Source organism: Cryptomeria japonica, chromosome 2 (genome assembly GCF_030272615.1).
Source record: "Cryptomeria japonica chromosome 2, Sugi_1.0, whole genome shotgun sequence".
Taxonomy (NCBI): Eukaryota; Viridiplantae; Streptophyta; class Pinopsida; order Cupressales; family Cupressaceae; genus Cryptomeria; species Cryptomeria japonica.
The window spans coordinates 414,920,744-414,992,832 of NC_081406.1; the positions used below are offsets into that span (position 1 = coordinate 414,920,744).

The 72,089-nt window shown below is 34.1% G+C and overlaps 1 protein-coding gene and 3 pseudogenes across 1 annotated transcript; 2 read left to right on the top strand and 2 right to left on the bottom strand.

The window, feature by feature from the left end:
- Window positions 1-15,294: 15,294 nt before the first annotated feature.
- LOC131061972 (NAD(P)H-quinone oxidoreductase subunit J, chloroplastic-like) lies at window positions 15,295-15,861 on the bottom strand. Its single transcript, XM_057995805.2, has one exon. It carries the CDS (start codon window positions 15,814-15,816, stop codon window positions 15,295-15,297), a length of 522 nt encoding a protein of 173 aa, XP_057851788.1. The 5' UTR covers window positions 15,817-15,861.
- An 18-nt stretch (window positions 15,862-15,879) lies between these two features.
- On the bottom strand, window positions 15,880-17,218 carry LOC131061984 (NAD(P)H-quinone oxidoreductase subunit K, chloroplastic-like; annotated as a pseudogene).
- Window positions 17,219-18,316: 1,098 nt separating this feature from the next.
- Window positions 18,317-20,557, top strand: LOC131061973 (NAD(P)H-quinone oxidoreductase subunit 5, chloroplastic-like; annotated as a pseudogene).
- Window positions 20,558-24,472: 3,915 nt separating this feature from the next.
- On the top strand, window positions 24,473-25,938 carry LOC131061974 (NAD(P)H-quinone oxidoreductase chain 4, chloroplastic-like; annotated as a pseudogene).
- The last annotated feature ends 46,151 nt before the right edge of the window (window positions 25,939-72,089 follow it).

Sequence of the window (72,089 nt, forward strand, 5' to 3'; positions counted from 1 at the left end):
CCAATACATTTGAATACAAGTCATATCATTACAAAGATAGAATTCGAAATGAAGAATACACCATCAAGGCAATGATGATCATCATAACAAGTAAGAAGTGCATCTCCATTGGATTATGATGATATGGATATGATTGCAAGAAACATAAAGATAGTTATAAAAAATTAATATTATATGGAAGCTACAATGATCCTAGGACTGTATGTCAGCATCACAATATATACCAAATTTGACTCCCTTTAAATGAATTAATTCGCCAAGCTTTGATGTAACACTAAATATGTAACCTGCAAACAATAGGAAAAACAAACTTTTTTATCAGTACTAAATCCATCTCAAAGGATACAGAGGACACAAAATCTATAATACTGAAGCATCTCAAAAAGGAACTTATAGTCTTAGAATGGAAATAACCATGAAAACCTTAAATGTAACAAAACAAAAAGATTATCCTTTGGTTGTTGTTTTATATTGGCCTCATATAACATAAAAGCAAGTCTACAATAAATACACCACACTGACATAGGTCTTATAACATTGTAAATCCAAAGGTACATAAAACTTGTACTTGACTGGATCTACCGCAAAATATCTCAAGGAACACCACTAGTTTGTTCCTCAAGGGTTATATAACTAGAACCAGAATTGTCCACAGACACTCACAACCAGTAGCCCAAGAGCCCAATAAGGTAAATTTACAAGATGTAAGAATATGCACAAAAAAATCTATAGGGTGATGGCATTCTCTTGGTGTGAAAATTGGTTGAGCCTTGTCCTATGAAATGAATAAATTTTCCTTGTGTGGAGATGAAATGGTGGCTCAACAATATCACTTGAAAAGGGTAAGGTAGATATCTTTGGTCATTTTGATGCACAACCAACCTCACTCACTCTCTTTTATTCTTTAAGTTTAAATGTAATGAAAATTGGTTGAAGGGCATGAGCACCAATTAAGAGGCAAGTCTTTACATGCAGATGGAAACAACTATCTTTGCAAAGTAAAAATAATCAACAAAGATAAATTGAATTTATTGTACTGGAGAGTTGCAAATTACTAACAAAGATTTCTTTATTCATTCAATATATTGTGTATACAAATACCATAGACAATGAAGCATTTATAAGATAAAACAACTTTTCTTGACTATGAGAATTATATAACCCCAACAGTTACCAAGTAAAACACAACCCTTGCAACTATTAATAAATTGAATTTAACACATATATCGATTCAGCATATTGATTAAGTCTTTGAATGCATCGATTAAAGATAAAGATCAGAAGAAGACACTAATCAAATGGTTAATCAAGAGTTTGAAGTACCAATTAAACAACAAGACAAGACTTATAGTGACAATCATTAACTAATCGACTCATTATTCCAATCGATAAGTAAAAAATGTTTATAAGTGATCAATGATAATCGAGCATTGATGGGTGAAGATAAGAAGCATTACTAGTATCGATTAAGACAAAATCCTAACTATCAGTTACAATTCCAATTGATACTTTAATCAATTCAAGGAGAAGACAACATAAATGTTTGCATAGTGATGAGCAAACATAATGCTATTGATAAATCATGAAATTTCAATGTCTCTATTGAGTAACCTATCATGTATGTTTTGCTCCTTGTAAGAAGATTTATAGAAAGGATGTTGTTTGGAAAGCACCCCCACCTGGATGGGTGAAAATGAATTTTGATGGAGCTAGCAAGGGTAACCCGAGTAGAGCGAGTTTTGGGGCCGTTATTAGAAATGAGTATGGCAAATTGCTTTGGTCGATGGCAGGTCCATATGGAATTGCTTCTAATAACAAAATAGAATTAAAAGGCCTGGAAAAAGGTCTAGCTATGTGTGTGTAGAAAAGTATGGAGAAGGTGGTCATTGAAGGAGACTCGCAAGTGATACTAAATAGGGTCTCTAAAGTTCATTTCCTTAATTGGAGGCTTCATATGTGGATGCACAAGATCAAATAGTTATTGAGCTCTTTATTGGACTATACGATGCAACACACATATAGAGAAGGCAATAGGGCGGCCGACTGGCTTTCTGATAAGGGGGTCGAAAGAGACGTGATACAAATCAAAGACAAATCTAATGATTGGGATCATCCTTTTAGGGATATACTATTCAAGAATGAGGAGAGTGTGGTCAAGAAAGGAATTGGATAGTCAAGTATCTTTGAAATTCCCTCAGAACAAGATTGAATAATGGTTGTTTGGATTTAGCAACAGAGTTCATTGATTGGTTTTTGTCCATAGTACATGGATATACTTGACAAATCTTACACCCAGAAGAAACTAGTAAATTTTGTCAGGTAATAGGAGGGAATTGGTACAAAGTGCCATGATAGTATAGTATAACTCATCGATTGAAGTTTGTAGAATGTAGATATTGAGTAGATTTAGGATGAGACTAAAGTGATTTTTCTGGTGGCACAGAGCTGTTCTAATTTTTTGGGAAGGAGTCAGATTTGAATGATTCATAGAAATCCTTGAAATTTCTAGAAACTTCTAGGGGAAGGTAGGCTATTTTAGGTAGGTGTATGTTAATTTTTTTGACAGAGGAGAGGATCATCACAAATTCAAACAATGGGTCATTATTTTGGGCTGAGCTTCTTATGTAGAGAGGAAACACTAGAGGAGCCATGTGAGAGATTATTTGATATTGACATGGAGGAGGAACAAGAGGTGACGATTAGGGGGCTGGTGGAGGAGGTGCTTAGCGGAGATAGACATTGGTGCGAGGGATATGTGTATTAATAAGTGCTCACAATTTTGGTTGACATTCTTGTTTCCAAGGAGAAGTGTGTTGAGAGACTTGTTGGCTTCATCAAAGATGTTGATATAGATGTTGTTGGTAGTGCGGTTATGGAACTGGAGGAGGAATGGGCTAGTGTTCTGAATGTTTATTTTAACCCTGCAGTTATTTTTTAAGATTTCGAAGAAGATTTTGATGCTAATGATGTGGAGATTGAAAGAAAAAAAGAGGAGAGAAAGAGGCAGGAAATTTTTTTGGATGAATCCTGGGAGGTATTTCAAATTGGGGTTATCAATAGTTATTTGGCTCCTTTTCGGAGGATGATGAATGCAAAAGATAACTGGTTGACTGAGGAGAGAACTAATAGATTGGTAACAATGGGTAACCGAGCTTCCACTATTCTGCAACTTATGTAATTGCAATATGTGGTTTGTTTGTGGTTCGGGTGGTGGACAATGATATAAATAGTGGTGCTAAGTATGTTGGGTTTAATAGTTAATAGTGTTAATGTGTTTGTATGTAGTTGGGCTGGTGTTCTATTGCTATGTTTGTATGTAGACTTGAAGTATGTGCTCAGTAGTTATTTCTCTGGTTTGGCGTGGTCTACCTAGAATTGGCAGTTGATGATGTATATGTTTAATATTATTAATGAAGGGAGCTATCATGTATGTCATAAATTCAATGATTCTATTATAACCAAAAATTCTAATCCCATGAATTGTCATCACCAAACTTTAGTATTTTCTCCAAAGAATGGAGCTACAGAAGTTTTCTAAAAAATAAATCACCTTGCCTTTTAAATTTCTAAGAAACAAACCCAACCCTCCATTGAAAAATAAGAAAGGTCTTATATATCGATCAAATTGACCCATCGACCAAATAGAAAAAGCCTTTATCGAAGTGTTCCCTTTCATCGAAAAGAAGCCAATTCCCTAAGTTCACTTTAGTATTTCCTGTTTTGATGAAATACATGCCATTCTCATCGAAAGAAATAAGCTATCGATGAAAAGAAAGCATCAGCAAAGCTCGAAAAGATCTTGATGAAACCGCTAGTTTCATCAAAGCCTACACATTGAAGAAAGAAGGAATGATTCTACCAAAACCATGTCTTTCAATGAAACGAGAGTATCGGTGCGATCCAAAAGAATATTAGCGAAACCAACTATTTTATCAAAGTTTGCACATCAAAGAGAAGAAGTATGTTCCATTGAAACCTTTCCTTTTGATAAAAAGGAGATATCAAAGAAGTTGCTAAACCTCATGGCGATAGAGTAAGTTTCATCGAAAATAAGTGTCATTGGAAAAGAAGGGGTTTCATCAAAATAAGATCTTTTCGATGAAAATAAGGTGTCGATGAGAACGATAAGAAGATGGTCGAAGTGGTATGTTTTATCAAAACCAAAATAGAGGCGGGGTAATATCGATGAGAACTCATGATGATTCACTCACAAAAAAAGACTTTGAAAAGAGGAACGTTTAATCATTCTGCCGCAAAATCCCACACAAACCTAAACAAGTCATGTCGCAATAAATTCAAATCAAGTATCTTTATAGCCGTTGCATGTAACAGATGAACTCAACTGATAGAACAGTCACAATTGTCTGATAAATTCATCAGGAGAGAGGAGCTCGAAGCGATCAAAGACCGAGTGATTTTGTGAAAGCTTCTGCATTTGGGTTTACTCTACAAAACTAGTAGGTGATCTTCCAATCCTCATTCTTTTAGTATTACATCTAAGATGGAGGTGTCATCACCTAAAAAAACTAGGGCTAGAAAAAGCAAAGACCCCCAACCTTTGGAAATTAGGGAGGAAAACAAACCTAAATGACAGAAGAAAGAAGAGAGATCTCTAGACCAAGACTTGTTGGACCAATTCCCTATCTCATGTCATCATTCAAATAAAATCAAGTCAGATGATGAGGTATTGGAAGATAAATTCAAAAACCTAGGGGATATTTAGATAGAAATTCGAGGTCATGAAATTTTTATCTTTAGTTATGTGAGGAGATCTACGGTAGAGCCACTCTGTAACTTATGGACATTGAATTTAGGGCGGCTTGTAGTCCCCAATGTCTTTGTAAGCATAGAGTTGATAAAAGAATTGGTGGATAGGTATGACCCTAAGATAAAAGTCATCTATGACTACATGGGTAACCCCTTGATATGCATCACCAAGGATTGTATTGAGAAAGTGTTCAAATTGGAGTGGGGATGTGAAGAGAACATTGATATGAGAAAACTCACATAAGAGTACTTTAATATGGAGCATATCTAGAAGCAATGGAGGCTTCCTCCACACAGACCAAGGTTAGAAGGATCTATCATTTCGTTTATATATGATGAGAAAGCCCCATTTGATGTCAATTTGTTTTATCCATATTTCAAATATACATACTATTGTGTGGCACAAGTTTTGGGTGTAGAATCTTCTCCCCTTATGGACATTGTCACCATGGTTATCAATGCAGATATTCAGTCTAAAGACCCTCACATGTTTTATTATGCCACTTTCTTAGTGGACACTATGAACCATGGGCTTGAAAAACTAAAGAGTGACATGACTAACATCCATTTCAAACAATACTCCCACTTGGTACACCTATTTCTCTATGTTGGACAAGAGACAAGAGAATATGATAAGGCTAGAGTCCATAAACCTATTCAGTTGTGGTTTTCAGCCTAGGATATAAGATACAACAACACTCAATACATGCATTTTGAATAATTCTTTGTGAAGCCTCTGCACAGAGTGCTAGGATACCCTTGTCATTTTTCATTGTCTCCATAGATTAAGAAATTTTTAAGACAAAAATAATTTGATGAATAGAGCCAAACAACCCATAGTTGGGGAGACTGGTATTGCTTCCCAGATTATACACAGATTAGGGTATATGGGTTTGAGGGAAAACCCTTTCTAATCCCAATGATAGTACCAGATAGGGTTGCTTACCTATAAATTATCAGACAATTGTCTCAAGCTAGTGCAAAACATCTCATAGATCATGGAAAGTAATCAATAGTGCCTGGATTGTTAGTGTTTTTAGATTTAATTGTTAAAAGTTCAAAAAGTTATAATTTATTGTAAAACAAGTTAGAGTACTACCACCTTGTGAAAGGGAACAAAGACCCAACTTTGACCCAGAAGGCTACATACAAGGAGCCAGAGCATCACAAAAGTTGAAAGACGAGGAGCATACCCCTATGATGATTGATGATATTATCGAGAATATGAAAAGAGAAGAGGCAATGAAGAAAAGGGAAAGTTATGATAAAATTGCCAAAGCCTATTAGTGGAAGGTTAGCCAAGGGAAGATCAATGAGAAAAGTTTGGAGGGGATTGATGACCCTGTGGCCATAGCTGAGAAATTGTTGCTACATGAGTTGGAGATTGTAAAGAATGTTCCACAATATGTTTTCATAAATAGGTCTAAAAGTGTGAGGGAAACTGAACCCATAGCACATTTAACTCCCTAGTCAATTGTTGAATATATTCTTACTGATTCACAAGACAATATGTCTCCACCCAGTTTTAGATATGAGCAATAGATGGATTTGGATATAGGCCAATATCACATGCAAGAAGTGGATGACACCGGGATCTTGGAACATGAAGAGTTCATATCAGATCAAGATTCCATCCATACACTAGAATTTAATACTTTCTTATGTAAATATGGGGGAAAGATAATAAGACAATAAGTAGGAGAGAGAGATGAGGAGGAAAATTTGCAAATGTTGCAGGAGGACATTGACAAAGAAATGAAAGAAATGACCCCTGAAAGGGGGAGGCAGTTACTCAAAGAAGCAGGTGTGATCATTTATCCCGGGTGGGAGATGAAGTCTACCCTTTTGTTTGATAGTTTCTTGCAGAAGAAACACCATGGAGAACATATTGTGCTAGCTGAGATCAATAGAATATTCTTTGGTTCAGGATATGATCCAGATCAGAAGGATTTATTACTATGGGCCTTATACCCCAAAAATAAGAGGCCACTCCTTGCAGACACTAATGAAGCTTTTAGACACCTTATGATCTAGAAAATGGAAAAAATAGATCCAAGGATAACTACACAATTAAACCTAGATGTGGCTAAGCTAAACAAGGATCAGATTGAGTACCTGGTCAGACAAAACCATACACTCAAAGCCCTATATAAAAAGGTGCAAGTGGAAAAACAACATTGGCAAGATAAATCATTACAACTAGAATCAACACCTAAGATCATTGAAATTGAGGAATCCTCATTTGAGGCCTTGCAAGATGAAACCTATTGGCAATTAAAGAATGAGAAATTGGTGAAGCAACTCGAGGGAGCCAAAAGGAGAACTAACAAACTTGTGAGTGATGTGGTGGACCACCGATTCAAAGTCATGATGCCATACTCAACCAATTTCTAGAGGACACACACTGACACCATAAAGGCCCTAAATGAGCATATGAGATTACAAGATCATTTTCTAGAAGTAATGAACAAGAACAACTCAATGACTGTAGAGGAAAAGGACGAAGGGAATGCATTCAAGGAAGCACACCATAGGCTTGGTAAAGAACTGAATAATGATATTCAGACATTGGAAAATTCCAACACAACCTGAATGCCTTTAATTATTCACAATGGAGACCTCGTGCCACTAGAATAATAGCAAGCCGAGTTGATAGGCATCCTTGACAGAGCAAATGAGAAGTTGGACATGGAAGAGGACTTGGCAACCCATGTCAATTTGTCGGTATATGAGCTCTCCCAATTAGAATATGATATGAAGAGATGGAGGAAAGATGTTCGTTGCTACAAGGATGTGGAATACATCAATCATTTTAGGATGTTAAATTTGTTTATGCTCAATTATAGTAGAAAATACATTTAGTTAGTCAATGACTTTCAAAGGGGCACACTCTTTCATTTTGAAACTGTTTGGCTCTCATATAAGTATGAGGAGAGTTTTGTAATATTAAGATATCATCAGCAAGAAGACTATTTTCATGTTCAGAATTTTAATCAATACAAGCGTCTTCATTTCCTCTACATGTGTTGTGGATAAATGTTGTTTTAGTAACCCGTTCTCTTATGTTATTATCTGGAATAGATAAGGTTTCTTTAAAAATTTCTTAGTGTGGAAAATTGATTGCTTTCATTTTCAATTTGAAAAACAAGATTGTATGTTAAACATAATTGTTCCTTATATTTCTTGCTTAATTGGTCTTTCAGAAGGAAAGTTAAACTTATTTAAGCAATTTGTAGTGGAAAAATTCAATTTATAAACACTTGGGAGCAGGACAATTGAAAAATCCATTGGAAGGGTGGATTTAAAAAACTGTCACATAGGAGTTATATGCGGGATCCTAGAAGATATAGACTTTGTGACCCAATAGAAGGATAGGCATTGATCATTACTCAATTATTTACTCAAAATAATAATTTACTTTGTCATATTGAATACACTTCAATTTATTTCAAGTAGTAGGATTGATAAAGCATATAGAGAGTAGGGAATAATTTGAGAATAATAGGGAAGATTAAGGTTAGTAGATAACACAAATAAAAAACATAAATTATGTAAGAATAAATAGACTACAAGCATAAAGATCAAATAGCTTCTACAACAAAAATATTGAACTCATTAGTAGCACTCTATTTTGGGACCTTATGCCATTCTGAGATAGGGAGCAAACCAAAGTGAAACATTGAATCTGCTATAAAAAGAATTAGTTAAAAGAAACAACTACTGAGTAGGTATACCTGCCTAGGTCCCATAGAGCCTAAAGTGAGGGAGTTAGCAACTTAATTGGTTCACTCCATAAGTTGGCCATATCAATTGGAGAGTTTGAAGATAGGAGTTGGCATTTCCTTAGAACATATCCAATCTGTTGATTTGAGATCCAACAGATTCCATGCTTAAGGAGTGTTGTTATGTGGGAAATTCCTCTAATGAATGATTGATATGTTGAAATGAAGAATTGGATTAGTTGGTTCCTAAGACACTTGGATGGATTCCCATGATGCTTTGCATCATGAAGAAACTCTAAGAGTACTTGAAGAACCATTGGCCACTCTACATAACCTTCTCTACTCAAACTTGACCAAATTTAGGCATTTATAGGCCCATATGATAGTTACAAACTTTAACCACTCCCTTTTCAACTGATGGCTAAGAACTCTTATACAACATTTGCAAAAATCAACATTGCATTTTTGCACTTTTTACAACTTTTTCCCACTTTTTGTGCTTTTGACACGTCAAACCTTAGAGACCTTATCAAACACATTAAACTTGATTTGAGTTAGATTTGTTTGGGTTCTGATGAGGCTTAGAATGAGTGATATGTTGGCAATATTGCATTATAACAGACAATGAAAGATTGTTGTCATTTCAATAAGGATATTGAGAAGGTTGTTGATGATTATGGATATAACTGATTAAGGATGTTTACTATCTTTATATTATTATTTTGTCATTGATGTCAAGAAATTGATTTTCTAATTCAGTATGATGTTGCCATATCTTGAGAAGTATGATTTGAAGAATATAAAGATGTCGGTAAACGACACAGGAAAGAATATGATGAATAAGGGGATGAATAAGGTATTCAATGGGCAACTAGTACCGAGTCAGAAAATGATGAGATCATGATGTTTTAGATTGTTTTAACATCATACATATGTTGTAAATTGTAAAGGTTAATACTATACTATGTTAACAAGCAAAGAACCTAGTCAGTAAACCCTAAGGAACCTAGTCAGTAAACCCTAAGGAACCTAGTCAGTAAACCCTAAGGTTATTGCTATCGGTTAATGAAGGCAGAATGTTTACCGAGTGAAGTTTAGTATTCACCGAGTTGTTACCAAGTTGTAACCGAGCTATAACAAAATGCATTAAATGTTTGCATGTGATATTTAATGAAGGAAGCTGATGAGTTGGAATTGATTAAATGATTGGTGAGCCATGCATGAAGTTTGTTAATGAATCTAAGGCAATGGAAAGTTGGCATGAAGTTCTATAGCTCAGATTGAACCACAATACCCTGGCACAAGTTCCAAGAAATGTATGCAAGTTCCTAGGTGGGGTAAAACATTTTCAGATTGAAAGATGCATTGAACCTATACATGATCGAAGATCTGATGCTATGATTGATCATGGGAAATGTGATCAAGGAGATTAGGTGGTTACCTAATTGTTTATAAATAGGAAACTGTTGATAACAATGTATGTGGGAAATCGTATGCACATGGATGCTACATAGTGATTACCGAGCACAGAAGCTTGAAGAGCTATTAGAATAACAAAGTATAGAAGCCCAACAGATAGACAAGATTAGGTCTAGATTGTATTGAACAAATAGGAATCTTCTTTAGCATTTTAGATGTGAAGTTGCAGATAGATTTTATTACTGTTATTTTGTGAAAGTGACAGAAAATCTCTTAACTGAGTGGACTTAACAATCTTATTTGTAAAACCCTCTAGCAAGGTGACATTTTGATTGAGTGTTTGAAATCCTTTAACAAGGTCACTTCTAACAAGGTGAAGATCCTAACAGATCTGAGGGAAATCCCTTAACCGGGTCACATCTAGCAATGTGTTTGTAATTTTTAACAGGATTTTCTTTTAACTGAGCATACTCTAGAAGAGTATAGTTCTTAGCAGGTCTGAAATCCCACAGTGGTTTTTCCCAATTTAGGTTTCCATGTTAAATCTGGTGTTATGAGATTTATGATGTTTATATGCTTTTGAGTTTGCATGTTTAACAGTTTTGGTTATATTACTGAAATATATGTTACCGAGGTTGAATTTGATGTTTTTATGGATGATTAAGTTTGTATGATTCACCCCCCCCCTCTCATCTTGTTGCCTATTGGATCTGTACTTATATTAAGTATCAGAACTATCAATTGGTATCAGAGCTTTGGACTCCAGAAGGAAAGTTTAAAGGCACTTGAGTTAAAGATCCAAAGATGTATAAGAGGAATGCACTGAAGCTAAACAAGTCAAGTTTCTATACATGGTAGAAAAGGATGAAGCTACATCTATCAGGAGTTGGAGAATATGTTGTATACTATCTGGAGAATGATTTTGTCACACCGAGCACCTATCCATTGAAGATGGAAGAGATAAAGGCAAAGCAAGAACATATTCAAGCAATGATTGAAATAACATCTGCATTGACCGATTCAGAGTTTAATGATCTAGAAGGTTGCAATGATGCAAAGGCAATGTGGGATAAGCTCATATTAGTATATGGAGGAGATGAACATGTTCAAAGAGAAAAAGTAGATAGTCTAAGAGGACAACTTGAATCTATGAGGATGAATGAAGGTGAGAACATAACTTAGTATAGTACAAGACTAAAGGAGATTGTCAATCAAATCAAAGGAGCAGGTGGAACTATTGAAGAAAAGGATATAACAAGTAAGTTGTTAAGAACCCTTCTATCGGTTTATGCAATCTGAGTCTTTGCAATCAATGAATTGAGGTCTATACCTAATATGCCAGTTTCTTTAGATGCTACTATTGGTAAGCTACATGCATTTGAATTAAGTAATTTTGATAATAGTGGATCTTCGGTAAATAAAGTTGAATTTGCATTTAGTTCTTTTCATCTTGATGAATCTAATGATTTCAATGAAAGAAAGTATAAGTACTTTGAAGGAGATCACAGTGGAGCAAGTGAAAGATTTCGTAAGAACATGGAGGTAGTACACAAACTGTATGAGGAAATCAGAAAGCAAGAAGAGTTTGAAGCACTATTAGCCAAAAGGTTACCGAGAGGCAAAGGTAAGTATAAAGGAAAACTACCTTTGAAATGTTTCAATTGTGATAAGATAGGACATATGGCTTCTAACTGTCCTGACAAAGATCCTACTGAAAAGAGAGATTACCGAGATGACAGACAGAAAGATAATCATTACATAGGACACTGAGACTTCAGAAGGAGATAGAAAGACATGCTTAATAGCTTATGAGGAATCTAACAATGATCTTTATGAATAGAAAATGAAAATTATGATCATTTTCATAAAAATTATACACTCTTAGTCTTTGAAATCTCTTTTTCACCCTTCCAATATGATCTATCCATTTTCAATCTAGAACATTTCATCCAGATTATAGCCTGAAACAGCCAGAATCATTAAAATAAATAACTAGAAGTGCTTATCTATTATCTTATATAATAAATAGTGATTGGAGAGGAAATAAAAAAATGATATCACTAGGTCAAATTTTGATAGCCCTTTTAGCTGCTTTTATAGTATTATTTTTAGCTCTCAGATTAGCTAGAGCACTGTATGCTTCATAATTTGGTTAATTATTCTTATCTAGGGAAGATAATGGCCTGGCCAGATACTGGCCAGGCTAGAGAAAGCGGAAAATCATTTGGAACGGAATAAAGAAAAAAAATCAGATTCTCACAAATCTTGGTCTTTATTTAGTGAAATGCTATATTCATTTTAGATCTCCCATCTAGGAGAGATGGCTGAGCGGACTAAAGCGGTGGATTGCTAATCCGTTGTACAGACTATTTGTACCGAGGGTTCGAATCCATCTCTCTCCGTTCAGTCACTTAAGATGACTCCTCAAAACCTATAGAAATAGGCCCTTGATAGTCACATAAGTAAGAATGAAGTTCATAAGTAAGCTCATTTTCCCAGGTTGAGACAAGTTGATAGGCTCCTATTTTCTGTGTTTGTTTTAGTTTAATATTGAATTTGAAATAGATAAATTATTTCAATAATTTCTCTATTTCTCTTTTTTTAAGAGGTAAAAATCATACTTAATCATACTTATAAAAACATTGTTAAGTTAAGTTTCACTATTTATTATTCCTTTTTTTAGTTTTTATTAATGAATGAAAACTTCACATAATAAACAAGTTTTCATTCATTAATAAAGAAGGAAGAAAAAAAAACACACACACAAATAAGGTCTCAAAAAAGGCAAGCGAGCAAGAGGATTTCTTTTGCTTTTGGCAGGCATCCCCTACTACTGGGGAGGCCTACTGGGCTATTAGCTCAGTGGTAGACTGCACCCCTGATAATTGCGTCATTGTGCCTGGGCTGTGAAGGCTATCAGCCACATGGATAGTTCAATGTGCTCATCAACGCCTAACCTAGAGATGTGGATCATCCAAGGTACATTATCATGGCGTACTCCTTCTATTCGAACCAGGGTTTGAAACTGACTTTCTTATCAGAAGGATAGATGGGGTGATTAAGGTGAGATCGAATGTAGATCAAATTTTCTATTCATTCATGGGATCTGGGCGGTCCTGGGTAGCCAATTTGGCTACTTTTTTCTTGAGAATCCATACATATCTTATCAGTGTATGGAAGGCTATCTCTCGAGCATAGGCTGAAGTTCTTATTTATAAGCCTAAATGTGTAAAAAAAGCACCTAATAATGCATCTTCACAGACCAAGAACTACGAGATCACCTTTTATTCTAAGGTGACGGAGGCATCATATCATTCGAGTCTTTTCATGCTTTTTTCCTAGGATGCGGGAAAGAAATCTATAGTATAGGATTCTTGTCTGGCCGAGATACTTTTTATAGTTATAAGAAGAAGAGAAAAAAGAGTGGAATTAAATACTTCCTTGGTCTTCGACTCGCTCAATCACTATGAACAATTCTCGAATCAGTACATTAGGAAATTGTTATTCGTCTCCTAATGAACGATGAGAAAAGCAGGATCGAAAAAGGATCTTGGATTGTCTGGGATTGGGTTAGGAGGATCTTATTAACGCCTCCTTTTCTCTTCTCATCCAATTTTTGACTTCTTTTCTTGCCGTTGGCGAAGAAGAAGGAAGGGGAACAAGTACACTTGGAGAGCGCAGTACAACGAAAAATTGTATGCTGTGTTCGGGAAGGATGAGTCACTCCTGAATGAAGAGAGAGCTGATTCTCACGTAATCATAGGTGCAATGATTTACTTCACGGGCGAGGTCTTTGGTTCAAGCCCAGGATAGCCCACCCATTATGCGCTATGTAGTAGGATTGTTGTCTGCTTCATTTGACATCTATGGGGATATAGCTCAGTTGGTAGAGCTCCGCTCTTGCAATCGGGTCATTGCGATTACGGGTTGGATGTCTGATTGTTTAGGCGGTAATGATAGTATTTTTTACTTGAACCAGTGGCTCACTTATTTTCAGTAATGGGGGAAAGGACCATAACATGCCACTGAAAAACTCTATTGAGATGAAGATAGACTGTCAAGAACGTAGAGAAGGTAGGGTGGGTAGTTGGTTAGATCTAGTATCGATCGTACATGGCCCATAGTTGGAGTCGGCAGCTCTCCTAGGGATCCTTCTTCTAGGATCCTTGGGGAAGAGGATCAAGTAAGAGATTTGTTCTTGTACTAAAAACAATCTATTTTCTCTCAAAAGGAAATCATCCACTTCAAATTCATATAAAATTGTTTTTACAATTGAGTGAAATTGACTAGAGTCTTTTAAAAGCCATTTAATATTTTTGACATACCAAATTTTCAATAGTAGCAATAATCCTATATCATCAGGATTCGATTCCATCTCAACATAGTCCAGAAATGTAAGCCAAGAACCATACCAATTTAAATTAGAAAAATTTCTAAGCATTCTACAAGATCTAATCATTTCTCCTACTCCATTAAAGCAGGAGTAATTATACTGCAAAACTTTGATGAGATAGAAGTTCCTATAAAACTGAACCAACAATAAGGGAATTACGCAAGAAATAAAAGAAAAATCCAATGAAGATACAAAGAAAAATATCATATTCCCGAACATTGAGTATATATTTCCATGTATCAAATGATATTGACGTATCCTTTCCCTCAACTACTGTTTTATTTATTGATTTCAATAAATTGGAAACATCCAAATGGGATAACAAAAGATTCAATTTTGGGAGAATTTTCTCTCTCAATTCCCACTTTAAAAGTCTCCAAAATTGATGATAAAGTGCCCACAAAATATCCAAATTGTGATCCGAATTTTGCCTAATATTGTGCAGGATTGATACCAACTGATCACTACTATTTATTGGTATTTCCGGAAAAGTAGCTAAAAACATATTTTTAGTATATTTCCAACCTGTGGAAGTAAAAAGCCATAACCATGCCCTATATGTTTGAAACAGACCCCATTTCTCAAAAAGAATATTTATTTGAAGGGTCTTAAAAGAAACTAAGAACTTTAGTTCTGAAAAGAAAAACTTTATTTTTTCTTTATTGAAAAAGTCACCTATGGTTTTGTCTTCCATTATGTGGTTCAAACTTTCTGTTGAACTATATTTTATTTATTAGATGGACTTAGACAAATGTAGAAGTACAAGCATGAGATTATAAATAATGGATATCAAAACTATATTTTCCATAAAAAAATGGAATTTGCGAGTAATAGTAATTAATTTTATTCTTTTCTTATACAGATATATATTCTATTTTTTTACATGTATAACCTATGTAGATAGATAGACATAGATCTATACATATAGATCTATGTCTACGTGCATAAACTCTTTTCATACTAGGATTTCATTCTTTTTTTTTTTTTTTGCACTCAATGAGAATCTTGTATTTCATAAAAATCAGGTGCAATATAGTCTTTGCATAAAGGCCACCCAATCCAACTTTCTGGCATCAATATACGTTTTAGACATGGATGACTTTCATAAAATATTCCCAACATATCATAAGATTCCCGTTCCTGGAAATTAGCACCTTTCCAAATACGTAGAACAGACGGGATTCTGGGATCTTCCCTTGGGACAAATACTTTTATACACACCTCTTCGGGTTGATCTGCATTATCGTTTATTTTCGTAAGATGATATACACTAGCTAAGGAACCCCCTGGTGCTACATCATAAGCACACTGAGAACGAAGATAATTAAAACCATAAACATATAGAGCAACGGCTATAGAGACCCAATCCTCGACTTTGATCTGTAATATTTCTGTGCCTTGGTAATCAAAACCCAAAGGTCTATGAGCTAACTTATGCTTGGCTAGCCAAGCAGATAATCGACCTTGCATTTGATTACTATTTATTGTCAAAGTATCTGTATAAGGATTTGACATTTCTAATGGAATTTTTCAAATTTATTTTTTATTTCCTGCTCGTTACTTTTTACTAATGATTATTCATTCGCCAGCAACCTCTCGTATTTTATTCAAATTCTTAAAAGGGTATGATATCTCTGAAATGGGTTTAGATGTTTTGGGAGTTATCTCTAAAGTCGACTCAAACCCAGATTCATAAGATTGATGAAAAAACTTCTCCTCCTTATTTTCAATCAGAATACTGGATCCAAAATGAAACCTATGTTTTCTAGTGAAATACCTCTTTCCTTGTTGAAACTCGTTTCTATCTTCAGATATTTCTTGAGCTATTTTTTCACGAAGTTTTATTATAGCATCTATAATAGCTTCTGGTTTAGGAGGGCAACCTGGCAAATAGATATCCACAGGAATTAACTTATCTACTCCGCGAATGGTACTATAAGAATCTGTACTAAACATTCCTCCTGTAATAGTACAGGCTCCCATAGCAATTACATATTTTGGTTCAGGCATTTGTTCATATAATCTCACTAAAGAAGGAGCCATTTTCATGGTCACGGTTTCGGCTGTTATAAGTAAGTCGGCTTGCCTAGGACTGGATCTTGGCACCAAACCGTAATGATCAAAGTCAAATCGCGAACCTATTAATGAAGCAAATTCGATAAAACAACAACTAGTACCATAAAGGAGCGGCCATAGACTAGAGAGTCTCGCCCAATTGGACAAATCGTTTAGAGTAGTGGAAATCACTGAATTTGAAGTTGTTTGATCAAGCAAAGATGATTCTATAGGATTTATCGCCGGCTTTAGATTTAGATAATTTTCTACTCACCTTTTATTATTCTGAAATTTGGGAGTTAAGACCATTCCAATGCTCCTTTTCTCCATGCATAAACTAAACCAACAATTAAGATAATCACGAAAATAAAAGCTTCTATAAATGTAAATAGACCCAAAATATCAAAACTCATGGCCCACGGATAGAGGAAGACTGTTTCCACATCAAAAACAACGAAAACTAAAGCAAACATATAATAATGAATTCTAAATTGGATCTAGGTATCTCCCATTGGTTCTATACCTGATTCATAACTAGTGGCTTTCTCCGCCCCTTTACTTATTGGAGCCAAACTTCTTGAAATTGAGAATGCTAGAATCAGAATAAGACTGGATATGGATAAATATATCCAAAAAGTATCATATTCAGAAAATAGATACATAAATAGATTAAATTCTTCTATTTATTGTCAATTTATTAATCGCTTCTCTCCCCTCCCGAATGATTCATTATGATTTTTTATATTAAAAAAATGTTTCGTCTGTGACTTAACACAGAAATTCATAAAAGAATATTATATATTTAATACAATTGAAATAATTGGTTCTAAAAGAACCCATGCAGTTCGGCAGAGATTCCCATTGCTCCTCTTGGAGGGTGTACACGACTTCCTCTAATTTATTCATCATTTTCGGGATCTTCTTGTCTATCATTTTTGGAATCTTCTTTTTTGGGCACAATAAAATTGGGGGGTCGAAAATAGTGGTGAAAATTGGGTCGAGCCAGAGGATTTCTTCTCATCCTCTTTGTTCTCGTTCCCGCTTATCCTCTTCCTCTGCTATGGAGGATGCTGTGGAAGAAAGAAAACCCTCGGGTTTTCTTCCCGATGAATTAGCTGCAGGGAATATCTTCCAATCACCATCACCGTAAAGCTCAAGCTCAGAATAAATATACTCACTCTTAACATAAGAAAGAGCTTTTGCTGCGGCCCAATACGCTTTTTTCCTCCAAACATTGTTACGATTTTGTTTTTTTGATTTAGAGGTGCATTTTTTTGGTACAACCATAAGAATAGTATCCATTTTTATACCTTGATTTTATTTAGAAAAGATATAATATTTTCTATTATATACTATTTTTTTATTTTTATTTTGCAAACTTATTATATCTTTAAATTCATTTTTGAGAATATTATATCACATTTTTCTTGCATTTTGCAACCTTATTCATATAATATTGATTAGCAATAGGGGATCCACGATACAAATTGATAATAATTATCAATTCTTACATACGTATATACTCACGAATTTTGAGTAAATGAAAACCCACTATGTCATTTTAACAGATTCAATTATTTCTTATCTTAAGAATTCCAATTGGTTTCATTTTCTGTTAAGTTCCATTCTTAATACTACTATTCATCTACAATAGAAAATTGAATAAAATAAAAATGTGTGTGTACATGACTAATAGCGCAGTACCTAGACTAAAAAAGAGTTCCTTCTTGCTCATCTTACAAATATTTGATTAGTATCAGTATTGATCGGTTCCAATCTGGTATTTGCAGAAAAAAGATGAAAAAAGGTCACAATCAATATGAAATCGATAGGACTCCATCCCTTCCATCCCATATTCTATCGTTCTTTTTTATTCATGATCTATCGTTTTTATTTTGTTCTCTTCAGGATCTAGTGATTTGGAAACCAAGAATGTGGAATATAAAAATATTTAGAATAATCATTTAATCTTCCTATGGAATTTATATACAAATATGCTTGGATCGTGCCTTTCCTTCCGCTTTCAGCTTCTGTACCAATCGGATTAGGCTCCTTATTTTTTCCAGGAGCAACTAAGAGTGTTCGCCATACATGGGCTCTTATTAGCATTTTTCTGTTAAGCGTAGCTATGTTTCTTTCTTTCAATTTGTTCTTGCAACAAATTACCGATGGTCCCATCTATCGATATTTCTGGTCCTGGGTTATCAATAATAAGTTTTCATTAGAGTTGGGATATTTGATTGATCCACTTACTTCCATTATGTTAGTTTTAGTCACAATAGTTGGAACCATGGTTATGATCTACAGCGATAATTATATGTCTCATGATAAAACATATGTGAGGATTTTTGCTTACCTGAATTTTTTTAATGCTTCTATGCTGGGGCTAGTTATTAGCCCTAATTTATTACAAATATATATATTTTGGGAATTAGTAGGAATGTGTTCCTATTTATTGATAGGTTTTTGGTTTACGCAACCCAGTGCGGCAAATGCTTGTCAAAAAGCATTTATAACTAACCGTGCAGGGGATTTTGGACTCTTATTAGGAATCCTAGGTTTTTATTGGGTAACAGGTAGTTTCGAATTTCAATATTTGTCTGAAAAATTAAATGAATTGACTGCCATTGATGGGGTTGGTTCATTTTTTGTTACTTCGTGTGCTTTTCTCTTATTTTTAGGTCCAGTAGCCAAATCTACACAATTCCCACTTCATGTATGGTTACCTGATGCTATGGAAGGGCCTACTCCTATTTCAGCTCTTATACATGGCGCTACTATGGTAGCAGCAGAAATTTTTCTTGTAGCTCGATTGTTTCCTCTTTTTAAAGCTCTACCTTTAATAATGTATCTTATCTCTTGGATAGGGGGAATAACAGCTCTATTGGGAGCTACTATGGCTCTTGCCCAAAAAGATCTTAAAAGAGGCTTGGCTTATTCTACTATGTCTCAATTAGGTTACATGATGTTAGCTCTAGGGATAGATTCCTATCGAATCGCTCTGTTCCATTTGATTACACATGCTTATTCCAAGGCATTATTGTTCCTAGGATCCGGATCAGTGATCCATTCCATGGAACCCATTGTTGGATATTGCCCCCGTAAAAGTCAGAATATGGCTCTTATGGGTGGTTTGAGGAAATATATGTCAATTACAGGAATCACTTTTCTTTTAGGGACACTTTCTCTTTCTGGTATTCCACCTTTTGCTTGTTTTTGGTCTAAAGACCAAATTCTTAGTGATAGTAAGTTATATTCTCCCATTTTCGGGGGGATAACTTGGTTCACAACAGGATTAACTGCCTTTTACATGTTTCGTATGTATTTACTCACTTTTGAAGGGGACTTCCGCGTAAATTTAGTTAATTCATATAACAACCATATTACATTATATTTGACTTCTATGTGAGGAGAGGAGGAGTCCAGGATATTAAATAGAATGAGAGCAGATTCTATGTCGAATCAAATTATAGGAAGGAATAATTCCTTTTCCAAAGAAGCATTTCAAATTTTGAATAAGATGGAAGGGTTGTACAAAAAGAACAAAGGTTTGGTTGTCACTTATCCTTTCTTTTATAAAGGATCTTTTGCATATCCGAAAGAATCGAGCAAGGCAATGCTATTTCCTTTAGTTGTATTGGGAATATTTACTTTGTTTGTTGAATTAATAGGAGTTCCTTTTTTTTGAAGTGGAATGAGGTATGACATATTATCTCAATGGTTTGCTTCATCGATGGCCCCTTTTGATAAGAAACATCTAGAGAATTGGTCCGAATTTTTCATAGACGCAATCCCCTCAGTTGGTATAGCATTTCTCAGTATATTGATTGCCTGTATTCTATATAGACCTATTTACTTCTTATCACAGGATGTATATCATAAAACAAATCCTCATATGAAGATTATTATGGACCAATCGATTAATATTATATATAATTGGTCTTTTTATCAAGCTTATATAGACATATATTATGACATAATCTTGATTAAAGGTATACGAGGATTAGCTGAAACAAGTCATTCATTTGATCAATGGGCAATTGATGGAATCCCAAATGGAGTAGGTTTTTTAGGTCTTTTTGTAGGAGAGGGAATGAGATGCTTAGGAGGGGGACGTATATCTTTGTATATATTTTTTTCCTTATTTTGTGTATTAATATCTATATTAATATATTACTATTCATTTTCATTCTATCCATAGAAAACTAGAATATATACATATATATCATGCTATTTATTAGCATTGATGTCTATAACAGCATCCTTTTTCAATATCGTTCCCTGGATTTATTTTTTCAATAATAAAATATTGTTAATTGATATTCTTTGTGAATGAATATGATTCAGTTATTTCATCAACTGGTTTACATGGAACAAATAGATAGAGAGAAAAAAAGAAAAAAAAGAAAAAATGAAAGATTATGAAAAAACTTATTGAAATGCTTGCAAAGACAAATAGGTGAGTCATTGATCCGATGAAGGTACGATCGCTGAGATCCATTTTCATACTTTACGACTTTCCAATACTTCATTTACCAAAATAAAATTCCCGAGCGGATCGAATAAGATTTCACATATCTTATCAACTAGCCCATGATTCAAAGGCTGTACAGTCTGCATAAGGTAGAAAGATGAAAGGCCTACTTGATGGAAATCAATTTGAGAGAATTGATAAATGTATTTTAAGAAAACTGCTAGTAACAAATCACCTTAGCTCGCTCATAATTTTAAATAAATGAGCGAGCTAGCCCCGGGGTTTAGATTATTCCCAATCTACACGGAGATGTTGGTAACATTGTTGGGATAAAATTATCAATGAAATTAAAACTTCTCGCAAAATACTCTGGAGGGTTAGGATCCCCTACTCGGTCATACAAAAACTTATGGGGTTTTCTATCATAATGCACTTTTTCATATATGTCTTTTGGCCTGCCTGACCAGCCGAGAGACCTAAGGATATTTTCATGCTCAAGGTATGATTTTTTAGCTGAAGATGTATACTTGGGTTCATAGCGAGACAAAAGTTTCTGCTGCCTCAAAAAACTTTTAGGAGATATTCTTATTAAAGGTAAATAAGAATCTGCTGCTAAACTTTTAGCCAAGTACGATCGTCCAGTTTCCTTAGGCCCTATCAGCAAAATTCGATTCGAAAGGGACGGTACCGGGTAGAGTGGGAAGGCTATTATTGGTTGTTGACCTTCTATAATAGACTTAATCAAGAGGGTCCAATAGATAGTGGTTGACCCTATGGTGGATGTCAGCGGTTCGAGTCCGCTTATCTCCATCCCGTGACGATTCTGCGGAGCAGATCAGTCAGAATCGATAGTTTTATCTATTATTTATCGTTCATGGACGTTGATAAGATGCTTTCATGTCTTTACTATAGTAGCTCCTTAAGACGGCCTTGAATGGCAAGGTTCAAAAAACTAAAGGGCCTACGGTGGATACCTAGGCACCCAGAGACGAAGAAGGGCGTGGTAAGCGACAAAATGCTTAAGGGAGTGGAAATTGAGCATAGATCCGGAGATCCCCGAATAGGTTAACCTTTTTAACTATCTGTCGAATCCATAGGCAGACAAGGGGCAACCTGGTGAACTGAAACATCTTAGTAGCCAGAGGAAGAGAAAGCAAAAGCGATTCCCGTAGTAGCGGCGAGCGAAATGGGATCAGCCTAAACCGTTTAAACGGGGTTGTGGGAGAGCAATCTAAGCGTCATGCTGCTAGGCGAAGCAGTGGGTGGAATACCGCACCCTAGATGGTGAGAGTCTAGTAGCCGAAAGCATCGTGACAGCTTACGCTCTAACCTAAGTAGCATGGGGCACGTGGAATCCCTTGTGAATCAGTAAGGACCACCTTGTGAAGTATGCGTCCGTGTATGCCCAATCAATCTACCTGTTGTGGATTGGAAAGTCGGAATAGATATTGGGAAAAAATGATTGGAAAATTATAGTATTGATTTTGGAATTTGTATCTTTTGTGGAAATTGTGTGGAATATTGCCCTACAAATTGTCTGGCGATGATTGAAGAATATGAACTTTCGACCTATGATCGTCATAAATTAAATTATGATCATATTGCTTTAGGACATTTACCAATATCGGTTGTTGAAGATTTAAAAATTCAAACAATTCCGAGCTAAACATATTAACTTAGTATGTCTGAAGAAACTACAGACAAATTTTATGTTTTAATCACTTCTACGATTATTCAGATTGAGCTCCAATCAAAGAGTATCTGATAAATAAAATATTTTTTTTTGACAAATCGGGAATTAATAATATTCCATTAATAATGTCACATGTGTGATTGATCAGAATCTATTATTGATCTATAGATTAATTAATCAGTGCCCATATCAAATGAAATTATAAATCCAGTATAGCATATAGGTAAATGGGGTAACTTTTTATTTAGTGAATGGGAGGAAATAATATTCAAACTTATTGTACACATAATGAATCGACCTGAATCGATATATGATCTTCTTTTGGCTCCTCTAACGCTAAGTCTTATATTCGGAGGTATAGGAGTAGTATTACTTACTAATATAATTTATTCCGCTCTTTCATTCGGGCTAGTTCTTATTTGTATATCCTTTTTCTATATTATATTGAATGCGGATTTTGTAGCTGTTGCACAAATCCTGATCTACATAGGAGCTGTTAATATTTTGATTCTATTTGCCGTGATGTTGATGAATAATCCGAAATATCCTAATTATGCCCCTCCCTGGACCGTCAGAGATAGCATTAGTTCAATAGTTTGTACGAGTCTTTTTTGTTCATTAATTACTATTATCTTGAACATATCATGGTTCGGAATATCTCTGACTCAAAAATTAGATCAAATGTTAGAACGAGATTTAACAAACAATATTCAATGTATTGGGGCTCATTTATCCACTGATTTTTTCCTTCCATTCGAACTTATTTCTATAATTCTTCTAGTCGCTCTTATAGGAGCCATTACTATAGCTCGTCGAGAAGAAACAGTTTGAAAATGAAAGCTCTCCTACGCATTAGTAGCAGAAATACGTTGTTTTATCTTCATAGATCGTGAAAGAATCATTTTTTTCTTTCGATAATGGAAAATTAGAAACTTATTATAACTTTTGTTTGTATCTGAAGAGGTTAAGGTATGAGGAGTTTCTTTATTATGCTCGAACATGCGCTTATTTTAGGTGCTTATTTATTCTCTATCGGTATTTATGGACTAGTAACAAGTCGAAACATGGTTAAAGCACTTATGTGTCTTGAGCTAATACTCAATGCGGTTAATTTAAACCTAGTAACATTCTCAAATTTTTTTGATAGTAGGCAAGTAAAGGGGGATATCTTCTCGATCTTTGCTATAGCTATTGCTGCTGCTGAAGCAGCTATTGGATTAGCTATTGTTCTGGCAATATATCGTAATAGAAAATCAACTCGTATCGATCAATTTAATTTGTCAAAAATGGTAATAGAGATCTCCTTCCATATGAGGAATTTATATACCTATTTCGATTCAAATAGATACTAGACCTGTCTCTCTAAAAATAGATCTAGATCTCTGTTTTATCTTTATTTATTATAAGTATTACGATCAATCAAGAGCATAATTCATATTGAACTCATTATCCAAATTATCTGTCTAACACGATTAGACCAGATTCGGTCAAATCTGTCTGTTTTATAAAACAAACAGCTAGAATCTGAATCTATTCATTATATCACCGATAATACAATTATTGATTTTCTTGATATTCATTCATAATATATTATCATTTACCATATATTAAAAAATATTATTCAATTAAATTTTTTTTATATAATAATGGAGTTCTTAGATTCAATGGCACATTCAGTCAAAATTTATGATACATGCATTGGTTGTACCCAGTGTGTACAAGCGTGTCCCACAGATGTATTAGAAATGATACCTTGGGAAGGATGCAAAGCTAAGCAAATTGCTTCTGCTCCAAGAACAGAAGACTGCGTAGGTTGTAAGAGGTGTGAATCGGCTTGTCCAACGGATTTCTTAAGCGTACGTGTTTATTTATGGCATGAAACAACGCGTAGTATGGGTCTAGCTTACTGATCCATGAAAAAAGAAAGATAGTTAGATTCTTCCCATACATATTTTTCATTCTCCTTTTCCTCTTTCACTGATCAAAACCCATACTCGACCCAAAATTGAAAGCATGGGTTTTGATATCGAAAGTCTCTTTTCTCTTCATTATGAGTAATTTACCTTGGTTAACAATAATTGTTATTTTGCCCATATCTGCGGGGTTATTAATCCCATTATTTCCCCATAAAGGAAATAAAATGATTCGATGGTATACGCTAGGTATTTGCTTATTAGATCTTCTTTTAATGACCTATATATTTCGTTATCATTATCATTTTGATAATTCATTAATCCAATTGGAGGAGGATTATAACTGGACAAATCTTATCCATTTTCATTGGAAACTGGGAATTGATGGATTTTCCATTGGACTTATTTTATTAACAGGATTTGTAACTACTTTAGCTACTTTAGCTGCTTGGCCAGTTACTCGGATTCCGCGATTATTGCATTTCTTGATGTTGGCAATGTACAGTGGCCAATTGGGGTTATTTGCTTCTTGAGATATTCTACTTTTCTTTCTCATGTGGGAGTTGGAACTAATTCCTGTTTACCTACTTTTATCCATGTGGGGGGGAAAAAGACGTCTATATTCGGACACAAAATTTCTTTTGTATACTACCGGTGGTTCCATTTTTATCTTAATGGGAGATTTAAGTATGGGTCTCTATGGATCTCATGGACCAACCTTCGATTTTGAATTATTAGCTAAAAAATATTATCCCATCACACTTGAAATACTATTATATTTAGGGTTTTTGATCGCTTATGCAATAAAATTGCCAATCTTCCCTTTACATACCTAGTTACCAAATACTCATGGGGAAGCACATTATAGTACATGTATTCTTTTGGCCGGAGTTCTATTGAAAATGGGGGGATATGGGTTGATTCGGATCAATATGGAATTGCTACCTCATGCTCATTCTTTGTTTTCACCATGGTTGATAATAATAGGAGCAGTGCAAATTATCTATGCAGCTCTAACTTCTATGGGTCAATGCAATTTGAAAAGAAGGATAGCCTATTCATCAATATCTCATATGGGTTTTGTAATTATAGGAATTGGTTCCATGACATATACAGGTCTCAATGGAGCCATTTTGCAAATGATTTCTCATGGATTAATTGGTGCTGCACTTTTTTTCTTGGTAGAAACAAGTTATGATAGGATACGTACTCTTTTCCTTGATGAAATGGGAGGAATCGCTATACCAATTCCTAAAATCTTTACTATGTTTAGTAGCTTTTCAATGACTTCTCTTGCATTGCCAGGAATGAGTGGTTTTGTAGCAGAATTTATGATATTTTTGGGTGTAATTACTAATCATAAATATTCTTCGACCTTTCGGATCATTATTACTGCAATAGCGGCAATTGGAATGATATTAACTCCCATTTATTTGTTATCTATGTTACGTTGAATGTTCTATGGATATAAGGTTTTGAATGTCCCGAATCCTTATTTTTGATGTTATCATCCTTTGCTATTTGATTTGTATATTTATTATCTTTATCAAGAATATTGAGTAGCATAAAGAAAGAATGATGCTTTAATTTATCTCTGTAATTGAAGATCTTGTTCAATAATATATTCTTGTTAAGTTCATATAATTCATTCATGCGATAATCCACATCCAGGACAATTTCATTATAGTAACCCTGATTAGGCTTAGTTATTGATAGAGTAAATTGATCCGTTATTTTAAGAACAAATTTTTTCAATTGAAAATCATCATTTAATGTTAATTCTTCTTTATTTTGATCACAGGATGAAGAAGATCTTGAAGATAAATTCTGATTCAGAAATCGAATACAATTTAATTGGTTTATCTCTTTTCTGAGATTCCATCCAGGATCTAATAAAATATCATAATTTATAGAAGGATTTTTAAGAAATGTTTTAACCTTCCATAGATCAACTATTCTATTCTTTTCTAATCCCTTGAAATATTGAAAAGTGTCTTGCCGCCCTTTCAACAATTTGAAATTTTCACTGGGTTTCTTAGTATAATTAATACTTATAGATGATTCATCTATTGACAAATCATCAAAGAACCCTTTGAAAAATTCCGATTCTGAAAAGGAATAAGATTCTCTTATTCGATCTGATTCTTCTTGTTCCATTTTTTCTTGGAACATTTCTTCCAATATTTTCTTACATTTATGCCTTATTTCCTTGATTTTTTGTAGTTGCTCTTTGTAGTTTTCGATTTCTTCAACTCTTTCTTTCCTTTCTGAAATTATGGAATCTTCTGATCTTGAAGAGAAATCAAATTCTTCTGTTTGAAGTAATTTTTTTTCTAGTTGCTCAATTTCGTTTTCTAGTCCCTCAATAATTTCGTTTTTATGAATTATCGATTCCCTCCATTCATAAAGGTTTTCAGGTTCTTTTTCAGGTTCCCAATATTCGTTTGGAATCGAATTAAAAGATGAATCAATCTCCCATTCGACGCCATTCGATTCCTTCTCCGAAGGACTTTCCCAACTTATTGTTTCTTGCTTCTCAGATATTCTATCATCTATCTGATTCAGATTTGTGTTAGAACTTGATAAAATCCAAACATGTTCTTTTGGATTGAGCAAGCAACGTTGATATCTCCTTTTGCCTTTTGGCAAAGACATAAAAAGATGCGGAACAAGCAACAAATTTTTCTTTCTAGCCCCAAAATGTTGTACAGATGGAAATATCTTCATCAAATTATATGATGATTTGTCTCTTTCAATTAAAGCTCGAGTATTTAAAAAATAGAAAAGTGATGGTAATGCTATTATCATTACAGCTTTTATTGCTTGCCCTTTTAAAATAAATATACGTATATCCCGTATAAGTAATGTACTAAGAATCCGAAAGTCAAAAAGCTTAACAACACTTTCTCGACCAGAAAATATTTGACTTAGCAATCTCACCAAATTGGATTCGTTCCATGGAACGAATATTTCCATCATGTTATCTTTCAATTTCGACTGAACGCTAAAGAACCAAACTATCTCTCAGTTCTTTCCAATAGGGTCCATAGACCATGGGTTCTCATGTTTTTTCATAGAGTTTTTTTGTATTGTAAATAATATAATGTAATTTTGTAAACGATAGAATGTGATTATTACTAATCAAATTGAATTATAATAAGAAAGACGCAGTTAATGCAACTTATTCAACTAACTTTGTGCAATTAATTTGTACAAAAAAAGTTCTTGTTATTTATAGAATAGATAGAGGTGAAGACGATTTGTCTCCCCTGTTTACACAGAGAGAGTTTAATTAGTAAACAATGCAATATTTAAACATTAATAATAATACCTACAGAAGAGAGGAAGATTTTTTGTGGATACTGTTTTTAAAAGGGCAAAAAATAGATAGGTATCTATTATATGAAACCAAACATACCAAAAATAAAATAGGATTTTTAGACCCTATTTAGAACGATACTTCTTTCATTCAAGATGGATTAGATGAAGAAAGGTATGAAGAAAAAGCCCTAATATCTCACATAAACACTAATGATTCTTGGATTATAGATAGTGGATGTGCACATCATATGACAGGAGATAAACACAAGTTTGTTATATTAGAAGATTATGATGGAGGCTATTTCAGATTTGGTAATGATGCACCATGTCCAGCAAAAGGTAAAGGATCTATAACACTTCTTGACAATGCAAGATGTAATGATGTTTATTGGGTTGAAGGCTTGAAATACAATTTGTTGAGTGTAGCACAGCTAAACAACATAGGTTACCGAATAGAATTTCAGAAGGGAACTGTCAAAGTTCGTGACAAAAATAGAAACTTAGCTGCTACCAGGACACAAACAAAAGGTAACACATTTCAGCTTGACTCAAATCATAATAAGTGTTTGCATGCAAAGATAGATGATACCTAGTTATGGCATAAAAGGTTTTGTCATGTAAATTTTGATAATCTAATCAAAATAAGCAAGAAGCACCGAGTAAGAGGTCTACCAAGTCTTGAAAAACCTAAGAATGCTATGTGCCGAGGATGCCAGATGGGTAAGATGACAAGATCAAACTTTACAAGTAAGTCTTACACTTCTAAGGGAATTTTAGATCTAGTGCACACTGATCTTTGTGGTCCTATGAAAGTTGAAAGTTATTATGGTGATAAGTATTTCATACTATTTGTGGATGACTATTCAAGGATGATGTCAGTAATGTTTCTAAAAGAAAAATCAAAAGCTTTTCAAATGTTTAAATGGTACAAGGAAAGAGTTGAAAATGAAATAGGAAGACAATTGAAATGTCTTAGATCAGATAGAGGAGGAGATTTCACATCTGATGAATGCAATTTATTCTGCAATGATCATGGTATTAAAAGACAAGTCTCTGCACTGAGAACTCCATAGCAGAATGGAATAGCTAAAAGAAGAAACAGATCTATTGTAGATTGTGCTAGAACATTGATGATTGAAAAGAAGGTACTACAAACATTTTGGAGAGAAGCAATAAGCACAGTTGTTTACACCTTGAACCGAGTTCAATTGAAGAAAGAAAGTGAAAATGTGAAAATTGATGAATTTACAGAAAGAAATGATGAAGGAAATTGCAAGGAACCAGAAGACTATGATGAATTTGTCTATATTCAACTGAGAAGTCTTACCGAGAAGACTGTTGAAGAAAATGAAGAGAATATCCAGTTATCGAGTGATGAAGAAGATCATACAAAGCCTACCGAGCCTATATTAGCCAAGTGTGTCAGAAGACATCATGCACCAAGTCAGATTATAGGAGATAAGGATGATCCAGTGATGACAAGGAACAAACTGAGTCAGAACACATGTTTGATATCTGAATTTGAACCGAGAATAGTGAAAGAGGCATTTAACAGTGAAGATTGGATAAATGCTATGATAGAAGAAATTGATCAAATCAAGAAGAATGAAACATGGAGACTAATCCCAAGACCAAAGGACAAAAATGTAATCGGTACAAAGTGGATTTTCAGAAACAAGCTAAATGAAAAAGGAGAGGTCATTTAAAACAAGGCAAGACTAGTTTGCAAAGGTTATGCTCAAGGAGAAGGAATTGATTATGGTGAAACTTTTGCACCTGTTGCTTGACTTGAAGGAGTAAGAACATTGTTGGCCTATGCTGCTTTCAAAAACTTCAAGGTATATCAAATGGATGTCAAATCTACATTTCTGAATGGAATATTAGAAGAAGAAGTTTTTATTGAACAACCTAAAGGATTTGTTGAAGACAATAATAAAGATCAAGTATGTAAATTGAACAAAGCTTTATATGGTTTGAAACAAGCACCTAGAGCATGGTATGAAAGATTTCACTCTTATTTGATTAAGATTGGTTTTATAAGGACAAGTGAGAACAACAATATGTACATGAAGAATGATGAAAATGGAATACTGATCTCAGCCATATTTGTTGATGATATTATATTTTGTGGAAATGACTCTCTATGCAAAAACTTTGGAAGTGAAATGAGCAAAGAATTTGAGATGTCAATTAATCGGTGAGATAAAGTATTTTATAGGTTTACAGATACTGCAAATGAAAAATGAGATTTTCATTACTCAATCCAAGTACATAAAGGAAATCTTGAAGAAATTTGGAGTGGAGGATTCAAAACCAGTAAGTACTCCTATGACTACCAACTATAAATTATCAAAGAATGATGAATCTGCATTTGTTGATGAGACACTTTACCGATCCATGATTGGAAAGCTACAATATGTTGTTCATAGTAGACCAGATATAGCACATGCAATAGGTATAGTTGCAAGATTCTCTGCAGATCCTAAGAAAACACACATGATAGCAATCAAAAGAATTTTTAGATACTTGAAAGGCACTGAAGATTATGGCTTAGTATATCATAAAGGAAATGATTTTGATTTAAAATTTTATACTAATGTTGATTGGGCAGGCAACATTGATGACAAAAAAAGCACAAGTGGAGGAGCTTTCTTTTTAGGAGAAAGACTAGTGAGTTGGCTTAGCAAGAAACAAGGATGTGTTTCACAATCAACAACAGAAGCTGAATACGTTGCTGCAGCATTGAATTGTACCAACATTGCATGGATCAAACAACTATTGGAAGGTATAAATGAGAAAGTTACCAAGCCAGTAACTATATTCTATGACAATACTAGTGCCATTAATATTTCAAAGAATCTTGTTATGCACTGTAAGATAAAGCACATCTCTATCAAATATCATTATCTTAGAGAAGAAGCTCAAGAGAAGAAAGTGGTGTTGGAGTATGTTAGCACAAAGGAACAAATAGAAGATATCATTACCAAGCCACTACCAAGGGACACTTTTGAATATCTTAGATTTAAGTTAGGGGTCCTACCCCTATCTTCCACTCACTGACCAAGTTCGGTGAAAGCATCAATCTGATGACTCTATCAAATATCTTTTGGGAGTTGATGCTGATTTATACATTTTAGGATGTTTTCTAAAGGTGTACAAGAATTATTACAGGAATATTACAAGGAACAGGAATTGAAGAAAAAATGCTCTGACCGAGACTGAATTGATACACAACAGCGGGAAATCACTTCATACAAGAAAGAAATTATGTTCTAGTTCTTTACTTTTTGGCATTGTTGTCAAAGGGGGAGAAGAACTAATATCAGGGGAGAAGACTAATGAGAAGACTACAGATTGGAAAGAAGACTGAAGAAAATAGGAGAAGTCTAATGTATGGGGGAGAGCATTTCTGCATTTCAGAATCACAGCAATCTGAAGCTTTTAAGGTCAAATTAATTGGTTTTTCCATCAATGCCAAAGGGGGAGATTGTTGCCAATATTGCTTTATAACAGACAATGAAAGATTGTTGCATTTCAATAAGGATATTGAGAAGGTTGTTGATGATTATGGATATAACTGATTAAGGATGTTTACTATCTTGATATTATTATTTTGTCATTGATGTCAAGAAATTGATTTTCTAATTCAGTATGATGTTGCCATATCTTGAGAAGTATGATTTGAAGATTATAAAGATGTCGGTAAAAGACACAGGAAAGAATATGATGAATAAGGGGCTGAATAAGGTATTCAATGGGAAACTAGTACTGAGTCAAACAATGATGAGATCATGATGTTTTAGATTATTTTAACATCATACATATGTTGTAAATTGTAAAGGTTAATACTATACTATGTTAACAAGCAAATAACTTAGTCGGTAAACCCTAAGGTTATCGCTATTGGTTAATGAAGGCGGAATGTCTACTGAGTGAAATTTAGTATTCACTGAGTTGTTACTGAGTTGTAACCGAGCTATAACAGAACGCATTAAATATTTGCATGCGATATTTAATGAAGGAAGCTGATGAGCTGGAACTGATTAAATGATTGGTGAGTCATGCATGAAGTTTGTTAATGAATCTAAGGTAATGTAAAGTCGGCATGAAGATCTACAACTCAGATTGAACCACAATACCCTGGCACAAGTTCCAAGAAATGTATGCTAGTTCCTAGGTAGAGTAAAACATTTTCAGATCAAAAGATGCATTGAACCTGGACAAGGTCGAAGATCCGATGGCTATGATTGATCATGGGAAATGTGATCAAGGAGATTAAGCGGTTACCTAATTGTTTATAAATAGGAAACTGTTGATAAACAATGTATGCGGGCAAGTGTATGCACAAGGATGCTACATAATGATTACCGAGCACAGAAGCTTGAAGATCTGTTAGAATAATAGAGTATAGAAGCCCAACAGATAGACAAGATTAGTTCTATGTCTATATTGTATTGAAAAAATAGGAATCTACTTTAGCATTTTAGATGTGAAGTTGCAGATAGATTTTATTACTGTTATTTTGTGAAAGTGACAGAAAATCTCTTAACCGAGTGGACTTAACAATCTTATTTTTAAAACCCTCTAGCAAGGCGACATTCTGATTGAGTGTGTGAAATCCTTTAACAAGGTCACTTCTAACAAGGTGAAGATCCTAACAGATATGAGGGAAATCCCTTAATCGGGTCACATCTAGCAATGTGTTTGTAATCTTTAATAGGATTTGCTTTTAACCGAGCATTATCTAGAAGAGTATATTTCTTAGTGGGTCCGAAATCCCACAGTGGTTTTTCCCTATTTGGGTTTCCATGTTAAATCTAGTGTTATGAGGTTTATGATGTTTATATGCTTTTGAGTTTACATGTTTAACAGTTTTTCTTATATTACTGAAATATATGTTACCAAGGTTGAATTTTTTGTTTTTATGGATGATTAAGTTTGTATGATTCACCCCCCCCCCTCTCATCTTGTTGGCTATTGTATCTGTACTTATATTAAGTATCAAAACTATCATGATAAGTGTTTTAAGAGATCAGAGAGATGTCAAATGAATCCTATTTTGAGTTGGTATTTAGAAGAAAGAGTTTGTTGTGATAGGGAAAATGACTGATCGGTCAAAGAAGGATTTGGGTACGAAGACATGTGGGATATGAGTAATCGAGTAATTTGAGGATGGGAAAAGGTGGGGAAGGGGTAAAATTATTGTGAAACAATTGTGGGAAGCTTGAAAATTTATGGAAAGACGTGAGGTCTCTATTGCGAGGATCCTTGAAAAGTGGAATACATAGAAGAAAGCAAGCAACCTACAAGAAAGATGAGACAAAAATACATAGGATGAAGAAAAAGTTGCCAATACAGAAGACATACTTGAGAAAAAAGTACTATCTGAGGTAATAAAGGAGAAGAGAGAGGGGTTGACTGAATGCATATATCATGATCTCCATCCCGCCAAATCTTCATTTATCAGGTTACCTGGGAAGCATTTATACTTTCATTATATGCAGTATAGATTTTAAATAGTGATTTAGTATTTATCCCAACACTTGTTATCCATCTTCATACATAATTTAAAAATGCACTTACCTTACAAGTAGACTCTATTTTACCAGGATGAATGTCCACTGGAAGGTTAGAGATTGGCATAGATCCCAATGAGGTAGTGTGTCTATTCTAAAACAAAATGAACAAATGTTAAGGAATGAACATAGGAAGTGTGTCTATTCTAGAACAAAATAAACTCATAAAACCAATGAGGCATGCATTCACTTGTAATGGGGAACTATCTCATAGAAGCATGTTCACAACCTGCAACACTGAATATGTAACTTGTAAACAAGATGCTTAACATCATTAAGAATAATAGTGGAGCATAATGAAATATTGAAAAGTATGTTACCTTATTGAGCTTCTCTTTGTTTCAAGAATATTTTAATATTCTCTACTTAACAGGGCCAGCCAAATGAAGGTGGAAGCTCATTTGGCCCCTTACCCCCCTAATATCACTCTAAATTCCTCATTAACATCTAACATTCTTTCATCCATTAATGAAATATAACACATTCATTATCACGTAACATTCAATATTAACACATAACATTCATTAACAATCATTAATATGTAACATTCATCAACATTCATTAACACATATCATTCATTAACATTCATTAATAAGTAACATTAATCAACATTCATTAACACATATCATTCATTAACACTCATTAACACATAAAATCCAGTTGTTAACATATAATAAGATTACAATCATTTTTGTTTTCTTTATTTTTGAAGCTTGGAGGTAAAGACTAATTAGACCATTGTTGTCTTCATCATTTGTCCCCTCTTTAGTTCTTCTACCCTCTTCTCGTGATCTAGTTAATGTATGCCTAGTCCCATACTCACAATGAGGATGTGCATGCAAAGTGGGGTCCGCTGCAATAACAAAGAAATGGGTTAAATTAATGAGTTTTATTATTATTGTTACAAGTATTTCATTAATTAAAAGAAAATTACAGGGATTCTCTTTACCTGATAGGGCCACATCATCTTCTTGATCATTTTGTCTATCCTCATCCTCAACATCCTGAACACCCTCTAAATCCTCTGGAGTTGAAACATGAAAGGTTACATTAATCAATACACCAATTGCAATTAAATTTGTTTAAAGGAATAATAGTGGTCCATTTTACCTGGTGGGGCCCCATCACATTCATGATGTTGTCTACCTGGATCATTCTCAACTTGGTCACCACAGTCTACATGCTCTAAAATAGAAACAAAAAAAGGTTACATTAATTACTAAACCAATTTCAATTAAAGATGTTTAATTGTATTAATCATTACATAAAAAAAAATTGTTTAGCACATGAATACCTCCAGTACCAGGATGCACACCATGACCTTCAACATGTGCAGGTTGTATTCCACTCTGTCTAGGCTGCATTCCAATGTCATGTGCATTGTTATAATTGCTTGATTATTTAAAACAAATATAGTCACATTATGTTGAAAATTAACATCGAATAAATTATTGCTCAAGTATTCAATTTTAAATCATTTTCATTTAGCTTATTTACATGATTGATGGATACACCAAAATCTTGTTTTTGCCCACTCAATCTTTTTAGACGTTCAACCACGACTCCATAGCCCTCCCGAAAGCCAATTTTCATGTCATCTTCTGTGGGCACTCTATTGAATTCAAAGCCCTACATTTTTGCTTAATATCATGAATTTTTCTTGTATTATTTAATGATTAAAAAAATTGTTTGCAATTTATGATTTTGATGCGATATTTCATTTATTGATACTTACAATTCATGTGGCAAGTTTCATATAACCACCAGAGTCGAGTTGTGTTGCCCGTGCTTTTCTAGTCTTGCCTTAGTTTCCTTTGATGTGTCGAGCAGTCTATGAAAAGTTTGAAATATGTTAGATTATATAAATATAAAGAGTAATTAGTACATAATTACATTCTTAATAGTATCACATACCTTCTTCTGCCTGGTGATGTATTTCCTTTTTTCCTTTCAACTCTCTCCTTTGTATCCAAAATTAGGTCCTTCCACTCCCTCTCTAGATCATGGGGGGATGCTCGTAATTTTTGTTCTTCTCTAAATGTGTCTTATACTGGTCCCTCACATACTTTATATGTTTGCCAGCTTGGTCAAGGACCTTGCTTTTCTCTAATGTGTCATTTCCGAACAACCCAACCAAACGATTTATGAGTTCATCGTTTAACTTTTTTTCTTGCTCATTCCACCGTTTATGTATGGTGGGCTCGAAGATCTCCAATGTAATTTCATTATGACTTTTATAAAAAATATCATTTCCTGCAAACAAATCATGGGATGATTAGTCCAAAATGAATGATCAATAAGTAAATTACAATTAGACTATATAATAATAATTTTAAAGTACTTGGAACCTTCTCTATCTTTATGGGAAGCAAATCTTCGATCACCACAAATGTGACCAGCAATGTTCCGGTACTAGCAATATGAGAAGATCCAGGAAATGCTGCTATGGTATCACCACTAGTGGCCTTTGCATCCTTATGTACATGTCCTTCTACAAAAAATGAATCCACTATGAAATGCCACCAAGAAAGAACACTTCAAGGAAAATAAACACATAAAAAAAGAGAGAGCAAAAGAGGGATCTACCAACTCTGGGATTAGTATGATGTGCACTAGAGGATGTTTGCATGTTGCATGTTGCCGACATTGCAGTTGGCAATATAGGTGGGGATGATGGCATCTGATGAGATGGCATTTGCAAAGGAACATGGACAACACCTGAAGAATAATACATTAAATATACAAAACATTAAATTTAAATTAAATATATAATACATTAAATATACAAAACATTAATCTTGTTAGATGTCTCAAACCCATCCACTTGGTGTATCTAGAACAGTTTTTACTTGAATTATGACTCTTATATATATTGAAATTGTTGATGAACATGTTGAAATGGTAGATTGGATCAATTTGGATCCTTGGAAGGTTGGTAGTTCCATGATATTGGTTTAGGAATGCCTCTGAAATGCAACCTATATTGGAAGGTTAAATGGATCATATTAGGATCCAAGTGAGAAATCTTTGGTGTCTTTGCATCAGTGAGAGGAATCACGCAATCAAAATAGTAGAGATCAATACTGAAGACAAAGACCTTAGTTAAAAAAGAAGTATTGGGGTTGTTATGAAGAATGAATAGTTTTATGGTCTGTAAAAGAGGAAACATTTGGTCTAAAAAGATATCAAAACACAAGTGATAGTAGTCACATGTTTGATAACAACAAGGAGCCTGTGAATACATAAAGGATATATCAGAGCATCAAAGTAGTTTTAATGTATGGAACATGGTCATCACCTGAACTACCTAGAGTACCCTGATCATGGCCACGAGCTCGATGAGGATGCAATATTTCCTGTAAAAATAACACATACATATTTTAGTTCATGAAATAAAAGAGTATAAAATATAAACCATTTTTGAGCTTATGTTATAGTTAAAGATTCCATTATTGCTTACTTCCAAAAATTGTGCTCTCTATATCAATTGTTGCAGCCTCTCCTTTATTGCATTAGTTTGAGGGACTTGGTATGCCAAAGCAAGAATTTCTTTATTAATTTTGTTTTGGATCTTTCTCATCATTTCGATAGGGTTTATGGAATATGTGATGTCATCATCACATAATAGTGAGTCTAGCTCTATATAGATGTCATCAAGTAATACTTCCTTTCCTCGAACATCCGTCCATGACAAGAATATTAGTAACATTATCAAAAGTAATCCAAAACCCTAAAGAAAAGAACATAATAATATAACATTTTTCTTCTATCTAATTTGTACAATTACAATGAGGTTTACCTGCTGGGTAGAAGGGTTGGGAGCTACATCCCTATCTATGCTATATGTCGGATGAATGTTGCCCTGTGACAAAGATTAAATATAAAAAAAATATTAGCGAAATGAAACCAATAGACTTAGCAAAAAAACTTAATAATTAAATGGTATATTGGTGTCATTAATTGAAGGTTGGTTTAAATGGTATATAGTACGTACCACCCCCATGATAGTAATTGTGTCTATATCTATGTGATTCAAATTGTAAATGATTAGCATCTCGCACATACAAATACACAATTTCCCTTGCGCACCTCGAATATGCAATTGGGTTGCTTATTAGTTGACCCAGGTTGTGTACTATTTATAAAACCTGCAATAATCCTTGTTGCTTTTGGCCTTCCATCAATGTACATAGCCACTCTTTTACTTTACTCATTATCTTTCTGTTGTATATAATTCTCCAGGAGTGCATAACTATGCATACTTTTTTTATATCGAACAATCCTCATCCAATTTTTATAATTGTAACAAGGTCTGACATACTCTATCAATTCAACAACTTTGTTGTAACAGACCTTTATGTCATCCATGGAAAATAAGCCCAAACCATGTAATGACGATGGTGTTATGCGATATATCCTCTTGTTAACACAAAAATCAGTGTTTATTGGAGGAAGTTCCTTGGGTACCCATTGTTTCTGTAGATGTTTGTACCTCAAGGGCATCTCTATGTCTCCTATGCTCTCATCATCATAAGAACATGGCCCCCCTTGAGCAAGAAAAAACTGCATGGGTTTATTGAATTTTCTCCTAATCTTTTGACCTCTAGTTGATCTCCCTCTTTTAGATGTACTACATGTCTCACTTTCATCTTCTCTTCCTAAGTTTACCTTGCTCGAGGAAGACAAATATGACAAATACCTATCTGGTGGTACCTACACTCCATCAAATGAGAGAGATAGTTGGCATAGGGTCGATTGTTATTGTGATAAGAAATAAATTTTAGGATTCCATGGAGAGAGATGAAAATAATTTGTAATAGATGGTTCACCATATGTTGTTGATATTTTGCAAATGACGGTAATGTTGATGAAGAAGTCAGCCCTAAAGTTGATGTTGAGACTAAATTTGAATAAGACCAACTGAGGCCTCAAGTGTTGATAACTATATTAAATTTGTTGCTAATGTCGAGGTATAAAAAATAGGGGTTGTTCATTTTCCTAGTAATTTTGGAGTTTTAAAACTCATAAAAAATAAAAAATAGTCTTCCTTGTCACTTAAAGCATATAAGAGGGCTAAGAAGGTGGAATGAGCTATAACATGTGGTTTCAATGAGAAAAAAAATCAAAGTTTTGACAAAATATTGTTGCTAAAAACTGACTTATTATTAAAGAGAAAGAAAGCAATTAATAAATGGTTTCTATAGGGTGTATTGACTTATACCTATCAATCCATGACACTGTGTAGGATCCTTGTCAAAGGGGTTCAGGTTCCTGCATACGTAATTGATTTATCTTATGTTAGCTAAAAATTACATTATACATATGTTACAAATTACATAGTAGTCATCATGAACAATCTGCAGACATCATAATCATTGTGTTTTTTTTTTCTTTACCTTTCATTTATCTAGAAAGTGCAGGGTCCTTAACAAAAGGGTTGACGATGTCTGTAGTCAATTACCTATTTCCACCAAGGATGATAGAATCACACAAAATATATACATGTAATCAACACCAACAATTGAGCATCATAAGCATTACATGATATGTATGCTAAAAATTACATAGTAGACAACATGAACAATAAGCAGACATCATAATCATTGTATTTTTTTTTCTTACCTTTCATTTATCTAGAAAGTGTAGGGTCCTCAAAAATTGAGCATCATAAGCATTACATTTTCAATTTGATAAACAATAACTATATTAAATATATGAGTAATAATAGAAACATATGTATCATAAATCACATATGTATCATCATAAACATGTTGTAATCCATCATATATGTTGTAATCCATCACATATGTATCATCATAAAGATGTTGTAATCCATCACATAGCTAATGAACAGTCCACATTCAATAAATATCATCATCATCATCATCATCATCATCATCATCATCATCATCATCATCATCATCATCATTATCATCATTAGCAGGAACATCTTCATCATCATCTTCTTCTTCTTCATGAACATTTCCGTTAGGAACATCATCAACTAACTGTCGATCATGATCATCATCTACACCATCTTCTACTTCTTTGGTATCTTCTTCTTCCATCACATTATACTTTATTGGGCTTCCTCTTGGATCATGTCTAACAACAAATGACCAACCCAGTTTATGAGGAACCTCTGAGTAAAATACCTGCTCACATTGGCTTGGAAGAACATAGGGCTTATTTCCAGCTCGCTCAAACAACCTTGTATTTGTTAGATACATGATCAGTCCCAAAGACACTAAGAGGGGGGGGGGGTGAATCAGTGTCTAATCGGTAAAAAAAATTTATAAACTTGTTTGCAACTTTACAACCCAATTTAATGTACCGGTAAACAAGAAATAAAGCAATAAAGAGAAATAATAGTATAACCATCAATGCACACCATAACACAAATATTTTTGGTGAGGAAACCCAGTAGGGGAAAAAACTTGGTGGGATTTGTGACCCACAATATTTATTCACTGGGAAATATGAATAAATATTACTTATACAATAGGGGCCTGCACATGCAGGAAGGCCAACAGCCTAGAGCTCACTGCTCAATCACAAAAAGAAGTCACACTGACTACAAAATTGGATAACTAAATCCAATGACAATGTACTGCTCAAAATAGCATCTGCAATGCTGGATTCAGTACTGGTTTAAGCTCTATCAGTTACCTCTTCTATTAACCTTGCTTCGCTATGCTCTGCTCTTATTCACTCATAAAATAATTACATCATAATGCATATACAGTTATTCGCTCTCATATACTTCTTACATTCATTACCTAATTATATTCCTTTCATACATTTCATACTTATAAAATGACCTATAAGATCTCATACATATATGAGTCCTTATAATACATCATGTCAGCTGGGAGTGCCAGTAAGATCTTCTATCGGTGTAGAATGGATGTCGGTGAGAATAATCTGTAGTGCCTGCCAGTGCCAGTAGATGATGTCTATCGCCGGTGTAACCTGTGAACCATGTTACCAATTGATTGCCATCAATGGCAACATCAATTATTCTCATCTGAGTGTATAATGCCAATAGTTTCCCCCTTTGGCATTGATGGCAACACTCATGAGAAAAATTAAAAAAATGATATCCAAAAATGAAGTCCAAAAAATGATCCAAAAATAAGAGTGCTCCCCTTGAGCAAATGATCTCTTTTGTATATTTTTCTCCCATACTACTACTCCCCCTTTGACATCAATGACAAAGGATATAAAAAAGAATCAAAGAATTCAAATACCTCAGCCTACAACCAGTTGTGTACAATCTAAAAGATATCTGCCAAAATCAAATTAAGACTCTGCATGAATTTAGTGTTGTTCGAAATAAGGGTTTCAGTCTGTTGGATCATCTCGGTCAGATAATGCATTTGTTGCTCCAGTGATCTTTCTCCTTGAATTGTTTCTTTAGATAGCTCAATCCGTTGAGTTAAAAGGTTGTCCAATCTAGGACCAAGTTTATTTTTAATCTCTCGTGCCTTCATTCTTATCCTTGCTTTTTCCTTTTCTAATTTCTCAATCTTTTCTACAAAAACTGTCATTTCTTGATAAAAAATTGAGGTAAGTTCTGAAGAACCTATCATGTTATCTTCTATATCATCAATCTCTTTTTGTGTTTTCTTTATCTCCTCATCAATGTCTTATGTTAGGTTGTGACATTTGCATGCTTCCTTATACAATTCTTTATATTCCAAAATAGTGGAATTAAGTACCATTAATAAAGAATCAATATGCTCAGTATAGTCCTTGATAGTCTTATCAAAGAATTCAATTTTCTCCTTATTCACCCTTTCCTTAACAGTCTCTTCATTAATTTTATCTACAGTTAGAATATTTAAAGCAATGAATTTGGACAATGTGTCCAATTTACCTAAAGATCCATCAATATGATCAATTTTACCTGCCGGTGCAATCATTTTCAAAATAGGTAATGTATCATCAATGGCCTTAAATGCTAAGGTGTTACAATCTGTGATCCTCTTTATGGAATCCAAAAGTACATCTGTCACATTTGTAGGTCTATAATCCATAGTGGAATAACTAGGCGGAGTGTGAGGTTCTGTAGTTGGTTTCTTCTCATCTCCAGATGTCTGCACATTAGCCACTTTAGCTATCTTGTTTCCATCATTGACCTTTTCTTTGTCCATTGTTTCTTCCTTTTGCTCACTCTATGTTTCAACTTTGTTTTCAACCTTACTGTCATCCTTACTTTCTGCCTTGCTGACTGTCGGTTCAGCTATACTCTGTTCTTGTCCTTTTCTGGTTTCAGTTTGTGCTTCTATTTCTGCTTCTATCGGTTTCTCAATGTTAAGTTGAGTATCATCAGGGGTGGTATCTGTTTCCTTAGCTTCAGCTGGTATCTCAATGTTTAGAGAGTCAACAGTGTTGACCGGTGACTCAGAGATCTCAATATTTGTAGCTCCATTTTTCTTTACCTATGTGGTTTCCTTATCCATGAAAATGTTGAAGTCCTAAATGTCCACATTCATGGTAAAAAGAATGACTCTAGATTAGTGTCATCTTGTGTCATGTCTTCCGCCTTCTCTTTTGGTTAACTGTCAGTTTGTACCGGTGCCTCTGCAGTTATTAGTGAGGTGTCCTATGTCGGTGGAGGAAGGTTATCCTTGACCGTGATATTAGGTACACTACCAATTTTACCTTTACCTTTATCCTTCTGATATACCTTTGCAAAAGACATCCATTTTTGGTCTATCCTTTTCTTCTTCTCTTTTTCCACAAAAAATATATTCCACTTGTCTGCCATTTCATCTGCAATTTCCTTTACTCTATTTTCCATAAGGCTAACCTGCCAGTGACTACTTACAAAAACTGTTCTATTGGCCTTTGATATTAAGTCATCAATTTCCTATTTGGAGTTAACAGGATGCACAACAAGTAGAGCCTCTACTTTTAATTTCTTATCTAATTCCATTACCGACATTATTTTAGCCTCTAACCTCAAATACAAATCATTAGGTAGATCATATACAACCTCAATAAGAACTTTCTTGTAGATATCAAGGTGCAAAATAATGCTTTCTTCTATAGTGTCTTTATCTGAATCCTTGAAAGAATGATAAAGTTTATTCACATTGCTAAGGTTACCCTCTTGTGTAATTTCATTGATCAACTCTTCCGGTGTAAGAGTATCTAGTGCCTTAGGTTCTTGTTTCTTCTTTGGAGTGACCTTCTTCTTCGGACCACTAGGCTCTCTTACAGCCTATTTCTTCTTTCTTTGAGTTCTGGAATTCTTGGGAGATTGAGCAGGTGTTGGTGAGGGTTTTCTTTTCTTCCTATCCACTCTCTTGAATTCAGCTGCCCTATCATCATTAGAATTCGAAGAAGTAGCCACAAGGGAAATGTGAGCTACCGGTATCTGCTCTGATTGACTTTCTGTCACACTAGCAACAATACCACTAAGATTCATCAAACCTTTTGTAACATCTTTTACCATTTTAGAAGTATCTTTCATAAATTTATCTCTTTTCTTCCTCTACTTAATCATAGCAACATCAATTTCAATGGTTTCAACATTTCCAAATATTTTCTCTGTTGGATCTGGTGGAGAATCTAGGAGTATTTTAGCATATGAGTCCAAGATGTGAGAGTCCACCTCATATCCCATTTCAGTAATCCATACAGTTCTAGGTCTAACTACTTCCATCCAGATTTCATCTCTCTTCACTACAAAGCATATCTGTGTATCATATTTATCTACAATGCTTTGGGAAATCCTTTCTCTCTGTTTCATCTTAGTTTGGAAATTTTTAAAGTAATCTTTAACCAACTCATCATTGTTAGCTCCCATATTGGTGATTGCCTCCTTTATCTGTTTTCCAACAGAAATATTATAGGCAAAATCCTTATGTCCCATACCGGGGATCTCTTTTGAAAATTAAAGCATTAAACACACTAACAAATTTCCAAATTTGAATGTTCCTTTCTTATCACCTTTTATCTTATCCATTTTTTCTATCAATTCATCCTTCAACCATTCATAGATATCAATCTTTGCATTGTTTACAATCATCTCATGTACACTATGAATGCATGAACTTGACATAGAATTCAACCTATTTGTGTGACCAATTTTATATCCAATGACCATGCTAGCAAATTGAACATTTTAATCCTTTATGTCATTGACCCTAAGTGACCTGTTGTCATATGTAGCTCCGATTAATCTCATAACTTCCTTGTTAGGGATTTTCTTCTTCTTGTCAGGTCTACAACTAGTGGAGGGTAAACCAGTAACAACCTTGATAGCTTCCTTGGTAATCTTAAATACTGAGTCCAACAACATAAATTCACTGTGAACCCTACTAAGGACATAGTAGACGACTTCATTTGAGAATTCTGGCATATGGAGGATGTCTATGAAACCTAAATCCTCAACTACCTTATGTTCCAGTTTCACTACCCCATTCTTGTCATTAATTACATTCATATACATGTTCATCAAATCTTTAGATCCTAAACTTTCTATGTAACAATGTATGTATGCCCTAGGGTCCTTAGTAAATGCGACTCCCTTCATAATTTTAGAAAATGCACCAATAGAGTCATCCTATTTTTCTATCTTAGGAATGATCTTGAAAACGGGTCTAGGTCATTTAATATTTTCCATAATGGTAGGTTTTGCTACAAATTCAGGAACAGAAGATGAAGATGCCATTGTGAAAGATAAATACCTTTTAACTGTGAAATCTTTGGATGCTCTGAAAAGACCTTTGTTTCTTTGCCTTTAGAATGCCCTTGCTAAATTTTTCTCTCTTCGAATGGTTGGATGCTTGGTGAATTGAAATGAGAGGTTACAATGCCTTTATAACCAAAATTTGACTTACAACCACAATAAATGCTTCGTCGATGAAGTGAAAACTCCACATATCTGTCGGTAAAGAAGAAATATAACTTTTTACCATCAACCGAGGGTGAATGCATGATTTTCAATTTGTTGCCTTACCTCTAAGGATTATTCCTTAGTTAGATGAAGAATCTCCTATCGGTGCAGGATTACCCTGTTCTGCTGGTGCAGTGACAGATTCATTGTTAGCATTTGGCATCATAACAGACAATGGAAGATTGTTGGCATTATAATAAGGATATTGAGAAGGTTATTGATGATTAAGGATGTTTATTGTCTTGATATTATTATTTTGTCATTGATGTCAAGAAATTGACTTTCTAATTTAGTATGATGTTGATATATCTTGAGAAGTATGATTTGAAGAATATAAAGATGTCGGTAAAAGACACAAGAAAGAATATGATGAATAAGAAGATGAATAAGGTATTCAATGGGCAACTATTACCAAGTCAGACAATGATGAGATTATGATGTTTAGATTGTTTCAACATCATACATATGTTGTAAATTGTAAGGTTAATACTATACTATGTTACCAAGCAAAGAACCTAGTCGGTAAACCCTAAGGAACCTAATTGGTAAACCCTAGGGTTATCGCTATCAGTTAATGAAGGTGGAATGTCTACCGAGTGAAGTTTAGTATTTACTGAGTGATAACCGAGTTGTAACTAAGCTGTAACAGAATGCATTAAATGTTTACATGCATTATTTAATGAAGGAAGCTGATGAGCTGGAGATGCTTAAATGATTGGTAAGTTGTGCATGAAGTTTGTTAATGAATCTATGGCAAATGAAAGTCAGCATGAAGATCTACAGCACAGATTGAACCACAAAACCCTAGCACAAGTTCCAAGAAATGTATGCAAGTTCCAAGGTAGGGTAAAACATTTTTAGATTGAAAGATGCATTGAACCTGGTCAGGCATGAAGATCTGATGGCTATGATTGATCATGGGAAATGTGATCAAGGAGATTAAGTGGTTAGCTAATTGTTTATAAATAGGAAATTGTTGATAAAAAATGTACACGGGCAAGTGGATGCACAGGGATGCTACATAGTGATTACCGAGCACTGAAGCTTGAAGACCTGTTTGAATAATAGAGTATAGAAGCCCAGCAGATGGACAAGATTAGTTCTATGTCTAGATTGTATTGAGCAAATAAGAATCTACTTTAGCATTTTAGATGTGAAGTTGCAGATAGATTTTTATTACTGTTATTTTGTGAAAGTGATAGAAAATCTCTTAACCGAGTGGACTTAATAGTCTTATTTGTAAAACCCTCTAGAAAGGTGACATTTTGATTGAATGTTCGAAATCCTTTAACAAGGTCACTTCTAACAATGTGAAGATCCTAACAGATCTGAGGGAAATCCCTTAACCGGGTCACATCTAGCAATGTGTTTGTAATCTTTAACAGGATTTGTTTTTAATCGAGCATACTCTAGAAGAGTATATTTCTTAGTGGGTCCGAAATCCCACAGTGGTTTTTTCCTATTTGGGTTTCCATGTTAAATCTGGTGTTATGAAGTTTGTGATGTTTATATGCTTTTGAGTTTGCATGTTTAATAGTTTTGGCTATATTACTAAAGTATATGCTACCGAGGTTGAATCTCATGTTTTTATGGAGGATTAAGTTTGTATGATTCACCCCCCCCCTCTCATCTTGTTGGCTATTGGATCTATACTTACATTTAGTATCAGAACTATCAATTGGTATCAGAGCTTTGGACTCTAGAAGAAAAGTTTAAAGGCACTTGAGTTAAAGATCCAAAGATGTATAAGAGGGATGCACCGAAGCTGAACAAGTCGAGTTTCTCTACATGGCAGAAAAGGATGAAGCTACATCTATTAGGAGTTGGAGAATATGTTGTATACTATCTGGAGAATGATTTTGTTACACCGAGCACCTATCCATTGACAATGGAAGAGATAAAGGCAAAGCAAGAACATATCCAAGCAATGATTGAAATAACATCTGCATTGACTGACTCAGAGTTTAATGACCTAGAAGGCTGCAATGATGCAAAGGCAATGTGGGATAAGCTCATATCAGTGTATGGAGGAGATGAACATGTTAAAAGAGAAAAAGTAGATAGTTTAAGAGGACAACTTGAATCTATGAGGATAAATGAAGGTGAGAACATAACTTAGTACAATACAAGACTAAAAGAGATTGTCAATCAAATGAAAGGAGCAGGTGGGACTATTGAAGAAAAGGATATAACAAGTAAGTTGTTAAGAACCCTTATACCAGCTTATGCAATCCAATTCTCTGCAATCAATGAATTGAGGTGTATACTTAATATGCCAGTTTCTTTAGATGCTACTATTGGTAAGCTACATGCATTTGAGTTAAGTAACTTTGATAATGGTGGATCTTCGGTAAATAAAGTTGAATTTGCATTTAGTTCTTTTCATCTTGATGAATCTAATGATTACAATGAAAGAAAGTATAAGTACTCTGAAGTAGATCACAGTGGAGCAAGTGAAATATTTCATAAGAACATGGAAGATGTACGCAAACTGTATGAGGAAATCAGAAAGCAAGAAGAGTTTGAAGCACTATTAGCCAGAAGGTTACCGAGAGGCAAAGGTAAGTATAAAGGAAAACTACTTTTGAAATGTTTCAATTATGATAAAATAGGACATATAGCTTCTAACTGTCCTAACAGAGATTCTACTGAAAAGAGAGATTACCAAGATGACAGACAAAAAGATAATCATTACAGAGGACACCGAGACTTCAGAAGAAGAGATAGAAAGACATGCTTAATAGGTGATGAGGAATCCAATGATGATAAATCGGATGAAACTGATACAAAGGAAGTAGTCTATGTGGCTATCAAAGATGGATCAAATGAAGAAAAGTATAAAGAAAAAGCCCTAATATCTCACATAAACACTATTGATTCTTGGATCATAGATAGTGGATGCTCACATCATATGATAGGAGATAAACACAAGTTTGTTAAATTAGATGATTATGATGGAGGATATGTAAGATTTGGTAATGATGCACCATGTTCGATAAGAGGTAAAGGATCCATAACACTTCTTGACAATGATAAATGTAATGATGTTTATTGGGTTGAAGGTTTGAAATATAATTTGTTGAGTGTAGCACAGCTAAACAATACAGGTTACATAATAGAATTTCAGAAAGGAATTGTCAAAGTTCATGACAAGAATGGAAAGTTAGCTGCTACCGGGACACAAAAAAAAGGTAATACATTTCGTCTTGACTCAGCATGGAATAAGTGTTTGTATGTAAAGATAGATGATACCTGGTTATGGCATAAAAGGTTTTGTCATATAAATTTTGATAATCTGATCAAAATAAGCAAGAAGCACCAAGTAAGAGGTCTACCAAGTCTTGAAAAACCTGAGAATGCTATGTGTCGAGGAAGCCTGATGGTTAAGATGACAAGATCAAGCTTTACAAGTAAGTCTTTCACTTCTAAAGGAATTTTAGATCTTGTGCACATTGATCTTTGTGGTCCTATGAAAGTTCAAAGTTATTATGGTGATAATTATTTCATATTATTTGTGGATGACTATTCAAGGATGATGTCGGTAATGTTTTTGAAAGAAAAATCAGAAGCTTTTCAAATATTTAAATGGTACAAGGAAAGAGTTGAAAATGAAACAGGAAGACAACTGAAATGTCTTGGATTAGATAGAGGAGGAGAGTTCACATCTGATGAGTTCAACTTATTCTACAATGATCATGGTATTAAAGACAAGTCTCTGCACTGAGAACTCCACAGCAGAATGGAATAGCTGAGAGAAGAAATAGATCTATTGTGGATTGTGCTAGAACACTGATGATTGAAAAGAAAGTACCATAAACATTTTGGAGAGAAGCAATAAGCACAGCAGTTTACACCCTGAACCGAGTATAATTGAAGAAAGGTACTTTGAAGACACCATATGAAATCTGGTATGACAAGAAACTTAATGTAAGTTATTTTAAAATCTTTGGAAGTAGATGCTATGTACACAAATATGATAGAACTGGCCAGTTTGATCAGAAGAGTGAAGAAAGAACATTTCTAGGTTATTCTTCTAGAAGCAAAGCATTTAAATGTCTGATCAAATCATCTAACAAAATAGTAGAAAGTGCAACTGTGAAAATTGATGAATTTGTAGAAAGAAATGATGAAGGAAATTCCAAGGAACCAGAAGACTATGATGAATTTGTCTATGTTCAACCAACAAGTCTTACCGAGAAAATTGTTGAAGAAAATGAAGAAAATATCCAGTTACCGAGTGATGAAGAAGATCATACAGAGCCTACCGAGCCTGTATTAGCCAAGTATGTCAGAAGACATCATGCACCAAGTGATGACAAGGAACAAACTCAGACAAAACACATGTTTGATATCTGAATTTGAACCAAGAATAGTGAAAAAGGCATTTAACAGTGAAGATTGGATAAATGCTATGATAGAAGAGATTGATCAAATCAAGAAGAATGAAACATGGACACTAATCCCAAGACTGAAGGACAAAAATGTAATCGGTACAAAGTGGATTTTCAGAAACAAGCTAAATGAAAAAGGAGAGGTCATTCAAAACAAAGCAAGACTAGTTTGCAAAGGTTATGCTCAAGAAGAAGGAATTGATTATGGTGAAACTTTTGCACCTATTGCTAGACTTGAAGGAGTAAGAACATTGTTGGCATATGCTGCTTTCAAAAATTTCAAGGAATATCAAATGGATGTTAAATCTACATTTCTGAATGGAATATTAGAAGAAGAAGTTTTTATTGAACAACCTGAAGGATTTGTTGAAGACAAGAATAAAGATCAGGTATGTAAATTGAACAAAGCATTATATGGTCTGAAACAAGCACCTAGAGCATGGTATGAAAGATTGCACTCTTATTTGATTAAGATTGGTTTTATAAGGACAAGTGAGAATAGCAATATGTACATGAAGAATGATGAAAATGGAATACTGATCTCAGCCATATTTGTTGATGATATTATATTTCGTGGAAATGACTCTTTATGCAAGAACTTTGGAAATGAAATGAGAAAAGAATTTGAGATGTCATTAATCGGTGAGATAAAGTATTTTATAGGTTTACAGATATTGCAAATGAAAAATGAGATTTTCATTACTCAATCCAAGTACATAAAGGAAATCTTGAAGAAATTTGGAATGGAAGATTCAAAACTAGTAAGTACTCCTATGACTACCAACTGTAAATTATCAAAGAATGATGAATCTGCATCCGTTGATGAGACACTTTACCGATCCATGATTGGAAAGCTACAATATGTTGTTCACAACAGACCAGATATAGCACATGCAGTAGGTATAGTTGCAAGATTCTCTGTAGATCCTAAGAAAACACACATGATAACAATCAAAAGAATTTTTAGATACTTGAAAGGCACTAAAGATTATGGCTTAGTATATCAGAAAGGAAATGATTTTGATTTAAAAGTTTATACTGATGCTGATTGGGTAGCCAACATTGATGACAGAAAAAGCACAAGTGGAGGAGCTTTCCTTTTAGGAGAAAGACTAGTGAGTTGGCTTAGCAAGAAATAAGGATGTGTTTCACAGTCAACAGTAGAAGTTGAATACGTTGCTGCAGCATTGAATTGTACTAACATTGCATGGATCAAACAACTGTTGGAAGGAATAAATGAGAAAGTTACCGAGCCAGTAACTATATTCTGTGACAATACTAGTTCCATTAACATTTCAAAAAATCTTGTTATGCACTCTAAGACAAAGCACATCTCTATCAAATATCATTATCTTAGAGAAGAAGCTCAAGAGAAGAAAGTGGTGTTGGAGTATGTTAGCACAAAGGAACAAATAGCAGATATCTTCACCAAGCCACTACCAAGGGACACTTTTGAATATCTTAGAAGTAAGTTAGGGGTCCTACCCCTATCTTCTACTCACTAACCGAGTTCGGTGAAAGCATCAATCCGATGACTCTATAGAATATCCTTTAGGAGTTGATGCCGATTTACACACTTTAGGATGTTTTCTAAAGGTGTACAGGAAATATTACAGGAAACAATATAGGGAACAGGAATTGAAGACAAAATACTCTGACCGAGACTGAATTGACACACTACAGCAGGAATTCACTTCATACAGGAAGAAATTATGTTTTAGTTCTTTACTTTTTGGCATTGTTGTCAAAGGGGGAGAAAACTGAGAAAGGGGAGAAGACTAAAGATTGGAAAGAAGACTGAAAAAGAGGAGAAGTTTGATGACAACAAGAGAGCATTTCAGCATTTCAGAATCATAGCAATCTGAAACTTTTAAGGTCAAATCAATTGGTTTTGCCATCAATGCCAAAGGGGGAGATTGTTAGCATTTGGCATCATAACAGACAATGGAAGATTGTTGGCATTTCAATAAGGATATTGAGAAGGTTGTTGATGATTATGGATATAACTGATTAAGGATGTTTACTGCCTTGATATTATTATTTTTTCATTGATGCCAAGAAATTGATTTTCCAATTCAGTATGATGTTGCCATATCTTGAGAAGTATGATTTGAAGAATATAAAGATGTCGGTAAAAGACACAGGAAAAAATATGATGAATAAGAATATGAATAAGGTATTCAATGGGAAACTATTACCGAGTCAGACAATGATGAGATCATGATGTTTACATTGTTTCAACATCATACATATGTTGTAAATTGTAAGGTTAATACTATACTATGTTACCAAGCAAAGAGCCTAGTCGGTAAACCCTAAGGAACCTAGTCAATAAACCCTAAGGTTATCGCTATCAGTTAATGAAGGCAAAATGTCTACCAACTGAAGTTTAGTATTTACCGAGTGATAACCGAGTTGTAACCGAGCTGTAACAGAATGCATTAAATGTTTACATGCATTATTTAATGAAGGAAGCTGATGAGTTGGAAATGCTTAAATGATTGGTAAGTCATGCATGAAGTTTGTTAATGAATCTATGGCAAAGGAAAGTCGACATGAAGATCTACAGCACAGATTGAACCACAAAACCCTAGCACAAGTTCCAAGAAATGTATGCAAGTTCCAAGGCAGGGTAAAACATTTTCAGATCAAAAGATGCATTGAACCTAGTCAAGCATGAAGATCTAATGGCTATGATTGATCATGGAAAGTATGATCAAGGAGATTAAGTGGTTAGCTAATTATTTATAAATAGGAAACTATTGATAAACAATGTATGAGGGCAAGTGTATGCACAGGGATGCTACATAGTGATTACTAAGCACTGAAGCTTGAAGACCTGTTTGAATAATAGAGTATAGAAGCCCAATAGATGGACAAGTTTAGTTCTATGTCTAGATTGTATTGAACAAATAAGAATCTGCTTTAGCATTTTAGATGTGAAGTTGCAGATAGATTTTTATTACTGTTATTTTGTGAAAGTGACAGAAAATCTCTTAACCAAGTGGACTTAATAGTCTTATTTGTAAAACTCTTTAGCAAGGTGACATTCTGATTGAATGTTTGAAATCCTTTAACAGGGTCACTTCTAACAAGGTGAAGATCCTAACAGATCGGAGGGAAATCCCTTAACCGGGTCACATCTAGAAATGTGTTTGTAATCTTTAACAGGATTTGCTTTTAACCGAGCATACTCTAGAAGAGTATATTTCTTAGTGGGTCTGAAATCCCACAGTGGTTTTTCCCTATTTGGGTTTCCACGTTAAATCTGGTGTTATGAGGTTTATGATGTTTATATGCTTTTGAGTTTGCATGTTTAACAGTTTTGGTTATATTACTAAAGTATATGTTACCGAGGTTGAATATGATGTTTTTATGGAAGATTAAGTTTGTATGATTCACCCCCCCCCCTCTCATATTGTTGGCTATTGGATCTATACTTACATTTAGTATCAGAACTATCATTCATCACTTTTCTGATCTGTCTTCCTAATCCATTGCTTTGAAAATTCTTTCTCAATTTTAGTCACCTTCTCTTTGCCTTTGTTATTAGATCCTTTATTGTTCGTCGATATAATATTCCTTCTACAAAATTTTGTAATATGCCCAATCTTTTTACATGCATAACAAGTTTCATTATTTCTCTGAATAACATTTCCACAACCTTGACTGGTTTGAGTTCTGCATTGATTAGATAAATGTCCAAATCTACCATAAACATAGCATTTCATATTCATTCTGGAATTGTCTGAGTTATGACCATTTTTATTGCATTTGGTATATTGACTGGTGGGTAAGTTTGTATTCTGATTATTCCTAAATCTGCATTGATTTTCTCTATGACCAAATTTGTTGCAATTAAAACATTTCCCATTAAATTTATAAGCATTAGGTTACCTTACCGGTTTACTGTGATCATGATTGTTTGCAGTCCCAGAACTTTCTCCATGTTTAAATCCAAGTCCAATTGTTTCTCCATCAGGTTTTTGACTTCTCAACAAATCATCAAGATTATCTAAACTCTTCTTGAATGTATCTTTGTATTCATTTGCAGTGACCAACACACTTTCCAAAGTGCTAACTTGTCTCAAAAGTTCCTCTTTGTCATGTTGCATGTGAATCAAATCTGTTTTAAGCATATCATTTTCATATCTAAGCCTTTGAGATTCATCCGATCTTTCATTAAGTGTTCTAGCCAAATCTTCCTCATTCTTCTTTCTATCTTCAATATCCTTGCATAGTCTCATGGTTAAATCTTGCATCTCATTCTTCATGTTACTATTCTCTTGTCTCAATTTGTCTGCAATATCTCTAAGAGTTTTTTTTCTTCATCATCTTGATTTTGCAATTGCACATGTAATTCTTTTCTCTTATTCTTTTCTATAACCAGGTTATCTTGAAGTGCTTTAATAAATTCCTGAGTAGTTTCGAGTTCATCTTCCAGTTTGATATTCTTCAATTTTTCTAAATCAAAATCTTCAAGAGCTCCTTCCAACTTTTGTTCCAAACTTTCCATCAATACTGGTTTCAGAATCTTCCTCAAGCTGTTAGGCTTCCACAAATAGAGGACTAGGCTCTGATACCAATTGTTAGATACTTGATCAGTCCCAAAGACACTGAGAGGGGGGGGGGGGGTGAATCAGTGTCTAACTAGTAAACAAAATATTTAAACTTGTTTGCAACTTTACAACCCAAATTAATGTACCGGTAAACAAGCAATAAAGCAATAAAGAGAAATAACAGTATAACCATCAATGCACACCATAACACAGATATTTTTGGTGAGAAAACCCGGTAAGGGAAAAACCTTAGTGGGATTTGTGACCCACAATATTTACTCACTAGTCAATATGAATAAATATTACTTATACAATAGGGGCCTGCACATGCAGGAAGGCCAACAGCCTAGAGATCACTTCTTAATCACAAAAAGGAGTCACACTGACTACAAATTGGATAATTAAATCCAATGACAATGTACTTCTCAAAATAGCATCTGCAATGTTGGATTCAGTACCAGTTTAAGCTTTGCCAGGTACCTCTTCCATAAACCTTTCTTCTCTATGCTCTGCTCTTATTCGCTCATAAAATAATTACATCATAATGCATATACAGATATTTGCTCTTATATACCACTTATATTCATTACCTAATTACATTCCTTTCATACATTTCATACTTACAAAATGACCTGTAAGATCTCATACATATATGAGTCTTTACAATACATCATGTCGGCTATACAAATAATATTACAATACAAAACAATATAATTTCCATGTCGGATGGGAGTGCTAGTAAGATCTTTTGTCAGTGTAGAATGGATGCCAGTGAGAATAATCTGTAGTTCCTGCCAATGTCGATAGATGATGTCTATTGCCGGTGTAACCTGTGAACCATGTTACCAGTTGGTTGCCATCAATAACAACATCAACTATTCTCATCTGAGTGTATAATGCCAACAGTATTAACCATTGTAAATCCATTATCATGTTCAAAAATAGTTTTGTCAGGATCATTTTCATTCAATCGTAGCATGTACCATTGGATGACGAAAAGAACTAATTTGAAGGACCTAAAGTCACACTCAAGTATATCATTCAAAATCCCATAGTATTAATTTTCTGAGACTCAAGGATGTATGTCTCTTCTAGATGAAACATTAGTCACTTGAAATACTGCACTTATTCCAGAATCACAAGTTCTCTTTGTGTCATCCAACTTTTTGATGCGAAATTTATGACCATTGCACCACATAGGCTTGTGGTGTTTCACCTGCAAAATTTCAAACATATATAATATGTACATCATTACAATTGGAAAAAAATTAAATAATATGGGTGATTAATATATTTATATGTACCTATTTATCTCTTAAACCATATGCTAAATCAATTTCCCTTTATGTAACACTGAAATCTCCATTATGGTGAGCTTCTTTAACCAAGGAAGCCATTGTTAGGCCCAATATGGAAAGCTAATGTACTGAGAGGGGAGGGGTGAATCAGTACTTCAAAACCTTTTAACAACAATATCTTTACTATAATGCATAAACCAAAAACTGTTGCAACATAACATAAATCTAAAGCAAATAGATAACAATCATACATGATTCACTCCATAACACATATATTTTGGTTACGTAGAAACTCTTGGTTAGAGAGAAAAATTGTGGTGGGGATGGCACCCACAACTTCACTACTACAATAATAAAGAGTGCTCGGTTAGAGCTACATGTTTAGCTATTTCTGATAGCTTACCCTGTTAGGAGTAAAAAGATCTTTAGATCTACCTTGCTAAAGGATTTTACAACACTTATTCTAAATGTTGTACCTGGTTAAAGGCTTTACATTTTATAGACTTTGTTAGAGTCTTTTACCCTATTAAAGGTTTCTCTTACAACTTCAAAATATTACAATAAATTATTACAAATATCTACAACTTTACATTTGAAATGTTATAGCAGATTGTATGTGCTCAAAGTGAGATTACCTTGCTTATAGCATACCTCGGTAACCCATTAAGTAACTCAGTAAACCCTTCTGTTTACTCTGTTCTTTGACTGTTCTCTAAACTCCTTCTCAGTGACCTTTGTGTCTCTATAACAGTCATAACACTCAGTGCTTTCCTATCTATCACACATGTCTTGCTTCATACACCTCTATATATCTCTCTCTCTATCACACTTTTATCCTTAATCCATGCTGTATAAATAGATCTCTTATGTCAATGATCTGATTCATTGCTTCGATCTTACAAACATGATTTATTGAATGAATAAACATACAAAATATTTCATTGGTTAGATGTGTTGGAACCCTAAAATTTGCAATTTTTAGAATTCCAAATTCCAATACAAGGAGCAAGAAAAATTCTAAATATATATATATTGAATAGGTACAAGTAATATATTTTATATTTGTTGCACAATATGAAACCATAACATAAACACAATAATGGGCATAAAAAATGGAGTGTGAAGCACCAAAGGGGGTTTTTACATCATTTAAAGACCATTTATCCATTATATACCCATAAAATAGCCTTAAAATACCCCTCTAATATGCCTAAACAACTTGTAAAGTGACAATTAATTACATAAACTAAGGCAATTTCAGGATTTGGAATTATTTTTATTTAAAAGGGGGGTGTCTTTTCACCCAAAGAGGTATGAAAACCATTCAAACACATATATATGTGTGATGTAAAATGTAAAAAAAAAGAGAGAATAGAGAGACAAGAGGTGGAGGCAATTTTGTACTTTTAAACTTTTTATCAAAAATTACCAGTTACATTTTATTTCTCATATGTCTTGAGAGTTTACATATTTTCAGAAGGCAGTTGCTTGTGATATTATCTAAAGGAGATAAGGTTATTTGTGTTCTTCCAGTGAAATTTTGTGTTTCATATTGTAGATTTGGATCAAAAAAGATTTACTTGTGAATTGTAATTGTTCCCTGTATTTCTTCCTTGGATGGTCTCTTAAAATTAGGGTTAAATTTATTCAAGCAGTTACAATATAGACATTGAAGTAGAGCTCATAAGAAATAGTAACTGATAGACTCATTGAGAGGGGGTGGGTTTAAAAACTATCTCATAAGTTTACACAACAAGTCCTGAAGAAATATAAGACTTTGTAGCCCAAATAAGAGGAAAGGCACTGATCATTTGTAAACAAACCCTTTAACCATCCCAATTACCCTTTACTTTTAAGAATTAGGATTACTAGAGTAGGTATAGTAAGGTAATTTAGCAAAAGTGTAACATATATACTTTTGTAAGATACATAGATCAATACACACATCTGAAATCAGTTTGTTTAAGAAACTTATGCCATTCTGAAACTAGGAGATATCAGATTAAGACACTAAATCTGCTATAAAAAGCATTAGTTGAAGGAACAACTAGTGAGTAGGTATACCCGCCTAGGTCCTGCAGAGCCTAAAGTGAGAGAGTTAGTAACCAAATATGTTCACTCTATAAGTTGGCCAAGTCAATTGGAGGGTTTGATCATAGGAGTTGGCATTTCCTTAGAACCTATCCAATCTGTTGATTTGAGACCCAACAAGATGACCTCAAAATCATACACAATCCTTAAGTGCAATTTCCAATGTGATAACGGTTCTATGTTCCTCGATCTTGTAACACATTTCCACATGTGTGTCTAGGTTCAATGAATCTGATAAAATGTTTCACTTCGTGTATATCAACTCGGTGTATCATTATTGCTGCTCGATAGACATGGAATGATACTCGGTAGACAACTCGGTGAATACTGGGCTCTGTGAATACTTTCTTCTTTAACCGACTACTCTGTGCATACTGACTGAATGTTTCGGTAGAGGTAACCGACTAGAGTATATAGAATGACTTTGGATATAAAACTAATGGCAACTTAATAAGTAGTAACAATCTCCCCTTTTGACATTAGTTGAGATGTTTGACAAAACTACTTTCAAAGTCATAGCTCAAAAATCTATATACTTGCAAAATTTGACTAAACAGACAGTATACACATTAGTCAATGAAATAGTATATTTAGATATACTCCCCTTATCACTATACTGTACAAATTTCTGATTTTGCATGCTCGGTGATCAATGTTCTGTGTTAACTGCCCGGTTCACTGCTCTGTTCTCTATTCCCTTTCAAAATTGACTCTACATTTGAATACTCTGTTTTGCTCGGTATATACTCCTCCTATATACTACTCCCCTGTATACTTTGATATGATACTCACTCCCCCTTTTTGATAAACATCTAAACTTAGTTACCATTCGGTGGTGGCAACTGGTCAAAAATGGATTTGTACTTTGTCTTGGCATCATGAGAGTGGTAGAGAGGGCATCCTTAACACTGTCCATAAGTGAATTTTGAGCTGTAATGTCAGCTAACAGTGAAATTAGTCTAAGGTGCTTCCTCTTGCTGAGTGGATAGGGAGGTAGCTTTGTTGATCTGCTCTTGGACGAATGAAAGATGAGGAAGGAATAATGTTTGAAGTGTCATTATGTCCATTCTTATCTTGTGTTCTTCATTCCTTAGTTCCAATTGTTGAGCCATGAGCTGTTGTAGCTTGGTATAAAAATTCTGAATAGAGTGTGGCTTAGTGATCCACTTATTAGAGAGATCGGTGATCTCTTTCTCAATTACTTCTATTTTATTTTTGATATCCTTAATGAATAGAGAGAATGTACAGACTTTCTAAAATAAATAAAGAATGTGCTTGAGTTGAGGGGACAACTCAGCAATAAATTTGACAAGTTTAACTTTGCCAATGGTAATAGCTTTATGTACCTCTTCAATCATTTTTGCAGTGAGCTCCTTGTCTTTTAACTTGCTCAAATATTTGGATACATCTACTCTAGATGTCTCTATCTTTGTTAGGAGTTCATCCAGTTAAATGTGGATGGCTGCATCTTTGGTTACTGTAGTTTTAGGTAGCATATCGGTTAAGAGTGCTTTCACCTTTTGAAGTACTTTATTTTTCTTTTGAATAGCCATTTGCTTCTCCTGTTCGGCTTTGGCTTTGCATAGTTCACCAAATTCAATGAGTGCTTGCCCTTTTAATTTGGATATATCAACATTGGGCAACACTATTGGTTTTGACAAATCTAATTTGAAACTATGCTTTTTCATCTTCTTTTCTTTACCTTTCATTGGTTGAACTAAAACAATGGCTTATGAGGCTTGATGACCCTCGGTAGGTTGCTCAGTAGAGGCAACACTTTGATTGGTTTCTTTAGCCTTTGATGTAGCCTTTATTGTGTCCTTCGATGCTTTAGTGTTTGGGGTTTCACATGTAACATTTTCATTGCTAGAAGGGGCTTGAGAGGTCTGCTCCCCGGTGGCCTGAGAAGCAGTTTCTCCTTCTGTAGATTTGTGATCTTATGTCCCTTGTTCAGTATCTTGAGGGGCCTCGGTTGAAATAGACTGAGTGACCAGAGGATAGGGCTAAACTTGCTCCAAAATTGACTCACTGGATACCAGTTTGGCATATGCATTCCCTTCGATCATTTCCTGTTCAAGTGCCCCGGTGTCCATGATATCCTCATCTACTTGTATAGTGTCAGCAAGGTCCTGCTCGGTGATACCAGGAACTTGCTCGGTGACATCAAGTATTTCAACTTCAGCTTGTTCACCAACATTCTTGATTCGAAATATTTCCTGCCATTTTTCCTTGGTCTCATTCTCTACATCCAAGTAAAGGCCATTCATCAATTTCGAGGCTCTTTGCTTGACTAGGAATTTTGTGTGGCAGTTTTTTAGATGTTCGGTGATCTCATCTACCGACATTTTTGGGAAAAGATATACTAGACTTCTTTCTCTCATCTGTTTCTCTAATTCCATGGCATACTTCCACCTATTATCAATATGCAAATATAATTCATTTGGAAGAGATTTAGTTACTTCCAATGGAGCCAATCAAAATTTCAATAGTGTGCAGATGACAACTTCTTCTATTTGTATCTTTTCATCATTAGATCTGGATTCATATTTAACATATCTGAATCCTCCAAATCCACCATATTGCTTCAGATTAGCACAAAAATTTTCAACACTATGTACATTTACCTTTTTGCTCTTGACAATCTGAAATTTGCTTGCATCTTCAGATTCTGTGTCACTAGACTCTTTGGTCAAAATGAGTCTCTGAGTAGATTTCTTGTAAGTTTTTGTTACCTTGGGTGTGGCAACACTCTTTGTTTTCTTACTCAGTGAAGCTGCAGATGCTCTTGTGCTAGGTCGTTTTGCTGGAGGAGTCGGTGATACTTTAGATGTATCTTGTTTCTTTCTTTTCAACACTTTTCCCTTAGGCAATTCGGTGCTCAATGTTATAGCTGCCTCTTGGGCTTCAGATTCCTCTTCGGTGATTACTATAGTGCCTTTGATAGGTGTGGATGAAGAACCTTCTCCAAATTTCTCCGTTAATGTCTTAATCATCTTTGTTGCCTTCCTTATAGCCTTGGGTACTACAATGCTCATTTTTACTTTTTCTTTCACTTCTTCATATGTTCCATACCTTAGCTCGGTAGCATGCCTTGGTAATGTCAAAAAAGCATCTATCTGCTGTTGTGTGATGTCAAAATTAGTCTCATAACTCATAGGTGGTAAAGATTGGGTTCTCGGTTCCACAACATTAACATAGCAGTAATCGATGTCCACTTCAAAACATATGTCATCCTTGTATTTCTCCACTAGCTTGGGTGGAATTTGGTACCTGTTATGCATCTTCTATTGAAACTTGTTGAAATAATCATCCATAATATCATTAAAATTATCACCTAGCTTCTTGATGAAGTCAATGATTTGATGGGTGATTGGTCGGTGTAGCTCCCAAACTACTTTACCGACTGATGGAAAGAATTTTTGAAAATAGAAAAACATGCATATTAACAGTGATCCAAACTTCAGTGTATTAGCCGAATTGTTCTTCTTTGGCTTCCTTATGGTATTGAGATTCTCAAATAGGTTTTTCAACAATACCTCACATAAATCAATTTTCATGCCTTTCTTCACAATTTTATAAGCTAAGTCTACTGCAGCACAGGGTACACTATTTTCCCTTGCTGATTGGAAGAAACAATAACCTATTACTTTAATGGCAAACTTTAGCTCTGCATCTGTTACATTGTTCAGTTTTAGTCCCCTGCAATTAGATTCTACTCCGGTTAAACTGATCAATTCCTTCTGTGATATCATTTTCTAAGCTCAGGCATGATCATAAATAGGGTAACCGGTGATCAAATGAATGATTTCCTTAGTGATCTTAAATGGTTTCTCTTCTAGCCACATGAAGTCATCATGAACTCTACTTAGAACAAACTTGACCCATTGGGGTTTGAATACATGGGGATAGGTTAGGGCTTCAGTCAATCCCTTGATTTTGATGTGTTCATATTTGCTATCCATTTTACCATCTGTACACAATTCATCATATGTGTCTTTGATCTCAACATGACCTAGTTCTTCAACTCAACACTTAGTGAAGAATCTCACATCCTCGACTAATAAAACTCTATCCGGAATGAGTGAAAATGCAGTTTTGTCATCCGGTTCAAATGCAATTTTGGGAGATAGAGAGTATTTCAGTGAGGGCTTTTCGATGTTCTCAACAACAATAGGATTTTGGATCTTAGGTGCCATTGCAGATTTCCGATAAATACTAGCAAAAGATCCCTAGGGTTTGAAGACTTTCAAACAACAGATGCTTTCTACTTAGCAAATAATAACAACTTGATATGATCGGTAAACTATCTTGATAATGCGTTGTGATTGATGTAAATACCTTTGAATTTTCTTTGGAGGAGGTTTGATTGCCTTTGATTCACTTTGCTCTACTTTCTGAAAACTTGGTGAGTGAAAAATGACCGTACAATAGCTTTAAGTACACAATATACCTTATCAGGCTTCGTGCAGTTAGGTCAAAAGACATTAAATGCACTTGGTACCACTTCCTTTCTATTCTTTTACCAAGTAGCCAGTCTTCCTATATTCACTGACTAGACAAGCTTCCAAAAGACTTGATAAAATTTCAAATTTTCTAACGCATCTTTAACTATGCAGATTTTAAATTAAGTGCATGATAAAATAGGAACTGTTAAGATTTAACCTTTGAGAGAATGCAGTCCCTTCATACCTTTACCGATTAATTTGGAATAGGTGCACCTAACTCGGTAGGTAAGGTGCTTTCTTCATTTGACACAATTTCCTTCTTTTTCCAAATCATCTATAATTTGCCTTTTATTTCTTCAGTGTCTCCTCTAGGTTGATCTTTGCAATCTCTAGCCAAGTGTCCAACTTTGTGACAATGAAAACATTCCATACTAGGATTTCTCCATGATCTTTGGTTGTTCATTCTAAACCTTATAAAGCAATTGGCACTTATATGTTCATATCTTCCACAACATTCACACCATATCCTTGTATTGTAGTCCCATGGTACTACAAAATACTGTCGGTAAGGATCTGTGTGAGTTCGGTAACCTCTAGCATTTGCTCGGTGTGCAGACCACATATAGTTCTTTTGCTTAAGCCAAGACTTCTCAGTACTATGTCCATATCTATTGCAGTTTTTACAAAACCCTTTGAATTTTGCCTTCTTATAATTGTTAACAGACTTTTTCCTACATTGGTTAGATGTGTGACCATATTTATTGCAATTATAACAATAACCATTAGACTTAGTGACATTCGGTTGCTTACCTTTTTTGATTTGGCACAAGTTAGCAGTATGACCTTGATTTCCACAGTAGTTGCAAATAGGCTTCTTTCCTTTGATGTTCTTCTTATTTCCAACTTGCTTTGATGATTCTCCTCTCTCGATAGTGTGAATTACCTTCTCGGTAGAGTCTTTTCCTTTGTAACCAAGTCTTGCATCTTTGTTGGGTCTCCTTGTATTTAGTTGCTCATCCAACATCTTTGATGCTTCATAACTCCTTTTTAGTGTTTCCTTGAATTTCTTTTTTGTTTCAAGTTCATTGGTCAACCTTGATACTTCAAGTTTCAATGCTTGATTTTCATTATCCTTCAGATTTGCTTCATGATGTGCATAACCTAATTGATCTGACAGATTACTTTGTATTCCAATCAACCTTGTGATTTCTTTATTCTTTTCAGATACTAATGCTTCAAGCTATTGTTTTTCTCTTTCTAGATCTCTTACTTTCTCCTCAGCTGTCCTTAATGCATCAATATTTTCAGTCATCTGTGTGCTGAAATTTTCATGTCCTCTTTTCATTGCTTTTAGCTAATCAGTCAGTGCTTTGTTCTTTTCTTTCAGTTGTCCAATCGTCTCTTCAGTCTCTTCAGATATACTATTCTCAGATGATGTCTCAATCTGTTCCACTAGCTCTTGAGAGTCCTGCAAATCATCAGATAATCTTCTTCTCACTTTCAATGATTTTTGTATTTGTCTTTGCATGTCTACAATCACTTGATTAGCAAGATCCAACTCTTCTTGCAAATACATAATTCTTCGAGATTGTTTATAGCCTTCCATTGATAAGATCTTTCTCTTTAGGCTATTGAACCCTTTTCCAAGACTCAAGCTCTGATACCAATTGTTAGGCCCAATATGGAAAGCTAATGTACTAAGAGGAGAGGGGTGAATCAGTACTTCAAAACCTTTTAACATCAATATCTTTATTGTTATGCATAAACCAAAAACAACTGCAACATAACATAAAGCTAAAGCAAATAGATAAAAATCATACACGATTCACTCCATAACACATATATTTTGGTTATGCAGAAACTCTTGGTTAGAGAGAAAAACTGCGGTGGGGATGGCACCCACAACTTCACTACTGCAATAATAAAGAGTGCTCGGTTAGAGCTACATGTTTAGCTATTTCTGATAGCTTACCCTATTAGGAGTATCAAGATCTTTAGATCTACCTTGCTAAAGGATTTTACAACACTTATTCTAAATGATGTACTTGGTTAAAGGCTTTACAATTTATAGACTTTGTTAGAGTCTTTTACCCTGTTAAAGGTTTCTCTTGCAACTTCAAAATATTACAATAAATCATTACAAATATCTGTAACTTTACATCTGAAATGTTATAGCAAATTGTATGTGCTCAAAGTGAGATTACCTTGCTTATAGCATACCTCAGTAACCCATAAAGTAACTCGGTAAACCCTTCTATTTACTCTATTCTTTGATTGTTCTTTGAAATCCTTCTTGGTGACCTCTATGTCTCTCTAACAGTCATAACACTCAGTTCTTTCTTATCTATCACACATGTCTTGCTTCATACACCTCTATATCTCTCTCTCTGTCACACTTTTATCCTTAATCCATGTTGTATAAATAGATCTCTTATGTCGGTGATTTGATTCATGGCTTCGATCTTACAAACATGATTTATCGAATGAATAACCATACAAAATATTTCATTGGTTAGATGACCTCAAAATCATACACAATCCTTAAGTGCAATTTCCAATGTGATAACAGTTCTATGTTCCTCGATCTTGTAACACATTTTCACATGTATGTCTAGGTTCAATGAATCTGGTAAAATGTTTCACTCATTGTATATCAACTCAGTGTATCATTATTGCTGCTTGGTAGACATGGAATGATACTCGGTAGACAGCTTGGTGAATATTGGGCTCTGTGAATACTTTCTTCTTTAACCGACTCCTCTGTGCATATCGATTGAATGTTTTGGTAGAGGTAACCGACTAGAGTATATAGAATGACTTTGGATATAAAACTAATGGCAACTTAATAAGTAGTAATAGCCACACCTTCCCATGTTAATGCGTGACCAGGTTGTTGACATCGCTGAATCCATACCGTCATCCAATCAAGATTATTTGCAACATACAAATGTAGTGCATCTCACTCTCAAGCAACTCTACAAAAATAACTAGAAATTTACAACTAAAGTATATTGAAGATTACAAATAAATTAATTGCAATATATATATATATATATAATAACTGCAATATGGAATAATTACCTCTCACTTTCCTCATTCTACCTTTCCCCATCAGGTACTCCCCTTCAAATTTGTTAATGGAGTTGGGATACTGAATATGATCTACATGAAACTTTATCACGAACTTAGGAAGGTATTCAATAATGTACACCATATATCCCTCCACCCTAGAACCCTCAGGATGTTCTCTTTGTCGAACCAAAGACTTCAAAAATTTCAAGTGCCTCTCAACCATCCACATTGACCTTATGTGTATAGGTTCACACAATTCAATCTCATCAACCTGGTGTATGAGGCAGTGTTCTTGTGTATTGAAAAAAGTTGAAGGTAGACACTTTTGCATTTCACACATTAGATGAGGAATTTTTCTCTTCCAATATTTTATACCTTCTTTATGGATTTATTTAGATGGCAACCACCTACAAGAGATTCAAAACGCAAATATATTAATGAGACTTTACAAAATAATATACAATATATTACATAACAAGCAAAATAAATCGCAAATATAATATTTATACAACAAATTGAACAAATATCACTACTTACCTCATGTATTTTCCAAGATCATATATAACTTGCTTGACATTATTGTCGAATTGGTCTGGGAGAGATAGAGGTAGAACGTACTGCAACAATTATAAAATGATCTTTTTCATTATTTTCTAACATAATACAATCAAAATTACATGCAGTATACAAATATATAGTAAATACACAAGAACATGAATTACCTTAATGAAGGTATGCCAATCATGCATTTTTATCCCTGACCCAAATTCACTTTTCTTTGTTATGAGATCATTTATGTTCGCAGCAAATCCTATGGGAAATCATTTTTTTTCATATGACTTCATTTATAGAATTGCTTTGTTTCTCCATTAATAACCAAGGAATGGCACTTATATTAATCTGGTCTCCATCGCTATTTGATTGACTGACATTTTTCATTGCATGATTAGATTATTGAATGTCACTACAAATTTTGATAATTTTTTCTTTGTCACGCCTTCCATCCAATATTTTCCATAATGTCTCTATTATATTCTTTTCAATATGCATAGTATCAAACAAATGCAAAATTTGTAGCTTCTCATAGTAGGGAAACCTACTAAATTGTTTGGGATAAAATTTTAGTCCCTTTGGAAGGTGGTCATTAACGCCTTGACGACCTTCACAAGGTATATAAGTTTAAAATGTTAACAACGACAACCATCATCAATTACATCATCAGTAAATAAAACACAATATAAAAATATAAATTCCAAACATAAACCATTAGATGGATTAACATTACCTTGATCATTAATTTTATTATATTCCAACTTCCACATGGAAGGTGTCATTCTTCATGGCTTTGATGTAGTCTCTTCTTTCCCATTGAAAATATGTTTTTTCACTATTTTGATACTTATGATTTTTGTGGAGGAAGTGTTTGTACTCATCAAACACCTGGTTTGGTAAACTTTTTGAATGATGAGATTTCATCTTTGGACCACAAATTGGACATGCAAATTTTCCCTTTGTTTGAAGACCTACAAGATCATGTATAATTGAATTAAATATAATAATTTTTATATTTATAATTATGCGCAAGTTGAACACTATAACATACCACAAAAATGTGTTGCCCTGGGGCATCATGAATTGTCCATAGAAGCGTTGCATGGAATTGAAATTGTCTTTGTCCTATTGGTCTAGAGACGTCATACATAGTGACACCATTCCATAACTCCAGCAACTCATCAATAAGAGGCTCAATATATACATTCATATCTTTAACTTGGTACTTACCTAGTTGAATGAACAAAAACATTACATAATTATTATGACCATTTTGCTACAATATTTATGATTTAATGTAGATGACTATTAAATGAAAAAATAACTGGAACAATCATTGCCAGCATTATGTGCTCCCTCTTTACTGGAATCCATGGAGGAATGCTATTGTTGATAACAAAAATAGGCCACACCGAGTACGCAGATCTCATCTCTCCAAATAGATTGACATCGTCCACTGCCAATGAAAGCCTAAGATTACAAGGTTCTTCTTTAAAGTGTGGCCACTTTTTGTCTATGTCCATAAATGTAGAACCATCTATAGACATTCGAATAATGTCATCTCGACTTCTATTGCATGTATGGTAATCCATAAATTGCGCGAAGATTTTGCACCTAAATAATCATTGCAAACATGGAATAATGGGAATATAACGAACAACATTGCAAAACACCTTTTTTGTTAGTTGATTTGTTTGGTATCTACTCATATGACATTCAGGGCATTCTTTTGCAAATTCTTGTTGCTTATGATATATAATATGATCACTGGGACATGCATCTATTGCTTGATACTCGATTCCAATATCTTTCATAATGGCAGATAATTCTTGGTATGAGTGAGGTAGAATATTTGATGTTGGTAACAAAAACTCACCTATCAATCTACAACCAAAAATATAGTTTGTTAATATAAAGAATCTTAATGGTGCATGTTTCACCCTTTATTAACTATAATGAAATAACAACAAAAATAGATGAAAAAAGATGACATATATGACATACCTTAACATACGTGAGATTGTTATGTTGGATAAACCATTCATAACCTTCAAGTTCACCAACAACAATACTATGGGAGAAGAGTTGTTTGGGAGCCTTCGTAAAGGGACTCGTATGCCTTCTCAAGTAGAGGTACATCATGAACAACATCAAAGTCATCTTGATCATCATGATCAGTTGCACTAGTACTAAATGTGTCATGGATCAATGTATTTGTATCATCATCTTCAATTATGTTTTCTGGCACATGATCATCTTCTTCCATAGGATCATTATCTTCAACTTTGATATTCACACCTCCATGTTCCTCCACTTGGGAAACCACATTCTTCGGGTTGTAGAAGTCCACATTGTAGAGCCCCTCCCCGATCAAGCTCTGATTAACTTAGTTGACCATGGTTGATCGTATTAATAAATGTTATAATTCAATAGGATGGGATATGTTAGATGGATAGATTAGTGGGAAAAATAATTGAACCAGGTTATGGAAGCATTTTACCTTGTGGTGCACATTTGATGTGTTATGGATTTAGATCCTATATGATCCATTGATTTGATAATCTTGATATGATGTATGTCAGCTATCTCAGAATTCGCAGTACTTCTTCTTGATATTTGAAAACATAGACGCACGATGTATTAATGATTGAGTTTCATGAGGATTATGAGGATGCCTTTTGAGTAAATTGCTTTGTGGATTTTATTGGATAGATGATAAATTGGTCGTTATGATTGAAATTGTATGAAAAGTGTCTGAATTGTATTCTTTTCATATGTTGATATTAAATGTGATTTTTGGAATTACTAATGTGCAAAATGAGATGTGCAGGAAAATTATTCCATGTGATCATGGAAACTATTCGAAGAATCAAGCCTAGGCCTATGTGCGTTTGTGAAGCCAAGGGTTGTCTATTTGGAGAGACAACACCTCGTTTGTAAATGTTTTTTAATTTGTAAATGTTATGCTTGGATGTGTGTTTAATGTGAAAATTGTTTAGTTTATAAATTCCAAAAAAATGGACATTTGCCATGTGTATTTTAGTGATGTGTAATTCTTTTTGTGGTGTCACTTCACACATGTGTCGTAAAATGAGTTGGAAATGACATGTCTCTTTTGAAGAAATTTATTTTACCAATGTATATTTTTCAATTATCCTAGAATGGTCCCAAGAAAGCCTTGGATAGGGAGCCATTAGAAAGGTCAACTCAGGGTTAACCCATAGGTAAACTTTGGGTGACTTTCTAGGGGGTTAAACTAACTCCTATGGTCAAGTTAGGGGTAGTTTTAGTGAGTCATATGATATACCTATGGATGAAGATCAGATTTAGCCATGTGTCCACTCCCTAAGGCCTATTTAACCTCCCCAAAAATTGAGTTTCCCAGGTTGGCCGAATTTCAACTTTAGAGGAGCCTTCCTAGGTTAGATAACCCTCCTCATGAGTGACATTGCTCTTCCCCATTTCTTTTACCTTTTTGAGGTGTCTTGGCTAGAGAGTTTGTAAGGTTTTGGGAAGACCAACCAATAAGCAGCCTTCACCCTTCCCAAGTGGGTTGGAAAGAGTCAGGAGTGTCTTCATAGGGAATAGTTTGGGAGGGAGAAGTTTGATCACCCACTCTCCATTTTGGAGACTAAGATTTTTGAGTAGTTTTGGTAAGTTTTTTTGGAAGATTTTGGCTAAGTCTTGAGGGGAAAAGATAGTGGATTTGGGTAGCTCTTCTACAAGATTCATCATCCCTTTTGGTAGATTTAAGGTTGGTTGTTTTCTAGCTCATGTATGTTGTTGTAATTTTGAAAAGAATGCTTGTTATAGTTGTTTTTCATTGTTGATATCTTAATGTGTTAGGAATATTGTTGAGTTCTTCCCTATGTGTTTCTTTTGAGTTTTGTTTTGGGAGTTTTTCAAGGCCAAACTCACCCTTGGGAGGGTAGAGTGGCCTTGAGGTGAAGGGTTGTTTGACAGCCTATGAGTGTAGAGGCTCTCTTTGGAAGAGAGTGATTTACAAGGGGTTATGGGACCCTTGTTGCATAGTATTTTGCTTATGCAATGGGGGTCATAAGGGGAGTTTGTTGGCTTGTATGCCTTGGGGGACATAAGGAATTGTAGGGACAAGTTTGGATCTTGTGGATGAGTTTATTTTGTAGCCTTGCAATGGCATTATGTTCTCCTACTTGCAGAATTCTCCTCTAGGTATATGGTCCACGTTCACCCCACTTGAAAAGTCACATAAGTGACATTGTTTAGACCTTGGGTTGGGAGTGTGAATGTTGTGAAGTTTTCTTGCTTATATGTGTAATGCTTGTGTGTATCTCGTTTGGGTCTTGGTTCTCCTAGCTCGGGGGTGGCTTCTAGTAAGCCTGGGTTGGGAGGTGAGCCTCCATGGTCACAACTTGAAATCTTTTAATTGCAGGTTTGCTTGGGAAGAAATTGGAAGGGAAGCTGATATGGTTTTACTGTTTATTGTATTTCAGTTGCAGAAAAGAAAAAGGAACTTCTTATTGTATTTAGTTGTAGAAAAGAAAATGTAACTATTAGAATAGTTTTTACCATGTAATAAAGATGCATTTTACATTTGAAGTATTTATATTTTTGCAAAAAGAAGGCATTTGAGTTAATTCATTGTAATTGTTATTGCTTGAAAAGATGGGAGAAATCTGTTTCTATTTTATTTAGTTAATAAAGGATAAATATATTGGAAATGGAAGAGAAAAATAGTTGTATAATTAAGTAGTTTCATTTTGGTTATTTATGTTAATCTGCAAAAAGAAATAAGTGCTAGAGATGTAGTTAAACAAAAAAAAGAGAAATACTATTTATGTCTATAGTTTTGGAAAGGAAATGTAGAAAGAAAAATACTTTTAAAGGTAGTTTTATTTTAATCTTCTTAAAGTTTGTATCTGGTTGTTTTATTTATCAAATGAATGTGGAAGAAATAATGTAGTTGTTAAATAATTTATTTCTGTTATTTGTACTTATTTCTAAATTTGTGTAACAGAAAGTAAAAGTACAGATTTAGAAATATTAATACATATATATTTTGACTAAAAAAATTAAATGTTGTAGCAATATAGATTATTCTGGAAAATTATAGTGAGATTTGAGAATACAATTACAATTACTTTTAACTTATCCATTTCTACATAGTTATATATATTTATAGATTTACATATATAAATTTATGTATATAAATAAACATATATAGCTAATAAAACATAAATGCATTACATGTAAATAAACATAATGTTGTTGTAGCATGCTAATTTGGACATATATATATATATATATATATATATATATATATGCTAAAGCTGCTATTAAACAACATTCTGGAAATGACACAAAAAAAGAAGAAAAAAAAAAAATATATATATATATATCATTTAATAAAATTCGGATATAACTTTTATATTGAGAAATAGATACATATATTTACTGCTATTTATACATCCAAATTATTTCCTTTTATTTAAAACTGAAATACAAATAAAAATATAAAAAAAATATGATAAACGTTGAAGAACGGGGATGGGGGAGCCAAGCGCTCAAACCCCATCCCCCGCCACCACTGTGGTCCTATCCACAATGAGCGGCATGGCCACCACTGTGGGTATCCATAGTGAACGACATGGCCACCACTATGGGTAACCACAGTGTTCGGCACTATAGCCACTGTGGGTAACCATAGTGTTTGGCACTGCAGCCACTGTGGGTAACCACAATGTGTGGCATGGGTTTCCACAGTGGAATGGGTAAGTCACCCTTCACTCCTCCACATAGCCGTCATCTCCTCTCCCCTTTGGCTGCCATTCTTTGGCCTTCGCCAATCCTCTCCCATGGTTGAAAACCCTGCAACAGAGAAAAAAAAAGGAGCAAAATAAAAGTAGACCCTAACCCTTAGGGTTATGAAAGAAGGAAAACAAGGTAAGAGTAAGTTGGTTTTGTTTGGAAAAGAGAGAAAACCCTAAATAGGGTTAGATGAATAAAACAATATTATATTAAGAGAGGATTTGAAATTTGAATTTAAGTGATTGGGGAAAGCCCTCATTTTAAATAAAGTAAGATTTTTAATGTAGAGGGGGTTTTTATTTCATATTATAGGATAAATGATTTTTACAAGAGTATATATATATATATATATATATATATATATATATATATATATATATATAAATATAAATATAATTTTGATTAACTTTTATTAATGGGTATTTCAATTACAATGATAATTTAATCCCCTAAGGGGGTGATTTAATTAGATATGACTAAATTATATTTTTAAGGGGTTGATAAAAAGAATATAATTTTGAATAGGGTTTTATTTTAAAAATGAAGTTAAATGGGGGAAACCCATTTCAAATAAGGGAGAATTTATAATGAATTAATGTGATCACTTTTATCTTAGGAGGTTTTAAAATATAATGAGGCATAGATATATTCTTCACAGAGGAATTCATAAAAACTTGGTTTAAGTTATATAAATTTATTTTTGGGAATTTTAATGGAATATATAATTAGATGGGATAGTTTAACAAAGGTTATCAAATGATTATTTTGTTTGTAAGGGGGTATTGTAGAGGAGTAATATATTTGTAAAATAAATCAATGGACTTGATCTTTTGGATTTATTTAACCCAAGTGGAACCTTTTAGTAAATAATTTAATTAATATAATGGCATTTGATAGTTTATTTTTAATTACTCAACTAATTAATGCTAATGCACCGATTTTGTATTATAATTGATTTAATAGATTCAAGAATTAATTAAGTTATAATGAAGAGATTATAATTATCAATGATTTGGGGAAACTTGATATCCCGATTCTTAAATAAATAATTGATATTAATTCGAGAAATTGTATTAATGTCAATTTAGTAGAATTGGGCTATTTAAATATTATAAAATGTAATCAAAATTGAAGGCGGGATTTTGAGCGAATTTATTTCATATCTAAAAGGATATTGTCCTTATAAAATCAATTTATTCTGCTCGGTTAATAGGAGTTATCGTAATTGTTGCGTAAGTGAAAAATCTAATTCTATCGCTTAGGAGTTTAAGTTGAAACCTAAGACTTCTAGTTAAATTTTAATTCATCGATCACTTTAGAAAACCATTTTAATATCAATTAAGATTTCGTTTGGTACAACTTGTTAAGTTGTCACATCTAATTAAGCATAGGTCACAAGTAATTAAGTGTTAAAAAAAATAAAATTGTTGTTGTGTTTTTTGCCCAAAAGTTTGGGCATGACACATATCATGTCCCCTAGGGCGCTCCACCTATGTAAAAATGATCGACATAAATAAACCATGATCGTGATCTCATCATCACATGATTTCTTATGTATATAAATTGTTAAAATGATATAATGAACAACTTACCAATGTACGATAATCATGCCCCCCTTCAATGTGACCATGTTGCCTACAATGTTTCTCAGT

Bases quoted from the DNA above. Each gene is read 5' to 3' on its own strand.
- LOC131061972 (XM_057995805.2), bottom strand. From the start codon at position 15,816: ATGTCAAATCCTTATACAGATACTTTGACAATAAATAGTAATCAAATG.